This window comes from Akebia trifoliata, chromosome 8 (genome assembly GCF_017979445.1).
Source record: "Akebia trifoliata isolate Shusen 1 chromosome 8, ASM1797944v1, whole genome shotgun sequence".
Classification (NCBI taxonomy): domain Eukaryota; kingdom Viridiplantae; phylum Streptophyta; class Magnoliopsida; order Ranunculales; family Lardizabalaceae; genus Akebia; species Akebia trifoliata.
In genome coordinates, this window is record NC_141382.1 from 8,165,345 (window position 1) to 8,236,864 (window position 71,520).

The 71,520-nt window shown below is 34.2% G+C and overlaps 5 protein-coding genes and 2 pseudogenes across 12 annotated transcripts; 4 read left to right on the plus strand and 3 right to left on the minus strand.

Moving 5' to 3' along the window:
• The first annotated feature begins 1,307 nt into the window (after positions 1 to 1,307).
• On the plus strand, positions 1,308 to 1,936 carry LOC147395883 (putative indole-3-acetic acid-amido synthetase GH3.6 pseudogene; annotated as a pseudogene).
• A 710-nt stretch (positions 1,937 to 2,646) lies between these two features.
• LOC147395884 (protein DMP10-like) lies at positions 2,647 to 3,694 on the minus strand. Its single transcript, XM_086451162.1, has one exon. It carries the CDS (start codon positions 3,670 to 3,672, stop codon positions 3,001 to 3,003), a length of 672 nt encoding a protein of 223 aa, XP_086307288.1. The 5' UTR covers positions 3,673 to 3,694; the 3' UTR covers positions 2,647 to 3,000.
• Positions 3,695 to 14,906: 11,212 nt separating this feature from the next.
• On the plus strand, positions 14,907 to 18,903 carry LOC147395885 (putative indole-3-acetic acid-amido synthetase GH3.6; annotated as a pseudogene).
• An 11,298-nt stretch (positions 18,904 to 30,201) lies between these two features.
• Positions 30,202 to 30,807, minus strand: LOC147395886 (uncharacterized). The gene has a single exon (XM_086449739.1). It carries the CDS (start codon positions 30,805 to 30,807, stop codon positions 30,202 to 30,204), a length of 606 nt encoding a protein of 201 aa, XP_086305865.1.
• A 7,672-nt stretch (positions 30,808 to 38,479) lies between these two features.
• On the minus strand, positions 38,480 to 46,366 carry LOC147395887 (sugar transporter ERD6-like 5). Of its 3 annotated transcripts, none has more exons than XM_086450672.1 (18): positions 46,092 to 46,366; positions 44,543 to 44,605; positions 43,066 to 43,155; positions 42,870 to 42,929; positions 42,668 to 42,733; positions 42,486 to 42,551; positions 41,759 to 41,834; positions 41,099 to 41,163; positions 40,933 to 41,025; positions 40,779 to 40,859; positions 40,605 to 40,689; positions 40,485 to 40,531; positions 40,336 to 40,398; positions 40,194 to 40,253; positions 39,718 to 39,771; positions 39,009 to 39,068; positions 38,802 to 38,916; positions 38,480 to 38,721 (listed from the first exon to the last, which is right to left on the minus strand). In XM_086450672.1, exons 1-18 carry the CDS (start codon positions 46,212 to 46,214, stop codon positions 38,588 to 38,590), a joined length of 1,401 nt encoding a protein of 466 aa, XP_086306798.1. In that variant the 5' UTR covers positions 46,215 to 46,366; the 3' UTR covers positions 38,480 to 38,587. The 3 variants fall into 3 exon arrangements, with proteins under 3 accessions (XP_086306798.1, XP_086306800.1, XP_086306799.1); XM_086450674.1 differs by having other exon boundaries at positions 43,068 to 43,112; positions 46,092 to 46,145; XM_086450673.1 differs by lacking the exon at positions 46,092 to 46,366 and having other exon boundaries at positions 43,068 to 43,155; positions 44,543 to 44,559.
• A 4,357-nt stretch (positions 46,367 to 50,723) lies between these two features.
• On the plus strand, positions 50,724 to 56,053 carry LOC147395888 (receptor-like cytosolic serine/threonine-protein kinase RBK2). 4 transcript variants are annotated; one of them, XM_086452648.1, is made up of 10 exons: positions 50,724 to 50,812; positions 51,485 to 51,597; positions 51,686 to 52,028; positions 52,503 to 52,973; positions 53,572 to 53,747; positions 53,887 to 53,998; positions 54,086 to 54,217; positions 54,316 to 54,454; positions 55,053 to 55,138; positions 55,614 to 56,053. In XM_086452648.1, the coding sequence occupies exons 6-10, from the start codon at positions 53,943 to 53,945 to the stop codon at positions 55,630 to 55,632; spliced, it is 432 nt and encodes a 143-aa protein (XP_086308774.1). In that variant the 5' UTR covers positions 50,724 to 50,812; positions 51,485 to 51,597; positions 51,686 to 52,028; positions 52,503 to 52,973; positions 53,572 to 53,747; positions 53,887 to 53,942; the 3' UTR covers positions 55,633 to 56,053. The 4 variants fall into 4 exon arrangements, 2 of the variants coding, with proteins under 2 accessions (XP_086308774.1, XP_086308772.1); XR_015181168.1 differs by having other exon boundaries at positions 50,738 to 50,947; positions 54,086 to 54,221; positions 55,614 to 56,042; XR_015181169.1 differs by having other exon boundaries at positions 50,738 to 50,947; positions 52,557 to 52,973; positions 54,086 to 54,221; positions 55,614 to 56,041.
• A 3,244-nt stretch (positions 56,054 to 59,297) lies between these two features.
• On the plus strand, positions 59,298 to 70,125 carry LOC147395889 (autophagy-related protein 18g-like). 3 transcript variants are annotated; one of them, XM_086449900.1, is made up of 10 exons: positions 59,298 to 59,697; positions 64,431 to 64,892; positions 65,016 to 65,462; positions 66,196 to 66,441; positions 66,542 to 67,372; positions 67,456 to 67,631; positions 67,910 to 68,014; positions 68,455 to 68,585; positions 68,913 to 69,488; positions 69,688 to 70,125. In XM_086449900.1, exons 1-10 carry the CDS (start codon positions 59,512 to 59,514, stop codon positions 69,690 to 69,692), a joined length of 3,165 nt encoding a protein of 1,054 aa, XP_086306026.1. In that variant the 5' UTR covers positions 59,298 to 59,511; the 3' UTR covers positions 69,693 to 70,125. The 3 variants fall into 3 exon arrangements, with proteins under 3 accessions (XP_086306026.1, XP_086306024.1, XP_086306025.1); XM_086449898.1 differs by having other exon boundaries at positions 59,336 to 59,697; positions 66,542 to 67,327; XM_086449899.1 differs by lacking the exon at positions 67,910 to 68,014 and having other exon boundaries at positions 59,339 to 59,697.
• The last annotated feature ends 1,395 nt before the right edge of the window (positions 70,126 to 71,520 follow it).

Below are 71,520 nucleotides of genomic sequence, written 5' to 3' on the forward strand. Positions count from 1 at the left end.
ATGACACCCAAGCATGGTTTTAAATCTTGACATTGAGATGACTCGTCTATTTTGTCTCAGTATTGTCCACCAATAAGACTTGCTGACAAGTCATCTCAAACTTGATGTGTTTCTCAAATAAGACGGAGGGTGCTTATTGTTGAATGAGACGACTCGAATAAATCAAACAAATCATTCGAGATGGCTTGGTCTAGTTCATGGATGAGATGAGACGTCAAAACGAGTTTTAAAACCATACACTCAAGGCACCTTACTAGCCTTCATTCTGTTCCATTTTAAGTCTAATTCTTATTTATTTGATAGGCACGGACCATCAAGACTCCAATTTTGAACTAAGATAGCCTGACTTAGGGATGTACATTTAGACAAACCCGAACCAGACTGAATCGAATTTTTGGATTTGGTCCAGGTTTGGCTAAAACCGAGACCAACCATAAAATCTCGGGTTAGGTCCGAGTTCAAGTTCCAAAAGTCAAAACTAAACCCAGATTGAACCAAAAGTTTCAGGTAGAATCGAAATTCAAATATATATTTTAAAACAAAAGTGGGTTCTAGGAGAGTTGAACGAAGGATGTGGTAGAGCCATCACATCTCACCAACTAAACAAGTTAGCATTTGTGTTTAAACTAATAAAAGTAAACATATTATAATAATTTGTGTTTTGATTAGGTCTAAACCCGATCAAGTTTGATCCACTTTTTCAGTCCTGAGTAATGGGTTTTGGGTGAAATGTACATCCCTAGCCTGACTCTACGGAACTTATATCTAAATTCTAAAGTACCCCTACTATTAGGGGTGCATAAGCGCATTGTAGTTGATTCTACCAAACACACCTCACAACTTCTAGAAGCGCTTCTAAACTCAAATGAAAAACAACTTCCTAAATATTGTTACCAAAAATTTGATGTCGCTATCACAATGTAAATTGAAGTAGTTGCACTTTGGCTGAGAACAGAGGTGAGGGAAATTGGGTGATAGTTTACTATAATAGAGCTTTCAATCATAACAAAAGAACTTCTTAAATTCATGCCAATGGGGCAGTTCTTCGAAGGCAATACATTTTGTTAGTCTGAATTCTTCCATCTTTTGCCTATCTATACACCGATGGATTCAATTTCAATGCCATCGTAAGGTGAGTGGTTGATTTTCGTTTAGGTTTTTCCTCCAAGGCCCTCAATCAATAAGATCCTTTGGTTCCTTCACGCCAGAAATGTCACAGTAACTAAAGGTGGGATTAAAGCAATGGCTGGTTCTTTCTCTGTGTCAGTACTCGGGAAGTTATTTTGGGATCGGATGCACAACAACAAATGTATTGCCAACTTCTTTGCGGCCTTACGAACCCGAATTCAATAGATGGCATTCGAGCCCCTTATGCGTCTGCCTTAGTACAGGCGTTTCATCTCCTAGAATCCAAATGGGGGCAGCTTTCTAACGATCTTGAACACAGATCTCTAAGCTCAGAAATAACTGATGTTATAATGAGAGATGCGGTCGAAGAGTTTCTTGGTGAACCACAACCAGATCCAGCGATAAGAATTCGAGCGAATTGTGAAAGTAGAGATTTTAATGGTTTCTTGGCTACGTTATGGCCGAATGTTCGGTACATTACTTGTGTTACAACTGGAATTATGCAACAATATTATCAAACACTCAAGTGCTATGCAGGGGAGATACCAATATTAGGTGGTGACTACTTTACTTCGGAGTGTTCTGTCACAATTAACTTAGATCGAATCCAACCTCCCAGCTTACCCGCTTTGTTATGCTTTCAATGGCAGCCTATTTTGAGTTCCTTCTATTTTATGATCTTGGTAGGACTAATGCCGTTGTTGAAGAAGCTGTGGACTTCTCTGGTGTAGAGGTAGGGAAGGTGTATGAAGTAGTTGTGACTACTTATAGGGGGACTCTGTCGATACCGTTTGGGCAATGTTGTTAGAGTTGTCGGTTTCTACAACTCATCTCCTCAAGTTGAGTATGTGATGAGAGCTCCGAAGGCGCCTTTTGAGGTTTAACCGAAAGAAATTTAATGTCTGCCATGGAAAGTTTTGGATTTCTTCTTAGAGATAAAGCAATGGGAGAGATCATAGAGTTCACAAGCTTCATGGATTTGTTGAAGTTAATAAAGAATGTGTGTTGTTGCAGAAAGAAAAATTGGATGGATCAGTTGTTATTTTTCTTAGGAAATGTTGTTCCTTAATTGAGGATTGCTTGGGAAGTCTTTATAAGGTGAGAAAGGAAGGGGAGGAGGTTGGACCACTAGTTCTATCAATTGTGAATTCGGGTAGTTTCGATTAGTTGTTTCATGTAGCCATGAAGAATGGAGCTGCAGCTAGTCAGTATAAGCCATTGAAAATTATCAGAAATCGAGAGATCGTAGAGTTGATGAAAGGATCTTTCAATTTAAGACCGTATCCAACAGAGAAATTATTTGTATTTTGTGTCATTGCGATAAAATATCAATTCATAAAAATTACATAAACATCACACACTAATTAAGTTTAAAAAGACGCCAAATATAACCCTTCCAAAATTTCATAGAAGAAAACTCTAAAGGTGAGGGAATTTCTCTCAAAGAATCCTTTTTGAAAAGGAACTTTGAAGTAAGGTTATAATCATCTAAAATAAAGAATTACCATGTACATTCCAAATAGAATATTTGATTTAAAAGATTGGTATGTTACAAGTAAGAGAATATTTGGGTGGCAATAGAATTTCTCATTTTTGAATCCAGGGAGGCATATCCAATTTCCATAACAATAAGGGAGGTAAATTAAACTTTACACTTTAGTTTGAACCTTGAAGTATCCATTATTCATAAGAGCTTCTATTGCCACAACAATATATTCTTAGAGCACCCTAATACATATGACACCCATAGTGAATTAATTATACACACCCAATAATTCTGTATATTTATTTATTATCAACTGCACCTACAACCCCAACACAGAACACATCCAATATATTTACTTGAGAAACCCACACTCCACACTCCACAGATCAATGTGTAGTATGAGCCGAATCCGAGTACCCGATACCCTTTCGAGAAGTCGGGAAGATCACGAACACGAGACTAGACATAAACCCGATACCGAGTGGTAAATTAAGCAACAACTGCATAGTATTACTCCCATCTCCCGCAAAGAAACACTTCTGAACATCAGAATCACTAAAAGCTAAGGAAAGAAACATCAAACAAGAGAAGAAAGCATGAACAAAATCCACAATACGTATTCTCATCTTCCCCAAGTCCCTTAATCTAATAATCTTCTCCCCATCTTCTCCAGAATCATAATTGAAAATGTAAAAGTTCTTAAAGGTAGCAATACCATAGTAAAGCTTACCATCAAATCCTACAAAACTATCTGTAAAGGAGAAGAAGAAACATGAGAGAGTGCAAAGTAAGATAAGGAAGATGGTGAGGTAGTTGTTTGAAGAATTGCAATCTCCGCGGTTTGAGAAGGAGGGTACGAGGGATTGGAAAGCAAGGACTGTGCCGCTTGGTAAGAGCTTTACGAGGTTTGCCGTGGTGCCTAGGGTCTTGTCGATAAAGAATAAGGGGATGTTTGTGGGTGCACTTATAGGTTGTGGGGGTAGAGCTTTTGATGATGGGTTTGTTTTATATAATTCTTCTTGGATTGAAGAAGTTGAAATTGAAGATAATTCAGCCATAGAAAGAGTGTTACTTATTTGTGATGGAGGATTAGGTTAAGAGATGAAAATGGTGATGGGTTTATATATGGGTTTTAAAGGAGGGGCGAAGAGTGGGAGAGTTTGGTTGGTTTTTTGGTTGGAGATTGAATGTAGGAATGTACATTCGGGTAAAAGCCCGAACCAAACCGAATTTCCAGCTTTGGTCTAGGTTTAGCTAAAACCGAGATCAACCCGAAAATTCTCGATTTGGGTTCTAGTTCCAATGGCAGAAATCAAACCCAAACCAAATCGATTGTTTTGGATAAATTTCAGGTTCAGGTTCGGGTAAACCCGAAATTCGAATTAAAAAACAGTTGAAATTTGATTTGAGTTTGGGTAGATCCAATTCAACATTAACTTATATAATTTTATAAATATAAACCTATAAGTTTATAATACATAATACATAAGTATATAAATATAAGCTTATATAAACTTATATAAATATTGTTATATCTCGAATTGAAATCTTTTCGATTTTATGAGGATATTAGGATTAAAACTAAAAGCTTCAAACTCATTGCTACTCTCGTAAGTAAATAAATTAAAATCATTATTAAAAGTAGGGGTTTGGCTAGAAGGGTTATCATCATAATTTTGAAAATCTTGATTATAAAAAATTTGAGGATTCATTATATAAAAATTAAATACTAAAATAAAAAATAATATTGGTTGATTGAGATTTTACTTGAGAAGTAGAGAAAAAAATAAAAAGGGGGAAAAGAAGAGATTACTAATAATAAGAACAAAAATTACAATCACTACACCTTAATTTCGAAATTTTTGATTTTATCACATGTCGATCATATCAATTCTCAAAATTTTCAAGTAGAAGAAATTTTTCGACTTCAAATTACAAATTTACAAATACTTGAGTGTTGAGTCTTCTTTGATGATGACTTGATCTTGATCACTTGACGAATTGATAATCTCAATTTAATGAAATTGATATCAAATCAAATTAATTGAGATCAAATCTCAATTTAATAATAGAGAGCTTGAGAGAATTACTATAAAATTGTGGCAATGGACTAAAAAATGAGAGACTTGGAGAAATTTAGAGAATTTTGAGAGTGTTGAGAGTATTAGATTATTAGAAAGATATGAGGTATTTATAAAGTTGTTTTCTTAAATTTATAAATGTTATTAATAAAAAAATTGAAATCCCTCCACCCCTTCCCTCTCCTCCCCTACAGATTTAAAACGGTCATAGATCCGTTGGGAGGGGGTAGGGGGAAAATTTTCAAAAAATTTGCATTCTTTTACCGTTTTTAGAAAATATTGAGTTTCAGGTTTACAGTTAGGGACAAGTTTGGTCCAATTTTCAGTCCAGGTTTCGGGTAAAATGTACATCCTAATTGAATGTGAGATTCATGTAAGTGATAATGTAAGAGAAGTATTATTATGAGAGATTTCCTAACTTGTATGGTATAAGGAAACTAAGAAAGAATGTTAGACGGAAAATTTACGTGACATTTCAAGCAAATTTTATATTTCTTAGTATGGGAAGACCAAATATCAAGTTAACTTATTATAAAAATGGAAAGTAGTTTATATTCTAATCAATTTTTTCAATACTATAGAAATATGTATTGGTCGGTCCAAGATTTCACGGAATCCAAATCATTTTACTTTCACTTAGTCTGGTTCTTGATCAGACCTGATCAAATTTCTTGATTCGAGTCTGGTTGGATCAGATAATTCCAAACAGTTCAACATTTCTTCTACTATATTTCTTTGCTAATTGTTATATTATTTTATTTTAACATTATAATCCTTTTATTTTTTAAAAATTCATGTTATATTAAAGTATTGAAAAAAAAAGATATTCTGAAAAATCTAAAAATATAATTTTCAAGACTATATATCATCTGGATGTAGGTGAATATGAGCATGAACCCATATCCGATTTGGATCCGACTCGGATCAAGGTACAGATATAATATATAAAAAAATGGACCTACAGCGGCTGTCGCTAGTGGCCATCGCTACATGACAAATGGTTTTTGAGTTTTGGCAACGATAATGGACGTCACGATAATAAGAATTTAAAAAGGAAAATAAAAAGGGTCATTGTAGCCCCTCAGGCTTTGCTAAATAATGGAGAACCCATGTTTTGAAATTGCTCTCATGCCCTTGACCAAAAAAATGGGCAATTTTAGCAATGCCACCTCACGCTTTGCTAAATAATGGAGATACCCATGTTTTGAAATTGCTGACAAAAATGGGTAAATTTAGAAATGCCATCTCATATTTTACTAAATATTGGAGATATCCATGTTTTTAAATTGCTGACATACCACCTTTGACCCCAGCCATAATCACAAAATTCATTGAATTTTCGGCAAAATTCATTGAATTTTCGGCTAAATTCATTTAAATTTGGAGACTTGAGGGGTGAACGATTTAATCGACGATTAATCGTGTAAGTCATTGAATCATCGATTAATTAAAAAAGGCGGTATGATTTCCATAAGAAATTAAATAACATTTAATTAATAACCCTGTGAGAGGGGCTTTTATGTAAATAAAAGTAATTATCTTAATACGATTTATATTTTCTGACGTCATCTCACTCTCCTCCATAAATTGTTTATGTTAATGCCCCTCAAATTTCTAATCTCAATGCCCTCACCCCTATAAAAAAAAAAAAAAAATCTTTCTTTGCCTTCTCAACCCATACAAAGTTCTTAACACCCTCTCACCTTCTTTTTAAAATTCTTCGTCACCCCCATAAAATGTGTAATACTCAAATTCTAGATGATTCAATTTATTTTTATTATTATTGTAAACACCCCAATTTGAACAGCCCCATGCAAAAATGGGCCAAAAAATGTGATTGAAAATCAAAATGGGCTTAAGTGCTCAAACCCTCAAAAATACTTGTTTTATGTCAAATGAATCATCCCCACCCCATTAAACCTTTACTGATTGAAAATCAAAATGGGCTTAAGTGCCCAAACCCGAAAAAATACTTGTTTTATGTCAAATGAATCATCCCCCACCTCATTAAACCTTTACTTCCTAAGCAATTCACAACCTCACTTCCCAATCCAATTCAATCCTCCACATAGCCCAATAACACTTAAGTCAATTCCAAGGCAATCTAATCAAATCAAATCCAATCCCAACCTAACCCTAACCAATTCCAACCTAAATCTTACCCTAAATTAATCTCAACTTATACCTTAACTCAACTTGACTTAAATCACAATCCAATCTTAAGCCCAACACACAAAAAAAAAGTCTCCTTTTAAATCAAATATGTATCAAAACCCAAAATCATACTCATATTCACAATCTTAACCAATCATCACAAAAAATCAATGATCATCAAGAAAGACACATGTTACTAGGGGTGCATATTGGATTGGGTAAATCTGATAACTGAACCAATCCGAAGCCTTTTAAATTGGATTGGTTCAGATTGAACATGGCTTGGTTTGGGTGCGGAATGTAAAAAAAAATCTGATTGATTTGTTTCGAATCCGGATTAGGAGTATAATAGAACCAAGTCAATCCGAGAACCGAACTAATCCGAAGTACCTATTATAATATAGATATTTTGTACTAATTTTTATATACTTTAACAATAGATTGTAAAAAAAGAATAATTTTCTCGTAATGAATTTCAACTTCTTTTCTATTTCATTTTATAAATGTTTTGTTTTACACTCATATTTGAATATGATTCTAATATTTATTTTTTTTCCCTTTTCATTAATTACGGATCTTTGAATTATAAGAATTTCTTTATCGATCACTCCCCCACTTGAAATATCTATGGAATTTTCATTTTTTTAAATAAATTTTAGTAATTTTTGGTGTATAGGTAGACCAATGTAAGATTGGACTAAGGGTTTGTTATTTTTGTGTTATGCGTGATGCTTTGTTTATGTTGAAATAATAAGGATGTTGATGCTTTGTTTATACGTATTATGTGTTATGCGTAATACTTTGTTTAATATTTATTTTGCTTAGTTTTAAATTTTAACTATTTTAATTTTTCTATTAAAAATAATAAGTATAAGAACCGAGATCTGATTCGAACCAAGGTTGGTTTGAATTGGTTCGGTTCTATAGGGTAATTTGATTGATTTGATTCCAAATTTTTAGAACCGATCATTTTTTATTCGATTCCAATTTTGCCAAAATCCAAACCAATCCGAATCATGTGCACCCCTACATGTTACCCCCACAGCCAACCTCTCGAAAAAAAATCATTCACATCATATCCATCATCATTCCTATACCTCAACTCCTACCCCATGTCATAACTTACCCCCATCACTTTCTTTAAACCTTCATAAGCAATCCCCACATCCCTTCTCCTTGATGAATTCATTTAACTCACATATCCATTACCCCCCTCCCCCTTTTGCTATGTGTTACCGTCTCATCCACTTTCCCGAAATATCAACACTTATTCTCCTTATATAATCATTCTTCTAACCAATATTTACACCCCTTAACCCCACCAAACACTTAACCCATAAAAGATTCAATCCACTTGGGTAAAAAAATAACTCACACCATTTTCTATGTCTACCACTTTCCTAACTTCAAGTTTCCTACATTTCATTTACAAGTCTTAAATCATTTCCTTCAATTTTATATTTTCACCCCATCTTACCCTTATAAGTCATTTTAAAATTCTATAAAAGCCCACCCCTCTCTCACAAACCCCCAAGACTTGAACTCCCTCTCAAGCCTCAACTCTGTCATTATTCAATTCTCATCTTTCTCAATTCTAAAAAATTATCCCACCTCTCTCTAAATCTTTTTAAAATCTTTCTCAATCCTTACTCAACTTTCTAAAATTACATCTCCCACAACCTTAAGCTATACACTAAAATATTGTCCATTTTCACCCTCAAGGTTCTAAGGTTCAAACTTAAGAAAGTTCACCTCTTAAAGATTAAGAAGAAAACTCAAAAAAGAAGAACGAGATAGGGGGAGGACGATAAAAAAAAAATAACATTAACCATTCCATTTTTTTCTTCTTCTACTTCTCCCCTCCCCCTTTTTATTTTATTTTTAGAACAGCCCTAAGATGTAGTGGATACCCTCACCTACACCCAGTAAATTGAGCTTCGGCTAAGTCGAAATAGTAGGGGTTGAAGATAATTTTTTCAAATAACCGTTCTTAAAACTTTTACACAATTTGCACCCCCCACAAAATGTTTTTGAGATTAAGGCTTTGAGCCTTTTTCTTATGAAAGTTGACTTTTCACCGATAAGTCCATAATTTTCAAAAATGCATTCAAAGACATGGATTATGATAGGGCTTCTTCCTTAATAAAAAAGTCTTCATTGGTTTAAGTCGAAATTGAAATCCCTCACACACAAGAGCACAATATTAGATTTTATCAATTTTCCTTTTTATTTTTGAAAAATGACCCAATCTAAGGTTACCCACCTATGAAGGAGGAAATAGGATGCTTAATATCTTCTCTATTTTTTAAAATGGACCCCCTTACCTAGATCTTAGGTAGATTAATATCCATATCTGAATGAGAGTCACAATGAACAAAAAATAATTTTTAAAATAATTTTTCGGGTGCCTATTCACATTCTTTTCTAAAAAAGAATAATGACAACTCCAAATCCAAATAGTAGTGATCTTCAGACTCAAAAATCTCATGTCTACAATTATAATAGACAATTAAATTTGTAGTACATATGAAAAATGCGCCACTATTCAAATATAATGAAAAATATCATTTTTTTCTACCCATTTTCAAGCCCTTTGCAAATTTGCGATTGTCCATAATTGTATTATCTCCCGTGTCCAAGTGCTCACTGTCATCCTGAGTGCCACCAACAAATAGTATCATTGTTTTATTAAACCAATCTAACTGAGTAATGTAAATAAAAAATTAAAAAATAAAAACCAAGGCCTTACTTCGTGTGACTCAAAAGATAGGATTTTCTATCTTACACATTTCCAGAATTTTATGATCATTTACAATTCAAGTGCTTGGTAAATCTAATAGAAAATCATCGTTAAAGTTTGTGATTGTTTTTTTGTTGAGCACTGAAAATGTAAAAAAATTGTATTTAAATATCTTTTTAGTAAATTTTTCAAAAAAAAATTTCAAATATAAATTTTTTTCTTAATTAAAATCATTTTTCAAAAAGTTTTCTATAAAAGAAAAAATAAGGAGTTGTTATTAATAATCAAGGGATTTACAAAAATTAACTTGTGGTTGAAAAACAAAGAGTTGTTATTAATTATCAAGGGAATGAGGAGGAGATTAATAAATATATTGGACTGGGTAGGAAGGACGTCTTGATCAATCTCTAACATCTATGTTTCAGTTACCTATCATCATCTCTCAATTAAATTGTGTGGGCTTGCAATAATTATTTTGTGATTTGCACTTTGAATTTTCCAATGGCAATGGTACTATTACAATGTGTCAAAGTAATGGGTTTAAGTCACGATTCTTCAATTTGTAAATTAGGGTTAAAAGTTTTGGAATGAGCTGATTTTTGGTGAGGATGATCTTTTCATCATAAAGATCATCCTCACAAAACATCAGCCCATTCAAAAACTTCTAACCCATATTTTGAAAAATGTTTGGCTCTCTTTAGGGCCTGTGAACGCTCTCGATATATATATATATATACTTTTTTGAACTTGAACTAAGCTGCTGATAATGGGACAGTTTCTGAACTTCCAATTTAAAATTAAAATTCAATCGTAAATATCAATCTTTTGCTTTTGGAAATTTTGAATTTTTTTCAAAATTCTTAGAATTTAGTAAAGTTAGAAAGTGTTTTTCTACTATGAACCAGACCAGCCATTAAGTCATCAAACTTTTTTTCTTAGTTTTCTACTATGAACCGGAAGGGAGAGAGAGCTACATCTCTGAGGGAGAAGGGGCGGTGCTCAAGCATCCCGCAAAGTTTTTCAGAACTTTTTTCACGCAAATCTTTTCAAGGGAAATTACACTTTTTACAAGGTTTTACCGACTTTTTCTGCTGGACCCACATAAGTATTTTGCTTGTCGTAAAACTCTCCAATTCCGTAATTTTACAGGGCTTTGCGGACCTCCCAAGCGGGACCTAAAAGAGCTAAAAAATTCTGAATGGTAATGTAGCAATGAAACGATTAATCCGAGTACTAGAAAGACTAAAAATTCAAAACTCATGAGTACATAATATATAATAAATAAAAAAAGAAAACAGCAGATTCACCACTTAACCCTCACAAACAGTAAATACGAAAGTATTTTTTACATTTTCATTTTACAATAAAAATAAGGGCCTTGTATGTATAAAAAAAAAAAAGTTCCTTAAAATGAAATTTCTATTGTCTTGACCTTCTAAGTTATCAAAATTTTCAACATAGTATAAATCTCATTTTGAAGATATATTTTTATGAAAATTTAATTTTCTAAGGTTTTGCATGGACTAACACTTAACAAAAACGCATCTTCCAGTTAATTGTAGCATCAACAACACAATAATTGGAATTATGCCAATTTTCGAAGAAGTATTCAGCTAAGATTGCAAGGATTGTAGGCTTGACATATGTGACTTGGGTCATACCATGTGTTTTCTCATGTCGCTAAGAATCAACTCTAAGGATTATCATAAAATCCAATATATAGTTCTATTGATTGGTCACAAAAAAAAAAAAAAAAAGATACGGGAAACATAAACTTCTAATCCCATCAAAACAAGATGAATCAAAATCTCACTCGAAAGAAGTTTCTAATCTCACTGACTCCCGATGTAGTCCAACTTTACAATCAAATCACATTTAGGCATTTCTCCAAAGAATAGGAGAAAAATGGAATTTATTTTTGAATCAAAATCTTGTTAGAACCCATTTAACATGTGGGCCACTGACCTACATGTTTTATGTTTTTGAGTTGCACAAGGATTCTATATTGTAGAGATGTCAATAATTAAAGATAAATCCCAATTATATTAGAAATAGAAATACTTTTTAAGTCTCGAAAGGAAATCATGATTAATAGGAATCCTACTAAAAGAGGATCTCTAGGCTTTTTATTCCCATCTATTTAAGTAGATCGGCATCCCTTTATAGGTACGTACCAAATGTGTATAACAAAGAAGAGAATTAGGATTTTGAATTGTGGTGATCTCCATCAACCACTAAGGCCCTAAGCTGAATCAATATAGAAGTGGAAGAGAAGGTGAGTTTGAAAATTAGAGAAAGTGAAACAAGGTTTACACGGTCGAGGATTTATGCACATCGGATCATAAGTACGTGGATTGAGAAAGGCACACCTCCAGCAAATTGGTTTATTGATTTAATTTATGGCACAAGATATAAGTATCATAATCTTTAATCTTTAAGTGTATGAATAGTTTTCTTGAGATACGTACATCATTCTTGATTTTGAAAAATTATAGACTAATAGTTGTGTGGATAAAGATTTATTATAGATTAAATCTCACAAATCTTACTTGGAATGGAGGTAGGATCCTCCTCTTCTTTGAATATCACCCGTCTTTTTTCTTTCGCTAGCATATCAAAGAAAAGGAACAACAAAAAGAAAAAAAAAAATCAAATATAATATAAATGCCATCTACAATCACGTGTGGATAGTCTAAAAATAAGAAATTGACACAAAAAAGTTCCTTAATCTCATGAGGGAATTGGTAAATTTGATAAAAGAAGAAATCTCATCAACAAATGTAATTTATACCTCAATACATATAAAAAGATCACCATCATCAAGAGAATATATGCTTTATCCCAAATATTGGGTTCAGTGACACGTATTCTACTTCGTTCAATGTTTGTAAAATGCATTGGCATCACTGCCATCGCCTAAGAAATAATATACCAAGATTGATGTGCTTAGTGGAGCTTGAGCTATAATACCATGTGGAAGAAATGATTTTATTGAGACTTCTTAAATGATTATTACATAGACCCTACTAGGGTATTTATAAAGATTACATCAACCAAGCTATTAGAAACTAACTTAACATAGATATACTAATTATCTATTATTCCTAATGTAGAATATCTTAATAAATATTGCTAAATATTTTATTCTCAATCACAACCTTAACCTTCCTTTTATTATGAGATATATTGCCGATGATCCAATTTATCTCATGCATCATAATATGAGGCATCCTATTCTCTTACATGCTTCACATCTAATACTCTAACATCCTCCCTCAAACTCATGGTGATCAAAGATCATTGAGAGTTTTTTAAAAATCTATCATCTCAAAAAAAAAAAAACACAATTGTAGATAAAGAGTCGCCTACAACCAAGCTTGTTGATGAAAAAGTTGACCATCGAAAACCACTTAAATTTGCCAAATGCTTGTTCATGCAAAAGTTATCGAGCAGAATCCACGATAATTTGCTAAATGTAGAGTGTCTACCCATGAACAAGGATGCATCCAAAGTATTTGATTGTGATAGAAAATAAAGAGGAGCAAATTGCTCAACTCAAATAGATCTTGATAGGCCATAATTGATTTAGGTTAGACCGAAACCTATTAGATTTTAATCCAAAAATGTGATCTCTAATGAACCAGAAAAAAAAAATGTGCTCAATGTCAACTCTATGGATTTGATCATTGGCAATGACCTCTATTGACACTTAAAATTGAGAATAGGTTTTTGTGGATCATGATGAGCTTAATCATAGAGTATTTAGAGGCTCTTGAAAATGGGTGGTGAGCTTGATCAAGAAGGATTCAGAAGCTCAAAATATGATAAGATGAACTTGATTGATGAAAGATTCAAAAGTTCAAATTCGGGTAGATTGATCACAATATTAATGCAATGAGTAGCATAAGGGTTGTGAAGCTTCTTTGATGGAAGGAAAGACAGAGAGAAAATCTAATTGTGGGTTCCTTTTATTTGCAAGTAAGATATTTGATGAAATACTCAAAAGAGATGATGCATATATACGTGGGATTCCGCTGGCGAAAAGACGAAAAACCAAGATCGATGTGCTCAGAAAAGCTTGAGCTCTAATACCATGTGAAAAATGAAATTGATTGATTCTCTTAAATTTTTAAATGAATTACAATGAACCCTAATAAGATTTATATAGAAAAATAAATCTAAAAAATAAAATCCTAATTTAATCTAATTGAATCCTTTATAATACGATCAGATCTACTATGAGATTTATCCAAATCTCTACAGAAATGATTTGGTGTGTCATAAAATACCTTATTACAATGCGTTATGACTAATACTATGTTAACCAACCAACTACTCCAAAAGACTGATATGTTGGAGAAAGGGAGAACTATGAATACAAGAGGATCATGTGACTTAAATAGGGTATGACATACCCGAGAGTGGAGGAAAATATACACTCAACACTCTCCCTCACTCATAAGGGTGGAAATAATCGAACCCGTGACCTATATGAGCCTAGCACTCTGATATCATGTGAAATATTAAAATCTGATTTGTTCTTAATGATGATTACATGACTCTAATAGGGTTTGTGTAGAAATTAATAACAAATTCTAGCAAATAAGATAACTACAATCAATTCAAATCTCAAACTAATATACCTCAAATCTCTAATTAATTTACCATATTTAAATTTCTCTAAATCTCTCTAGATATGATTTGGTGTATCATTGTACACCTTATTACAATGATTCACAACTAATACAATAACACATTGGAAGAAAAGCTCAGATGAATATGAAATTCTTAGGTCAAATCAAAACCAAGCAAGGGTTCCTTTGAATTGTTTAAGATGATATGTTAAGTTGCACGTTAAGGTCAAGAGAGTGAGGAATGATTCAACTTAGCATACTAATCAAGATTAATATTAGAAGCGAAGACGGTAATAACTACAATAATTGTTAATAAAAAATATATAAAATAAAAAAAAAACATTTTGAATGTATTATTCACGTCCATTTCTAACTTTAGTTATGAGATACAATGAGATTGGGTCAACATTCATGCATGTTAATACTGTTAATACAAAAGCTGAGTTGATTACGATTTGACGCATTCTAATCAACTAAGATTATGACAAGAAATGAAGAAGATTACAGGATGATATTAATGATGACGAAGCCAATGATTATCATTATGATCACTAATTGTTAGTTGGGAAGTCAGAACACGGCAGCGGCAAGGTTGCTAATGACTATGATAAACACTAATCTTGATTCTGTCAACTCAGATAATGGGAGAGCAATATTGATTATTCATACCTAATATGGTCAACATGACAACTGTAATTGCTCGGTTGGTTGTGAAGCTAAGACTTCTATCATTAAAAGTAGGTATAAACTAAACCATGTTTTAAAATAACAATAATGTCGTTAAAGTCTTCCTAAACAAAGTTTTAAAACTCTAAAGATCAATTCAGACTGACTGCGGAATGTCAACCAAGTTGACTCAAGTTGAAAACTCAAGAATCGACGAGTTTTAAAGCTATGTTCCTAATCCTGTTATTTGTCATACATGTCTTTTCCTTAAATGTCTATTAATCTATTAATAATGTGATGTAGGATTTATATTGTTTTTCATTTTAGGACTTTTCTTATTATTATTTTTTATGTTTTTACTTTTTTTTTCAGTATGTCCTAAATGATACAAGTTTCGGATAAGAATCTGCATTGCCCTAGAATGTTCGTGTTTACAATCTTTTATTATGTAGAGACATAGGTTCCTCTCAAACAATGTGATGTCTAATATCGGGTAAATCCTTAATCCTTCTTATCTTCTTATATATAAGATTATAGAATGTTTTTATGAATTATGGTTATTGTTATATAAGCATTAATTACAAATAAAATATACAATAACATTTGAAATGAAGAAATTGCCATAGTCGAGATTGGGCCAATAATTTGAGGCCCCTAGACCGAGGAAAAGGGAAAGGTCATGGAGTTTTCCTATAGTTAATTTCAACATCGTAGACTCTCGAAATCTCGAAAGGATGAAGGATATAAGTTTGGGCCAAGAACTTACATCTCATGTAATTTTGTCTCTGAATTTCCAAATGATCTCACACATGTAGAACTTAATACTCATATCTTTGATTACTGATGAGCTACTTAGACAACTTGAAAGATGATTTGATATTTTTCAAAATGGCTACCTTGCAATGAGAAATCGCATTGGTTGAATGACTATTTTGTTTTTATATTATTTACTTGAAACTTAATTTTTTTTTTTTTCACAATTAACAAGATATATATATATACAAAAGTAAAATTGATATTTTACTTACCCTTTTTGCTTTGTAATTAATATATTTTATTACTTTGGATCGTGAATTGAGGAGTGTTAAGTAGGGCTGCAACTTAGGTAGGCCAAACCAGAACCCGATGGGTTCAACCAGACCTTCGGTCAGGTTTAGGCATATATTGTTAGCCAGGATTCAGGCTTCAGTCTGGGCAAAAAATGTTGACCAGATCAAATAGGGTTAGATTTTGGGCATAAACATCGGGTTGCCCGAATCCGAACTTAATATTGTTATATATAATTAAAAATATTTTTAAATATCTTTGTTTCTTTTTCATTCACAATGCACATTTCAAACTCTAGTCAATCATCATCATCATCTTTTTTCTTTTCTTTTTTTAATACATTTTCTTATAATTTCATGTATGTGTACTTTAAAATAAATTTTAGAAAAAAAAAAATTATAAAATTTATATTTTTTTACGCACCACTAATCTTTATATAAGCCCTTATAATTAATAATTTATCTAGTATTAATGAGGACTGAACCAACCCGATCAACCCTACTTAGGTTGGTTTGGGTTGAGCATTTCATGACCCCTGTTGGGTTGGGCGTGGGTTGGACGCGTGTTGATCCCCAACCCGCTTGAGTTGCAACCCTACTATTAAGCCGAGAAGTTGATGGCATTGTTCAACCGTGAATGGAAGTATAGATGAGTTTGTGTTCTGTTTATTATTTGATATGATTGCTGCTTGATTGGCTGACATTGGATTCCCTTGTGAAGTCGATGACCTTGTGGGTAACCGTGTAACTGATAACATTCCAACCCAACCGCAATGATTGCGAGCAGATCACTCACATAAGGCAAATGCATCTAAGATGGATTGACAAATCATCTCAAACCTGATGTGCTTTTCAAATAAGATGGAGAACATTCATTGTTGAATGGGATGACTCAATAAATCGGACGACTCGGTCTCGTTCATGGGCCAGACGAGATGTCAAAACAAGTTTTAAAACCATGCACCCAAGGCACCTTACCATTTTCGTACTAAGACAGCCTGATGACTCCATAGATCTTGTATCTAAATTCTAAAGTACCACTACCATTAAGGGCACAAAAGCGCTTTTTAGTTGATTTCACCAAACATCCCACAACTTTTAGAAGCGCTTCCAATCCCGAAGAACAAAAAAATTCTGAATATTGTTACCAAACAATTGATGTCACAGTCACAATGTAAATTGAAGTGATTCTGTAGTGACACTTAGGTTGAGAGCAGAGGTGAGGGAAATTGGGTGGTAGTTTATAATAATAGAGCTTTCAATCATAACAAAAACGCTTCTTAATTTCTTGGTTTCTTTTTCATTTTGAATTTTGAATTACCCACATTTTGTAGCTCCAGGACGAGTTCAATGAAGCCGAAAATGATTCTGCACACTAAAAAACCACCTCTAATTTAGCTCACCAAGCCAATGGTGCTGTTCTTCTAAGGTAACACATTTTTCTCTCTCTAAATTCCTCCATCTTTTGCCCATCTATTCATGGATTCAATTTCAATGTCATCATAAGGTGGGTGGGTTGATTTTCTTTCAGGTTGTTTCCTCCAAGGCCCTCAATCAAATAAGATCCTATGGTTCCTTTACGTCAGTAGAGACAAAACGGGGTTTAAAGCAATGTCTGCATCCACATTCCCCTTTTATAGCACCAATAGGCCAACCCCGTCGCCAATGTTCTCTCTATGTGTCAGTCCTTGGGAAGTTATTTTGGGATCGGATGCACAGCAGCAAATGTATTGCCACCTTCTTTGCAGCCTTGGGAACCTGAATTCAATAGATGGTATTTGAGCCCCTTATGCCTCTGCCTTAGTAGAGGCGTTTCATCACCTAGAATCCAAATGGGGGCGGCTTTCTAACGATCTTGAGCACGGGTCCCTAAGCTCTGAAATAACCGATGTTACAATGAGAAATGCAGTCGAGGTGTTTCTTGGCAGACCACAACCAGATCTAGTGATAAGAATTCAAGCGATTTGTGAAAGTAGAGATTTTAATGGTTTCTTGGCTATGTTATGGCCGAATGTTCGGTACATTACTTGTGTTACAACTGGAATTATGCAACAATATTATCAAACACTCAAGTGCTATGCAGGGGAGATACCAATATTAGGTGGTGATTACTTTACTTCGGAGTGTTCTGTCACAATTAACTTAGATCGAATCCAACCTCCCAAGCTTACCTGCTTTGTTATGCTTCCAATGGCAGCCTATTTTGATTCCCTTCCATTTTGTGATCTTGGTAGTACTAATGCCGTTGTTGAAGAAGCTGTGGACTTCTGTGGTGTAGAGGTAGGGAAGGTGTATGAAGTAGTGGTGACTACTTATAGAGGACTACATCAATACCATTTGGGCAATGTTGTTAGAGTTGTCCGTTTCTATAATTCATCTCCTCAAGTTGAGTATGTGATGAGAGCTCCGAAGGCGCCTTTTGAGGTCTTAACTGAAAGAAATTTAATGTCTGCCATGGAAAGTTTTGGATTTCTTCTTAGAGATGAAGCTATGGGAGGGGTTATAGAGTTCACTAGCTTCATGGTTTCAAGTAGCCATGAGGAATGGAGTTGCAGCTATGTTATCAGAAATGAGGTTCAACCTTTTCAGATATCGAGATATCGTTGAGTTGATGAAAGCATCTGCTGTCTTGACCATCAACTCGGATTCGATCAACGGTGATGATGCAAAAGGATGATCGTAAGACTACTCTTACATAGATGGGTTCTACATTAATCAAGTAGATAGTCCATTAAATCTCTAAAATAAAAGGGTGGAGTGAAAATCCCTCCATTATAGATTTAAAAACAACATTTGATAACAAAAAGAGTTTGCTGTTTTCTGGTTGATATATATTGTGTTTTTCTTATTGTTAATTTTGGAAGTATAAATTACAACATAAATGGCCATGGATGTTCTTGAATATTTCAGGAGTCGTGCTGGAGTGACATCAAGATTGGACCTCACATCGCACACCCTGTCATGAAAGTGGATAGAACCATAGATGCTTTTTCACTCTTATCTCAACGTAAAAATCTATGGTTCCCATACACTTTCACGTCAAGGTGTGCGACGTGAGGTCCAACCTTGAGGTCACTTCAACATTATTCATGTTTCATGTTGTTTATAATTATTTGGATGTATTGGCTTAGTTCATGATTTTTTCCACCTGACTGAAATTTTCTCAGACTTATTAAAACAAATTTTAATGCAAATTGTATACTCAGAAGGAAGATATTGTTAAGAACTACTGTGGGCTAAAATATCTTCTTTCTTCTTCATCTTCTTCTCCTTTTGGCACAAAAAGTGGAGACCCATACATAATACATGTTCCATTAATATAAAAAAAATAAAACATTTTCATTTATAGATAGAATTACATACAGTAAAGTGGAACTTTTATGGTCTATATAGGTAACTAAAGTGAAATTCCTCATGCTCCACTTATAATGTACCAAGTGATTACATGAGGAATATTTTTTGGCTGACAATAATCCGGAATCCACCAATCGCATGAGTCTGCATTTATCGAATGGCATCCCTAATTTACAAAAATTCTCTTGTGTGGCCTCACGTGGCACGGACTGCAGAGTTTGTGAGCACTGTGACGGAAAATTCTGTGAGCAGAAAATAACCCATGGTGAGTCGTTTTTCGCTCACAGTGGTCACAAACTACTCAGTGCTTGCCACGTCAAGCATACAACGGTGGTTTTGTAACTAATGATGGTACTTTTGTAAATTAGAAATGCCATTCAATACACGTTGGTATATGTGATTGGTGTATCCCAGATTTCTGTGAGCTAAAAAAAAAAAATTCATGTCACAGCCCTGTAGGAACGAGAGCAGAGGGGCAAGGGGGAGTGTTGCACTATGTGTCACATACCCTTGCTAGCAATTTGGAATGCGGCAAAAATTCGATACGTGAAAAATTCAAATTCTATTCGATTTTGGATCATAAAAATCCGATCTAAAATTCGGTCAAACATTCGATAAATGAAAAATATGTGGGATATGCTTTATATGTGTATTATCTGTCTCATTCAAAAATTCGAAAATCAAAATATTCAGTAATATGATAGTGAGGGCATTGAGGTTATATTTCATTGGTTTATAAAAAAAGACCAAAGTCAAAGGATAAATCATCAAATTGAAAAATTAAGGTGTAATCTCAAATAAATGTAAAGGGCGATATCATTACTTTTTTCAAAAATAAAAGAGACATTTATACCCTAAAAAGGTGAATTCCTCCCAAATTTGCCCTCTTTACACGCCACAACTTACAAGTTTACACTTTGCAACATACAATAAGTTACAATAGCATTTTTTTTTTTACCGAGTTTTTAAAAATTCGTAAAAATCGTAAAAAAAAATAACAGGTTTTATTCTTTTTTTAACTTAAAATTTGTGAATTATTCAAAATAGTTCAATAATCTAGAGAATAATACTTTCATTGAAAAAAATGAAAAATTTGTGAATTTTTAAAGAATTAAACAGGAGATTGCTAACAAGGTCATAGACTATATGTACACGTCCATCACACTAGGGCTATCAGGACAGGACCTTAAGAGTTCAAATACTAACGGGGTCTCAAAATCCTAGCCCAACCTTGCCCATCTAATGGTTAAGTCAACCTACAGCCACACTAATAAAAATACCTATGTTCGTTCGGCTTGGCCCATAAATATTCAAGTTAGTAATTAGGTTGGGCCATTCAAACATATTTTTCATATGTATGAATATAAACATAATTATTATATATTTAAATAATAAAACACAATTGAATTGGAAAAGTTGTGTGACACAAACGTCCACTCAACTACAGTGTTGTGGATTAAACCTCCCATCAAAGTATGTCATGGGATCCACTCTATTTCCTTTATTCTTCGTCTCCTCTAATTATACTATATTTTCTCTTCTGCCCCTTTAATCATTTTATTATTTTTCATTTTAATTTATTTAATGTCAATTTTTTTTAATAATATCCCTTAATCTCTTTTTTTTTTCACTTTTACCCTCTTTATTAGAAAGAGGATGTCTCCTCTAACTTTACTATATTTTCTATTTTACTACTTTATTATTTTTTATTTATTACCTATTTAATCTTAATTTTCTTTACTAATATTTCTTACATCAAGTTATAGTTTCTTGGGACCCATTTTCTTTTATTTATTCTTCACTTTCTTTAATTTTACTATATTTTCTCTTTTACCGTTTTAATCCATTTTATAGTTTTTCATCTTTTATTACTTTCATCTATAAAAAAATTTAATAATTTTTAAGAGTAAACATCCCATCAAGTTATAATTTCATTGGATCTACTTTATTTCTTTTATTATTCACCTCCTCTAATTTACTATATTTTATTTTTTACCTCTTTAATTTGCATTATTATTTTTCATCTTTTATCCTTTTAATCTCAATTTTTTTAGAGAGTTGTCACACCAACTTTTACTAATGTCACACCAATTATATGCAATTCTTTGATGATTTATATAGGAATTAGTGTGACATTAGTAAAAATTGATGTGGCAATAGTAATTTTTTTTTAAAAATAATACCCCTCCAACTCTATTCTTTTCATCTTTATCCATTAACCCAAAAGAGGATGTCCATCTTCTAACTTTACTATATTTTCTCTTTTACACCTTTAATTTACCTTATTATTTTTCATCTCTTACCCTTTTAATCTTATTTTTTTTAATAATACCCATTCCATTAAACTATAGTTTTTTGGGACCCACTTTATTTCATTTATTATTTATCTTCCCAAACGTTATTATATTTCCTCTTTTACCGTCATCTTTAATCTATTTTATTGTTTTTCATCTTTTATCCCTTTCATCTCAAATTTTTATAATAATACTCCTCCAACTTGATTTTTATTGCTTTTATCCATTTAACCCGAGAGAGAATGCATGTATCGTAGGTGAATTCTAGTTATAACTAAATCATAATGTACATTATCAAGGAAAGTTGCAAATGGACCTAACTCTCAAGCCAGAGTCCAACCCTAAATGTGAATCAGGCCTATCCCAACTTGGCTAGATTACTAGATGGGATTTGACACACTGCCTAAACTCAGTCCATGATGGCCAGATCAAAGTCCATTCCATGAAATTCCTAGCCAAGCCCAAACATGTTCTTCTATATGGTTGATTCTTTGACTGATATATGGTTCAATGGAAGGCAAGACATACCCCATTTGTTTTAGCTCCTGCTTGTATTGACTTTCTTTTTTCTTTTCTTTTTTTAACATAATTATTTCATAAAAGCAATTTGAACCTATGTTAGGTCTAGATGTACAACAATAACAAAGCATTATCCAAAGATTTGGGTTCAACTAAACGAATCCTTTTTTGAATGTCGTAGGGTTTCCCCACACTTTTTGGGATGGGACCTATGGCCACTTGCCACAATCTCGTGGAAATTTCCCAACCTGCAACAAAGTAAGTAAGCCCGGAGACCATCAGTTTCGAATACACAACCAAAGGGAGTAAACCCTTGCCATTAATTATACCGTTGAGCCAACCCCCTCAAGTTTAAGAAATGGGCATTTCATTGTTAGGTTCAGAAGTACACCAACAAGAAAGCTTTATCCAAAGGTCAGCTATACGAATCTTGCTCCTCCATTCCACTCTGTTTGGAACGAAGTCTTTCAAGGGCTGGTCTACGTGGGGCATACTCTCTTGATCAAGCTTGTCTCAAGATTAGCTTATATTAAGGCATGTATTCGGGCTAAAACAGTCCATAGGGCATTGCTGTGTTGAGCCACCAAGGATCTATAGTAGATAACTAATGATTTTCTGACTCCCCCATGTGGCATACTCAAAATCCTCTCATGATGTGGCATGTGCTAGAACCATAGATCTTGTTCCCTCAGGATACATGACTGTAGATATTTATGGGTATGTGCTGATGTGTATCCCAAGGCATAAAATCCATTCTAGCACATGCCACATCAAGATAATATTTTGAGTATGCCACGTGGGGGAGTCAGATTATCACGACTCATGGTAGAAACTAAAAAACTAAAAAACTAAAAGAGTCATGGCATACTCAATCGACACCCCTGACGTTACCTGTTTGGGAATCGTAGATCTGTACTCCTTAGGAAAAACAGTTCCCTTAGGATACACTTTTTATGGCAAAGTGCAATTGTGTATCTCGAGACGTATAAATCCACAGTTCTTGAATAGGTCACGTTAGCAATGTCGATTGAATATGCCACATGGGTGAGTCAGATTACCACGATTCAAAGTATAAAGCAAAAAAAAAAGAAAAGAAAATATAGTTTCTCTCATAAGTGGGCCCTGCCTAGTTACGATTCTCAAGTAAGGTGGTGTTTGTTTGCGCTATTTTTCAACGCTTATTGCTGAAAAAAATTAAATTCAGCACTTTTGTCAAAATAGCGCGTTTGTTTACTCGTGCTTATTGCTGAAAATTAGTGAAAAAAATTCAGCACTATTTTGATGCTGAAAAAAAGTGCTGAAGCGGTAAGCACTTCCCTTTTTTCAACACGGACAAGTATGCCCTTTGTTTTTTTGAGCATGGACAAGTATGCCCTTATTCTTAAAAGGATATTACCTCTTATATCCCATGGATAAGTATATAAACACCCTACAAATTAATAAATCCACACCATAGCTAAATTATTTTGTCTTATATGGGTTAAAAGTTTTGGAATGAGTTGATTTTTGGTGAGGATGATCTCTACAATGAGGAGATTATCCTCACAAAAAATCAGCACATCTTAAAACTTCTAACCCTATCAAAACAAGTTTAAGAACCGTAAATTGTCCTTTTTTTTTTTGAAAACTATTTTTAACAAGTTAGAAGTTTCAAAATAGGTTGATTTTTGGTGAGGATGATCTCTATATCATATAAACCATCCTCACTAAAAATTTGCTCATTCCAAAAACTTTAATCCATATAAAACAAAATAAAAAATGGCTATAGTGTGGGTTGCCCTTATTAATTCATAGGGTGCTTTTATAATTACACATCCTTCATTTCCATCGAATATTATTCATCCAAAATTAAGTTCTTTTAAAATTGATTTCAAATTTTGGTGACTTGTATGACATTATTATTTTTAATTTGAAATTTGTGGACTTTTATAAATAGAAATTATTATTTATAAATTGAAGATTTGAGTATTGTTTATTATTTAAAAATAAATTATATTTTAATTTTATAAGAAATAATATATTTTATTGTGTTTGATAATAAATAAGCATTTGAAACATGTAAACAATGTATAATATGATTGTAAGGGTAACAAAGACAATTTATCAGTTTCAGCAATGTGTAACAAACATGATTCAGCATCTAAACAAATAACTTTTTCAGCACTTAAATTCAGCGCTTATAAGTTTTAGCGCTTAATGCTATTCAGCACTTATTTTTTTCAGTTTAACAAACAGCACCTAAGAATCGCTTACTTGAGCTAACTGGAGACAAGATTAATGAATCAATTATCATTCTATTGAAACAAAGATTTGAGAACGAATTTCAACTCACATCTATGATTTTAAGTTCAAAATACACAATTTACCTAATTTGATCAAGGCCTACGATTACAAATTGGAGTTTCGAGAGCTTTTCAACATCAAATTAAATCCAAAATTCAACATCAAATTAAACCCTAAGTTGAAGAGAATTCTAGAAAACCTTAGAGTCAATAGCATCTCTCTGTGAAATCCTAAAGTTGAAGAGATTTCAGATGATTTTTCCCTTTAAATCCGTTCAAGAGTACGAGAGAATCAGGGAAGGTGAAAATCTTGTGTTCTTGTATAAAACTCAAGTCACAATTGGTCGGTCAAATATTGTTAGTAATGTTTAGGCATGATTATTTGATTAAAGGATGATTATAAACCGTTCTTAATTCGGCACTGCTAAAAATCGTCCCTTAAAAATGTTCCATATTAGTCATTTTGGTGTAGTGGAGGTAAATTAAACTTTACACTTTAGTTTGAGCCTTGACTCATCCATTATTCAGGAGAGCTTCTATTGCCACATCAATATATTCTTAGAGCACCCCTAATTCATATGACACCAATAACGAATTTAATTATACGCATCCAAAACACCCAATAATTCTAATCAACTGCACGCCCAACCTTAACACAGAACACATCCAATATTTTTACATGAGAAACCCATACTCCACACTCCACAGATCAATGTGTGGTATGAGCCGAATTTGGACCTTGGTGTCAAATTTACCTCTTCAACACCTACGATCAAGCTCAGAAAGATTTCTTTTTAATTCTTTTATTTTAAATTTGAGTTTTTCAATTAAATATACACACCTATGTTGTTGGATTGCTAATTTGATTATCCATGTGAGCCCAACCACCATTAATAAGATTGCAAATCTTATTAAGTTAGTCATGGTAGCATGATTCATAAAGTAAGGTTTGTTCAAGTTACGAACTCTAAAGTAGGGGAGTTTTTAAAATAAAAGTGCAACATACAGGTCTTGCAGGTAAATCTCTCTAAAAAATTTAGAGAGGTTCTTTTAATACACCAATTTTTTTTTTACTTATAACACACCAACTTATATGCAAACAACCAATTTCATAAGAGTTGGTATGTTATAAGTAAAAGTTGATGTGAATCTCTCAAAATTTATTAAATGTAAACAACATATGGTAAATTCAATGGATGATTATACCATAGACCTCAGTTCAATTCCTAGCAGTACTCATTTACTATTCTTCTTAAAAACAAGCCTAGCAATTTAATTTTGAAAAAAAAAAAACATGCATCACACATTTTGTTGGGGTATGATAATAAAAGTTGGTGCGGTAATAAAAGCTCATTTTAAAAATTAGTATCCAGCCATGTCCCGTACCTAACCAAAGTCAAGTGGCACCCCATTTTATGCCATGTGGCATTTTTGGTAACCCACTGACCGTATGGATATGTAGTCCATCCCTTGGTAAACCTACACAAAAAATCAGTTTGATTGGTGATGTGCATCCATTGATAATAACATTGTCTTGAGAATAATTTCTAATTGTTGGATTTGAACTCTATTTAAAAAGTTTAAATTCAGTGGATACAAGTTATCAAACACTATAATTTTTGTTACATAATCAAACACTATGATTTTTGGTACATAGGTTCACCGAGGGATGGACCACATATCCATAAGGTTGGTCGGTCTCTAGTTTTGGATGAAAGTTTTTTTTTTCTTTTTCTCTCGCAGAGAGCTCACAAAAACTTGGGTCCACTAATCACATGTACCTACATGTATTAAATGGCATTCCTACTTTACAAAAGTACCGTTGTGTGCATGATTTGGCAAGCACTAAGGAGTCTGTGAATACTGTGAGCAAAAACCGACTCGTTTTGGATCCCTACTCTTCCTATAAAATAGGAATAGTGTCTTGTGTTAGTTGGAGTTTAAAACACTTTGAGCTCTTGAGTTTTAATCGAATCGTGTATGCCCAAAATTCTCAAACTAGACAAATATATAAACCGACAACCATTGAAAACCTCGCACACTATAAACAAAGGAAAATGCTCTAGTGAGCACAACATAGCACATTGAAAGGGCAGGGCATTTTAGTCTGTAAACGTAACAGATTTGAATTTCTATTTTCAGAGCAATATATGTTGGAAAATGGGTTCTGATTTCTAAATTGAATGTAATAAAAAATATTTAACCTAAAAATAATGGTTGAGACGTACATAAAACACTGTCCTAAAGTGAATTTTGTCCCTGCTACATACCACAATTTGTAAACGTCCGCTCTCCTACCCACATTCCAAGAGGATACTTTAATTAGAACGTAATTTTGAACTTGACGATATTGTGTGTTCTCACAATGTAATAAATATGTAGCAATGGTGATTAAACAATAAGTATAAATTGGAGAGAGAAGTAAATTAAGGGCCGCCCATGAGAGCGTCCCCTCACTTACCTAGTGCACGTGATGTGTGGGCATTGCACGTGTCCCGAGACTAGCCCTTGGGCAAGATCATGGTCCATGGACAAGGCAAAACCCAGATACATGCCCGATCTGTTGTTTACCAGGATACTCAGTTATCAAAACAAAACAAAAAACAAGAAAACAAAAACAAATGAATATAAATATCATTATTATATATTAGAAATAAATGAATATATTATCAGGCCAAATTGCCAGATAAGTCATGCCAGAGTCCGATCCTAAATGTGAATCTATCTCATCCGAACTTGGCTCCATTACTAAATGGGCCTTGTCACACTATCCAAACTCACTCCAAGATGGCCATAGAAAAGCCCATTCCAGTGAAAGTCCTAGCCTATCCCAAACTTGGTCTAGTTTATGATTGATTCTTGGACTGATTTATCGTTCAAGGAAAGGCAAGATATTCCCCCATTTATTTTAGCTCTTGTATGTATTGATTTTTTTTTAACATTATTATTTCATAAAAACAAGAGTTGAAACTATGTTAGATTTAGATGTACAGCAACAATAACAAAGCCTTATCTAAACTTTTGGGTTCAACTAAACGAATCTTTTATTTTTAAATTCCCCATACCGTTTTGGGATGAGATAAGTCCCTATCGTCGTATATCTCAATCCCACAGAAATTTCCTAACATACAACAGAGTAACTAAGTCAGGAGACGACTAATTTTGAACATACAACCAAAGGGTGCAAACCCTTGTCACTATGGCACCCTAATGTTAGGTTCAAAAGTACAACAACAACAACGACGAAGCCTAACCCAAAGATTCGGGATCAATTAAACAAATCTTATTTTCCCATTTTTGTTATTGAAAATGAGTTCATATCTACTTCCCTCATTAAATATCTTATCAAGATTTCTGCCAACTAAGGGGTCAAACGTAGGGTATTATTTCTTCAAAGCAGCTTCTCATTAATTATATTCATGAATATTTATTTGGTCCACTGTTTTGAGTTACCAAAGCCACCAATAAGTGAAGTATAGCTTTTAAATATTTTCTTCCCCACATCACACGCTACAACCAACTAATAAACCACTTTTGAGAGAGGTAAGCCGTGTTTTTTAATCCACACGGCCCGCCTACCTTGACCAAAACGTGTGTTGATTGTCACCCATTACTTCCACCCACGGTTTTCATTTTTCAAACCCTCTCTCTTGCCAACTACTTAGAATTAGATGGAATTGACTCGGACGAGTCATATTATCTTGGATCAGTCAAACCTTTTAAAATAAAAATTATATTCTTAAAAAATAATAACTTGTAACACATGGGCTGGCCTCCCCCATTTGTGTTTCGCGTTGATGACATATGCCCCTTTCACCCTTGTCTAGTCTGCGATACTAATCAGAAAATGACCTATATACCCTTATCCTCAAGATCTAACCAAGGCCCTTTGATTTTCTCCTCAAAGTCCAAACTTGTCATTTAAGTACCATATTTTACCATGGTTTTTTACTGTAGGATTCCATCTCCTTCAATCTTCAAACCTCACGAGATATATAAAATGATAAAATACTAAGGAATTTTATCTTTTTATGTAGATAATATCTAGTTTTGCTACCAGTTACCCATTCAAATTTCAACCACTAAATTAATCATTGACTTGATATAACAGGAGAAATTTTTTTGCTTAATATACTGGGGAAAAAAGAATAATTTAATAAAACTCTTGCAAAATTAACGATAGGGGTGACAATCTTAATACAACACGCAAACACAACTCAAAAACGATACGAAATTAGTGGATTTGGTCAAACCTAATTGAGTTTGGATCGTAATAGTGTCAATCCATCTAATGTAATTGTTAAATAAATGGGGTTTTAAGTTAAAATTGTCAACCCACTTAATCTATTTAATCATTCTATCATTAACATATAATTTTAAATATATCAATAATTATTTAAAAATTTTGTAAATTATCTATTTTTGTGATAAAACTTAATTTGTATTTTGTGATATTTAATTTATGTTAATAGATATTGATTTATGATTGATTGACATTATTTTTAGTAATGATATTTTATTTTTGGTGAGAGAAATGAAATTTATTTATTTTTAATAAAGATTATAATTTTATTAAACAGGTCATGTATAAGTCAGGTTCAAATATATCTATTTATCAAGAGCTGTGATTTTCTAAAACCCCCTTGACTCATTCCCCCTCAAAGTGGCATAAGTTAGAATCATTAAAAAAAAAATTCTCTTGGGATATACAACTGTACAGACCCATAAATATGTTGCAATTGTCCATCATAAGAAAAGAGTTAGTGGTTCTAGCACAAATCAGTCCAAAAAATTTGGTGATGAAAAAATCTACAGGTTCCAAGATAACAATCCAATAATTATTATAAAAAAATTTAAAAAAAAGAAAAAGAAATTTAACTTCTTTTGGAATTTGAATCAACTGATACCCATCATTCAAGTGTGGAATGGAAGCAAAAGTTTCCCCAATCATTCTTGAAAAGCAATCCGTAAACTTAATAGAGCTTCAATGTTTATTATCTAATCAAGGTGAAGTTGAAAGATAAATTTAAATAATTTTCTAATAAAGTGCCTTCACTCTTCATTCTCCACAACTGCAATCCCCCAAAACAAAAAAAAGGATAGAATCTAACCAAATTTATTTATTTTTATTTTTTTTGGGTCTTGCTAAAGTGCGCCCAAGAACACACTTTAAAGTGCAATAATTAATCTTTGGAAATTGAATTTTATATCGAAAATGCCCTTAAAAGTATACAAAGAAAAATGAAAATAACTGAAATTTGGGAAAACGAAAAAGTGTAATAAAATCTTAAACACTTAACATATTTTTGATCTACCTTCTTTACAACACCTGAGATTTCAGAAATTTAACATATAACATCACTAATACAGATAGAAATAAGAGCATAAAAATGCATCTTTTTCCCCAGTTTTTTCTTTTATATTACAACATACCAAACTTACAAACCCTAACACCTTGGTAGCAGAACAGCAGCCATTAAGTCTTCTTCATCCGACATCACCAGTTGAACTAAAACTTCTTCACGAAATTACTGATTAATCGACACCCCCTAATTAATTTTCCTTCTCAGAAGAAACCCTTACAATTTATTCATCCATAACCACCATAGATAGATAAAATTACTTTTATATACTATATCTCTGATCCGTCTCAATTTCTCCCCCAAATTTCAAATTTTCTTCCCGTTAAAAAATTCACAGAAAGATCAAACCTGATAACTTGGAAATCGAGATCCAGACGAACACGAACAAGTGAAATTCCAGAGCTAACATCAAGGCACACCAGATCTAGATCTGTAACTTTTCAAACATTTATCTTTAATCAATCCGAAGGAGACGCCTCAGATCCTTTGTTGCTGAGTCATCAATGGCCGCTAAACCTTCTTTCTTCACAGAAAACGTTGGTAAAGGGAGCGAACTTGGAGAAGGAGAGAGAGCAAAAGCCGATCCAGCATACACATCGGATCGAACAGCTAAAGAAGATGAAGAAATCATCAATGATTTCAGATCTGTAATTCGGATCTGCTTCGGGACCATTTCTGGATCTGGTCCCAACCGTTCTGTTCCACACAAAACCAAATCTTCAGAAAAAGTTTTCTTCAAAGTTCCATTTCTAGCTCCAGATCCAGTCTTTCTCTTCAAATCGAGAGATTCACCTCTCTTCAAGATCGTTACTTGTCCCACAACTAAATTCTTCGTTGATTTTGATTCATCTGCTGTTGATTTCGAAGAAATCAACGGATCTGGTTGAGAAACACGTTTCTTTGGATCCAATCGAGTGACCGGTTTTCGACTAGTTTTAGAGTTAGAATTAGGGTTAGGGTAAGAATTAGGGTTGTAAGCTTTGTGGTGAGGTAAGAAAGAGGGGCCAACTTTCAGCCGTTCCATTAAGAAGTCTTGAGGGTGTAAGATCTCGGTACCCATAGCAGAAGATCGTAAATAATTTACAAATTTGGGCGATTTACAGATAAAGCGTTTCTCTCAGTCTCTCTCTCTCTCTCTCCTTCGTCTTCCTTACCTCCTTATGGGGAGGTTGAGAGGGTTTTGTTCCTATTCTGGTTTGCTCGCCATGTCTAAGAGAGCTTGGTTCCATATTTATTAGATTGAGAGAAGGAAGAAAGAGAGAGGGAACTTTCTCGTCTCTCGAGGGTGATTTAGACATACCCCTCCATATTTTGGTGAATATTGGAAATACCCCTTCTTTTCAAACTGATAGTCTGACCCCCTTAACCTACTTTTCGTATTAGAGAAAGAGAATGCCTTAAACGCCCTTGTCTTCAAGCTCTCACCCACCATCAACCCCCAAATCACACATACCTAACTTGAAAAGATAAAAATACCAAATAGGTTCATTTGATGACCTTCTATCGATTTCATTCATAAAAAATGTGCAATGTATTTCTAATGGATTCGACTAGTTGCACATCACCCATTACCAATTGCACTTCATCACTTAAAAATTCATTTTTACACTCCATTTGAATGATTACACTCCAAAATTTATTAAAAATATTGCATTTTTTTTTTCTTATTCTTCAACCATATTCATAGAAGTTTTTTTTGGTTCTGTAATTTTTACAAAGAATACTTGATCATTTCTAAATCATGTTTATAAAATTGCACGTTTTGAAATATTTTAAAAGAAATGCTTTTGTTACTAAAGGGCATTCGAGTGAAATCAATCATGAGAAAATAGAGCACAAAGCAATAGGAATTAGTTATGTATTGAAGTGTAATTAGGAGGTTAAATAAGTGGTTATTAAAAAAAACAAAAAAAAAAAATAAAGAATGTTTTTTAAAGTTGGTGTGCAACTAATTGATCCCATTTCTAATTGGTTATACATAGACTTGACAAGAAGTCACTAAATAGACTTTTTTTTTTATTTCTTCTTTTTATTATTATTATTATTATTACGCAGGATGTCTTTTTAGAGAGTTGGGGAACAATGAGTGTTTGCCCCATCTATAAGTCCTTAATTTTTTTTCTCTAAAATTAGTTGTCTTCAATCCTAAGGTAAAGTTTTTCAATCTTAATCTTAAACCTTCTTAAGATTTTATTTTCTTCAATCTTCGTAAACAAAATATTATATAGAAAAGTATAAGAATAAATTTTTTTTGTTAGAAAATTTGAGTATTTCTACAAGACATTAAAGACCATGAATCGAAAATAAGATTAAGTTAAGTAAAATGATTTACTTTAGAGATTAACAACTTGAAGATAATTTAATTATACGATTGTCTTTAAACTTTAAAATTCATTTTTATTCAACCATCAAACCTCTAGAACATAGTAGGATTTTTGAAAGGGGATTGGTTTTTCATTTAAAAAAATTCAAAATGTTTTCTACTCCACATTGAGCACACAAAGGATTAAAGATAAGGTTGACCATGCTAATAATAGGTTAACCTGAGATTTACATCTTGAAGTTGACTAGTTTTGACTTAAGTGTCAACTTGAAGGAGAAAAGGGTACTTAAGTCATTTTATATTGGTCTCAATTACTAAACCTGGGTTAAAGGGTGCATGTCATTAGTTTGAAAACACAAGGGTATCTCATAGATTAAACAAAAATGGGGACGCGTATCTTTTCTCGAGGCTTTCCACCGACCTTCTCACTTCCTTCCACGTAAGTATAGATAAGTTAGAGTCAGACAAGTGGGTGACTTTGACGAGGCCCTCTTCCATCGTTGTGGACCCCACCAATTAATGAAAGCGATAATATAATGTCGGGGAGGACGATATTATGGTGTGGTTGTTGTCCTACGGTCAGATATGTGTGGTTGTTTGTCGCGGAATTGACCTAGAGACTGACGTTGACTGTTAGCCTTTCTTAACATCGTTAGTTCTTTTAGTCATCCATTGCCAATTGCACTCCACCACTTAAAAATTCTCCTTTACACTCCATTTGAATGATTATACCCTAAAAAATAGTTAAAAAATATTGCACTCATTTTTTTTATTATCATATAATTTTGTTTTTCTTCATCAACTTTACCCAAAGAAATTAGTGCTAGTTAAGTAATTTTTATAAAAAAAAATATATATTTTTTTTTTTGTTTTAAAACCGTTTTTAGAAAATTACGTTCGCTTGAAATACACATATTCATATTAAATTCTAAATATGAATTAGAAAATCAATCCCTTAATTAAATTAGAGTCAAAGATAACAAGATCAAAGTAAAACACGTAAAAAGAATACAAAATTACAAGTTAAAATAAAACTTAAACACTAAAAAATTAGGTATTGGAGTGCAAGTAATAGATTAAGATAGAAGTCATTAAAATATCAAAAAATAAATAAAAATCTAAGATTGGTGTGCAACTAGTTGGTCCCATAATATAAACATTTTCCTTACTTAATAAAGATTTTAAACCTTACTAAAAGTCGTTTTCCTCAAAAAGTTTACCACATTAACCATCCAACCCCACATTACATTAAATTTCATTAAAATACTAAGATTCAAAAAAAAAAAAAAAAAACAATCAAAATGCAATATTTTTTGGTTTGATTCAAGGTTTTGAAAATGATCGACTACTGAACTTTCACCTAACTCCAAAATTTAAAATAAAAATTCAACGGTGAATTTTTTATTTTCTTTTTTCTTTTTCAAGATTTATAAAATTTTCTACTCGATCATGTTTTTTAATGTCACAAGGTGAGTCCATGGACCCTTAGTAAGGTTGAAATCCTTGCTAACTTAGTAAAGCTAGTCAAACTCTTAATATAACTATGGATTACTAGGCGGGTTAACTTTATATCTTCCCCCATTTGTCTCTTGGCATTGGCCAAAGTTATTTTCAAAGGTCGACCCTACCTATGACTAAAAAAATGGTTTTTTTTTTTTTTTTTTCTTTCTAATTTTTGCCTCCTCAAAATCAGAAATGAGGATTCCCTGTCTCATCTCGTATTTATTATATAAAATTGGGGATTTTAGCTTGACTAACAAAAAGGCCTAAATGTCCTTTAAAAGATTTTTTCTTTCTTTGTTTTAAGAGTTGTAACTATCTTTATTTGACATTAAAAAAAGATGGAGTATTTTTGTTGCTTTTTTAACTTTTCATATAAGGGGTTTTACATTATTTTCTCTCCTGAATTTTGATTTTAGTACCATCTTTTTAGAAAGAATCATAGTTGTTTTCTTTGTTGAAGTCTCAAGAAAAACTGTCGAAGTAAAGAGAGGTGTTATTGGCACCCCAACTTTTACTTATTACATCCCACTTAAAAATAAAGAAAATAACTGAACGATTGAGAATAAGTAAAAGTTGGGGTGTCATTAATAACTATCTCAAATTTTTTTTGTTAGATTTCTATTTTTGTGGGTTTAAGATTTTTATGTGCATATCGTAATTGTAAATAACTACTTAAATTATTTGAACGAGTGTTATAATATTTTGTAACATTGAGATTTTAATTTAAGTCAAACCTTTGTAATGTTTGAAGAATCTATTTTAATCTTTAATCGGGACTGAGAAACAATTTAAGAAATTATGGTGTAATATTCTCTCAAGAAAAATCATCGATGGCTCTGTACATTGAAGGAATAAAATAATGCTCATGATTTCAGTAGGAAACAAATTTAATAGATAGGTTTTGAGTATTTTAGCATTATTACTATTATTGGTTTTTTTAAAAGAAATAATCATCGTAATTGCTATTGAATCGTAACAATTGCTATAATAACTATAGTAGCTATTGTGATATTGTGAATAATTTATTTATATTCGAATCTTTGATTTATGCTTATCTCGAAGTGATATATATATATATATATATAGATGATTAAAAAATTAAATAAACTTTACCCCATCTCTAAAATATTATTATATCCAATTTTGATTAAAATATGAAGGTGATTATGTAAATTAATTAATTAATCAAACACAGCTGGTGCCTGATACTAAATCTTGCTTTAACAATGACCACTATCCACAAAATCTATTAAACAATTGTTGAGGAGACCCAGCAATTCATGAACCACTTTTTTGGGCTCAACGGTTTGGTATACCAGTATATCTTGACCCGACCCGACCTGATTTATTAATCAAGGCAAAAGATAAAGCTTGAAACAAAATTAATTGGTACAGATCTGTTGAGTAATTCGGGTACCCATTGACACCATTACTTGATTTTGGCCTTGTGAATCTCATTATTTTGCCAAATCTGTAACTTACTTTTATGCAAAATTTTCCTTTTGAAGCTTTTCATGATTGCCCACTTACATTATTTCTTTGAATTATATAAGAAATCCCACTTAGAGATTTTTTTTTCTTTTAATAATTGTACTTGAAAGGCATGATAATATAAAATATATTTTTATTAAAAAAAAAGGCATATTGGTCCTCTCCTTTTATAGTATTTTAGACTCATGGTTCCTTGCTTCTAAGTCATGTTGCTTGAGATGATAAAATGTTCTTCTCTAACTTATATACTCCCAAAAAGTGAAACAAAAAGAGAAATCATTTTTCTCTAAGTATAACATTGGGTATCTCATGATGTATGTCGCAAATCACGATTATTTTTTATTTTTTTTACTAACTGAGTGTTCGAGCCAGCTTGTGCGCACCACGACTAATCTCGGGGAGGACTATCACAGTAACCCACCGCCATGGTCCTCCAGTTAAATCATGAGAAAAATCCGAGAAAGGAATCGAACCCGAAATGACGACTATTTGATTTAATACATTTATTAATTTTGTATCTTAATTCTACTCCCTCGATCAAATCATGATTTGAATTAGTGTAAAATTAAGAATACAAGAAGAAGAAGAAAAAAAAAAAAGCAAATAAATGAGATAAGAATATTTATTTATCTAATTTTCTCCAATGTTTGTAATTTGTTCTCCATCACTTCATTATATATAGGTTCTAGGGTGCATCTATTGTTATAGGATTTAGTTAAATTTTCTTCTTGATTATTTATATATGATATTTAATAATCTAATTGATTTGTTTTCGTTATGTACTTATTTAATTTTTGTCATAGTCCTTATTATTAAGTTTCCACCGAAGAATTCACATGAGTTTCTCTTAAAGTCTTGATTTTCTAACACCCCCTTTGACACACGCCCCCATACCCTGCTAACCATAGATTTTTTTCCTGAGGATACACAATTGTACATCCCCATAAATATGTGTAATTTTGTATCCCGAGAAAATAATCTATGATTCTAGCACATGCCACGTTAGAGGGTGTGTGGGGCGTGAGTCAGAGGGAGGTTGTCAAAAAAATCATTGTTCTTTCTCTTTACTCATTTTTTAGGCGAGTCTTATCGTGTAAATTGAACTTGGGATCTCAAGTCATGTTTATCTTATAATTATATTATATATGAATCTCAAATTAATACTTATGAAAGTTGATATGTGGCCAACCAAGAAAAATAATTAACACATATCTCTAAGACCATCTGATGGTCTGAAAATTACTTTAATGGATAATAATATAATTTCCCTTCATTTATTTTAAAAATATTAAAGAAATTGGTTGGTATTGTTTTGTTGGTCCACTTTATTATTCCACAAAGTAAAAGTTCTGTTTATTCCCACTAAGAAAAAGACAATAAAAGAGAAAGAGAGATGTCTTGGGAGGGGAACACTGTGGGATTGATTGGGAAGGAAGCAATAATGGTGTAATGTCTTTTTATGCCTTTTAATTTTATGCGAGGAGGGCTGTGGGGAAATCAACTTATTAAAGAATTATAAAAGCTGGAGATTCTGTAGAATCGAAAAATCTTTTTTATGTGTTGGGGACATTTCATGTTCTCCTCTCAATTTCACTATTATCCATTTTATTTAATTCTGATATATTGAGTTTTTATTAAGTGTGGTCTTAGTTACAAATCCAAAAAGTATTAATTTAATCTAAGCCATCCAAGCTATGGACCATTTGTGGTGTGTAAACATCCAGTTAATATAACCATTGTTTTACCGTTGGCATAGAACCATAGATCTTTTTCATCGGGATTCAAAGGAAAAATATGTGTGGTTCTGTACGCTTGCCATGTCATCTGTGTACTAAAATCGTGTGCATTTATCATTATTCTACAGAGAATTATAATCCATAAGATAATTCTCTTGTTTGTCTACGTGAGACTAAAATTTTAGATAAGAAAATAAGTTTAAAATTGATTGAATAATCTACCTAAATTAATGACCCACTTACTTTTTGAAATTTTTATCAAACCCATTTTTTATATGAGTTGTGATTTTCCGACTCCCCCCATCCCCCCGTCCCCTCTTCTGATACTCTCCTGATGTGACATGTGTTAAACCCTAAAATTTTCCTTGGGATACACCACTACGCATCACCATAGATATATGCAATTGTGTATTATGAGGGAAAAAAATATGGTTTTAGCACATGCCACGTCAAAAGAGTATGGGGGGAGTCAGAAAATCATTATTCATTTTATATTTATTTATTTTTAATCGGAACAGGCTCTTACTCTCTGATACTCTCCTGATGTGGCATATGTTAAATCATAGATTTTCCTCGGGATACACCACCACACATCGTCATAGATATATGCAATTGTGTATTCTGAGGAAAAAAAATATATGATTCTAACACATTTCCTTATTTTTAACCTCACCAAGTATAATTCTGGTTTTTCTTCATAATTTTGTAAGAAAAAATGATCTTTAAGTTCAGTTTTAGACTATGGTTAAGAAGGTAAAATCGCAAATGTGACCATGTAACAGGAACCATTTTGGTAAAAATAAATCATAATTTTGGTTTCATGCATGACCGTTTTGGTAGTTTCTCCACGTAGACATAAGTCACATAACCTCAACGATTTCGTGAAGGAAAATGCTGAAATGACACAAACGGAGACACAAAGGCGATAATAATTATTTGGTGGCGCATACATAACCATAGATACTTTTTAATTGTATCTCGTGGAAAAGCATCTACGGTAATGTATGTGACACCACATCATTTTTTTGTGTCACCCTATCACAACCCTTTGGTGAATATTTGGAACCCACCTTTTCAAGACTAACACATGCCTTTGACCTCAGTCTTCCTTGATAAACAAATGGGGAAATGACATAAATGTCCTCATCTTCCACCACTAAACCAAAAACCCTTGATTTTTCTTTGCAAAATCAGCCATCCGCGATGTCTTTGAAAAACTATTTTACACCCATCTTCAGCCTTATTATTTAATTCAACCTCGAAACCTTGCAAGACAGGATTTTCAGGGACGTAGAAGATGATGGAATTTTGGGGGAAAAAAATCAAGAGTTTTTTACAAATGGTTAAGATGAGATTGAAATGACAGAATCAAGATAAGGTTGAATGGTTTAAAATTAATGGTTGACAAAAATTTTGGACAAAAATCAAGGAGTGTTTTTTTTTTTTTTTTTGCTATAAGTTGAAAATGAGGTCATTTAGGTCACTTTATATTGGTTTATTAGAGAAGACTAAGGTTAAACCTTTTATAATAAAATCTTTAACAGTCCATAATTAACATACCCTTTTAAAAATTAAAGAAGCTAGTTTAAAGTGAAAAAAGCTACCACATATATATATATTTTTTAAAATCCACAACTACAACGCCGACAACAATAAAACCTTATTCCAAAGATTTGGGGTTAGCTAAATGAATCTTGTTTATCCATTTTATTCATTATGAAGTCAAGTCTTCTATAGAGATTTTTAAAATTTCACTAATAAATGTATATCAGCCCAACATATAAAAATCAACATTTTGCAGAGGTGAACGAATTCATCGAAGCTTGTATTTCTTCCAGAGTTCTTCCCTTAGTTTCTGGTACCAGCTTTGCTACGAATAGAACAGTAACGCCACAAATACTCGAGAACATAAAGAAGGTAGCTGAAGGAGAAAGATACAAACCAAAAAATTAAAAATCTAAAACGAAAAGTGTCACGAGTTCTAAGTGATTGGAATATTACCTGCTGAGCTCCATTTCACTAAAAAGTTGAAAGAGTAGGATATAATCCAAGAACCCAACCAGTTCACCAATGTCACAAGGCTTCCTGCTGATCCCTTCATGTTTATAGGGAAGATCTGAAATGGGAACCCGAACCCGATTTTTAGATTGAAATTTAATTAACATGGTTAAGTAGATAACATCATTTACTTCCAAAGATACAACTTACCTCAGACATTATAACCCATGGTATCCCACCCATGCCTAATGAGAAAGATCCCGTGTACACCTAACCTCACAAACAAACAAACAAAGTATAGCGAGATTTATAGTGGTTCGACAGAGCTTAAGATCAATGTAGAGATGAGAACGATTCCCTATGTTGATAAAGAGATTATAGACTGAAATTCTCACGCCACCTCTCTCAAACCTCCCAAACCCTAATTTTCGTATTTGACTTCATTCTAGGGGAATGCCAACCTCCAATGCTTCATGCGGACGTTAGCATTATTTTCAAAGGTGGTACATCTACAATGATATTTTTGTAAAAGTATGTTTTTATTGCAATGACAAACTTTTATTGCAAAAGGACCAAAATACCCATACTCGTCGCACTATAAGACAAAATAAGATATTTAGAGTAATTTCGGTGTCAGAAAGTTGTGGAAGATGCTAATGTTCCCATGAAGCATAGGACATTAACACTCCCCAAAGTATACGTAGGGGACAAGCAATCTATAAATGCTTGGAGCATGGGAACCGGTCTATTGTTAACTAGACTTGACACTGTTGAGTCGTGTCCTCATTGACTCAGGTTTTGAATTGGTGACGTTGAGCTCCAAAAATAAGTTTGTGTATCCCAACAAAAATAATCACAGGGGATGACTCTGTGTCACTAATCAATCGAAAAGAAAGGAGTCAAGGATATTCTTAATTACCAGGATGCCAATGAGGGCCAATATGGGAATCAGATTCTTCCACCATTGATGATCCTGCCTCATGGAAAGGTGTTATTGTTCCAGAAACAAAAAACAAAAACATCCAACATTTACATGTAAATATAGAGAAACTGATTGTTATATAAAGCTTACCTAACTATGCCAACTTTTTATTATAACATACCAATGCTAAAATTAAATCGGTTTCAAGGATATGCACTACGTGAAAACTGGAAAAAATTTCATCATTAACTCAACATGACCCATTCATTATCTCTTAGTCATGATTTCTCTGCCACTAGAAAACCAAGGAAAGAGCAAGAGAGGAGGAAAGCTATGAAGGGAGGGGGAAAGTACAGAGATGTAGATATAAGGGGAGAATTCGTTAATTGGTGTATTATTATAAAAAGTTGGTGTGCCAATATAGTCTATTTCCATATCTATACAAAAGATATTTAAACTTATATAAGAGAAACCTGCAAGAGAAATGACACTCCTACTAGGAAGCAACCCAAACATGTTCCAGCTGCAGAAACCTGGAATCCATAGTAGTTCAGTATGAGCTTCTCTAATAACAATAACAAACGTTTTAGAAAAGATTCCAATTAGCCTCCCTACCATTAGAAGCGGTCTTCTCCCAGATTTTTCCATTAAGAGTACACCTAACATAGTCATAGGAATCTGCAAAAGTATATCTAACATATGTTATGAACACATGTCGATAATTTATAATTCTATATCTGAGTTATGTTCACATAGACAAGGACCTGAACTGCAACCATTGCTATTGTACCAAAACTACCAGAGGAGAAACCTGAAAAACGGCATAGAGATTTTGATCTATATGTGTTAATAATTTGAAGGATTATTTGTCGAACATTTATTACCCGCCGACACAAATATTTCGCTCGCATAAAATGCGACCCCATTGACTCCACCGAATTGTTGTAGAACCATTAGTCCTACTCCAACCTATATGAAGTTCGAACGGTCCATAGAAAATCAGAAACGTCAAGTAAAGCTAAAAAAGACCATAATTACGATTGAAATGGGAGGCTTACAATGAGGGAATGAGCATATGCCCTCTGAAACAAGTCTAGTATTCGGGCTTGTGGAAGGCATTGAAGAGCTTCCGTGTAATCCTATACAACAATGAGGGTCTATTTTAGATCTCTATAAATCTTTCCAAATCATACACATATGGAGCTAACATACATTGATCTCGGCAGCTTCTTCAGAAATATTGGCATGTTTTCCCCGAAGACGCTGTAATGCGGCTTCAAACTCTTTCCCTCTACCAGCTTTTGCCTACGATACAATTTATACTCATCATTTGTGCCTTTTAAAATTCAATTTTAAGTTGGTGAGACATCTGACTTACCAGCCATCTAGGAGACTCTGGAACGAAAATGAGGCCTATAAGCTGTACTAGACATGGAATTGTTCCTGTAGAGGAAATCAAGTTACATTTGAATGAAAAATGTAATATTGATCAATTTATCGTTCAATTGAGAAAAATCTAAATCTAAGGTCAGGTTCAGTGGAACGTAATGGTAGCCTATCGAAGGTATGATGGTAGTGTAGACTGTAGAGCAATGCAGGAAATTCAGAAACCCGCCTTTTGATGGATAGTTACATTAATCATAAGATGACATTATGATTTTGTTGGTTATATCTTCTATTCTTGTATGTGGAGGGTTGTCGTGGATTCAACCCGAATCTTTTGAGATCCGTTAATGACCCGCATGACCCGTTTAATCTCTTTGTAACCCTAAGTATATAAAGGGTAAGAGATGGAACCCTAAAAGGGGAGAGAGATATACGAGAGACAGAGAGAAATTGTAACCGTGTTCTTCTTTGGTTAATATAGTGAAATCGCCGTTTTCGCCCGTGGACGTAGGTCGATTCTTTGACCGAACCACGTATATTTTGTGTCGTGTGAGATTCTTGTGTTCTTGCTTGATTTATATTTCGGATCATAGGGTTTAGTCTAACAGATTAGAATATCAAGAAAACAAAAAGAAAAAAAAATAAACTATACCAATTAATGCCAGGGTGCGCCAAGTGACAACTGTACCGAACAGGTAGGTAAGGGATACTCCACAACATATCATTAACTGCAGAAATAAATCGGAAGTAATAAGCAGAGATGTGAGCGTTTTTGCTAACTTGGATCTATCATACATTAGATAGAGAGATCAAGGAAGATATTTCCCAAAAATTAGAGCTTGATCATTAAAGTCTAGGTGCGTTACTTGAGAGCTATGTGACCCATGCATCTCAACCAAACCAAAAGGAAAAAAAAAAAAATTATAAGACCGCCTATGTTTTATGGAGTAAAATGTTAGGTGATCAAAAGGCAACTTATTAATATATTAAGCTTAGCAAAGATGAGGATGTTGAGATGGACGAGTGCAAGAACTAAAAAAAAGAAAGATAACAGAAATAGATACATTTGTGAAAACGTAGGAGTAATCTTAATAGGTGGTGAACTAAGAGAAAATTGATTGAAAAGGTTATGTGCAACGATAATTGATTAGAGCTTTAATAGTAGGAACCAGAAAGTTGAAGGTTCTAAGAGAGCAAGAGAAAGACCCAAAAGAAAGTATGACAGCGGATATGAACACGACACATACACACCCATAATAATAAAAGACAATGTTCTTTGACTGATGCCAAATGTTTGGGATAAGTCTTTGACGATGATGAAACACACATATAATGGAATTATCTTTTAAAACCAATTTCTTAGTGTGGTGTTACCTCACCTGATTAACTGTCGTAAATGCTCCTCTAAGATTCTTGGGTGTTATTTCTGCTATAAATACAGGAACCTGTGGAAACATTCAATGGGTTATTTTCTTTCAGTAAAATGAACATATAATCAAGAATATTTTCCCATTGCATGAACACAATTCTTGCATGCAAAAGATGTGCTAAGTGAACTTACCACATAAGAGAGGAGTCCAATTCCGTATCCCAGAGACAATCTTCCAAGATCAAGCCACAAAGCGCGCTTTAATATTTACATTTTGGACATTTAGAACAAAAGCATAACCCAATTAATAAAGATTATATATTTTGTTCATTCTAAAAGATAAATCACTTCGACTTATTATCGACCCAAATCTATTCTCATCCAGATTACAAACCTTTGAGAAGAATATTGCAAGCCATCCTGTAATGCAGAAAAGGTCTGAGACCCACATGGCCTGTTTGCCAATATCACAAATTTTTTTCCCAAAAAGAAAAGAGAGAGGAATAAAAAAGAAATAGTTGGTAAGTTGAGTTGAGCTACAATTCTGAACTAGGCTTAGAGGTGGATGAAGAACAAAAATAAAAACTTACACCTCTCCGACCAACGATATCGGTGATCCGCCCACTCAGTATGGCACCTAACATTGCTCCAATTGTAAGTATCGAGCCGAAAACAGAGTACTGCAGACAGAAATTTAGAAATTGAAGTAGATGAGATGAAGTAGAAAATGACGAGATTGTATATGGTGAAATTCATAAAGAAATCAAACTCTAAAACAAGAAACTCACTATGCCAAAGACCAGCTCAAATGCAAGAGTACAACAATAACAACAAAGCCTTATCCCAAAGATTAAGGGCCGGCAAAACCAACCTTGTTCCTTGATTCCACCATGTTCAAAGTCAAGTATTTTGTTATCGAGAGTGAGTTCATATCCACTTTAACTATCTCCATCCACATTCTTTTGGGTCTTCCTCACGCTCTTTTTGTATTTAGTAATGTTGAATATTTGATGGTGAGGGCTGGTGTTAACTATATGGGTAATTTCGTCGGTCTCCCATGTTAACCAAACAACTATACTCCAAAAGACCGATCTATTGGAGAGGGAGAAAACTATGAATATAAGAGGGTCATAGGGCTTAAATGGGGTATGACACACCTGAGAGTGGAGGAAAATATATACTCAACACTCCCACTCACCCATAAGGGTGGAAAGAATCGAACCCATGACCTACTCAAACCTAGTGCTCTGATACCATGTTAATCAACCAACTACTCCAAAAGACCGATCTATTGAAGAGGGGGGAGAATTATGAATATAAGAGGGTCATGGGGCATAAGTGGGGTATGACACACCCGAGAGTGGAGGAAAATATATAATCAATATCCCAAGTTTTCGTTTTTTGTTGTGTAAATGTCTTGTATTATGTTGGTGTTACGTAGAGTTGCAGGGGTTCGGTAGAGTTTTCTATTGTTTGGGGGTTTCTATTTTGGGGAGATAGATGTGTTTTAGCAACTCCTGTTTTTTAAATAAAGATCTCTAGAGCTGTAATACTTAAGAGAAAATAACGATTGTTCTTGATCTGATCCATGGACATAGGCACACTGCCAAACCACGTAAATCCTTGTGTTTTGAAAGATTGTGTCCTCTTTGCTATTTCGTTTTTTCTCATTTTCCCAAGATGTATCGGTTAGGTTATACCCTTGAAACTATGTAAATCATTACACAAATTTCTAAAACATCATCTTGCTTGCTTGGCAAAACAAGAAAAAAAGAAAGAAGGATGATGGTTTTTCTCTTTAGGAAGCATGTCCACTCCAAAATGGGACAGTATTGCAACAAGCCGACAACCCATCGCATAACTTCTCCATTGATTGTCGTTAAATCGAAGAGCTCCAGTTAACATGATTGGATCAGTGCGTATATCAAATGACAAGCTATTTCCCATGGCACTACTAAAATTATGACATAATACAACATAGAGCAAGAAAGATATCTACAAACTTACAAAAATGAGAGTATAAGTAAGATATGAAGATACATGATAAATGAAGAACTAAAAACATACTTCTGCCAAGGAAAGGCCAACGTCATTCATAATCCCAGATTGTGTAGGTGATGAAAAACCCACCTGCATGCCAATAACAAAACTTGCTGTAATCTACATATACAAACAATGTTTTGATCGGGAGAGAAAATCAAGACCGCCTCAAATGAAACATTCCAAGAGAATCAAAGAATTTCCTATACATTCAATGTTTCAAGGTATATGTTTCATTTGGAGTTCGAATATCTCGAATGAAACACACTCAAATGTACATTGCACACACACACACACACACACACACACACATAATGGGGTGTTTGGTTACTAAGTTCAAGGTCAGTGAAAAAAAAAAAGTTGTGGCAAGTCCATATGTAAGTTGTAGTTTGTCAACTACCAAATCTTTTGGAAGTAATTACCATGATTTTAGAACTTGTCAAAACTGGGATGATTCACCCTAGTCATCCCAAGTTCAAAAGGCAACTGGGCGAGATAATCAATACAAATCGTTCATGACAACGACTCCCTCCAAGATTCAAATTGAATATTTTGAAAATTCTGGCCAAGTTTGTAGAGTCAACAAGGTTTTAGGTTTTTTACATTAAATACCCAATGTTTATTGATTTTAAATGGAGTAGGGTTCCAGAACGGTGTACTGTACCTAACCAAGGTCAGGTAGCACCCCATTTATGCCACATGGCATATTTGGGGACCCATTTACAATATAGATATGTGGTCCATCCCTTGATGAACCTACGTACCAAAAATCATAGTGTTTGATAACTTGTATCTACTAGATCTAAGCTCTTGAAAACGAGTTTAAATCCAACAATTAGAAACCATTCTTAAGACAATGCTATTATCAATGGATGCACATCACCAATCAAACTGATATTTTGTGTGTAGATTCACAAAGGCATGGACCACATATCCATACGGCCAATGGGGGTCACCAAAAATGCCATGTGGCATAAAATGGGGTGCCACCTAACCTTGGTTAGGAACAGGACACTGTTCTGGATCTCTACTCTTTAAAGTGCGGGTGGATTGACTAACCTAAAGTGACTCATTAAATATGCGAAATACCGATCGCTAAACACGAAATCTAATGCTAGGCTTATAACACTTTAATCTATTTTAAAGTGTTGTCATCACTTTTCCCGATTATTGGATTTCATGTTTAAACGGTTGGGATTTTGAGTTTTTATGAGTCTCCTGTTTTTTCCTTTAAATGTTTGTTATACATATAAAGGCGTCTTTTTCAGCGACCAACTATTTGGCCAACACATTTTGTTCTCCATGGGCTGATTTTTAGGTGAGGATGATCTCTTCTCAAAAAATGGACCTAGGAGCGTTGCTATTAACACACCAACTTTTACTTATGACACACCAATCTATATGCACTAAATTTCAAAAGGGATTGGTGTGTTGTAAGTAAAAACTAATGTGCCAATAGAATTGATCAAAATAGTTAAAATTCCACCACTGAATTAATCAAATATTTGCAGATGCCTGAGGAAACAATTTTTTTTTATATTCCGGTAAAAGATTGATGGCTAGTGGAGAGACTTACAGCAGAGCCAAAGACGAAAGAGCCTGAAACAGCTACAAAGGTGCCCAGAATAACAACAGATATGGAGGAAGATTCAAGCAGAGGCCTCACTGTTTCTCCTTCTTCTATACTCTCTCCTTCCATTTTCTTGAATAAAGAGAAATTAATGACAAAGGAACGCGAAGTTTGAAGGAGAGAGAGAGAGAGAGTTTAGTTTTGTGTGTTAGTGTTGTTTTTTGTGGGGAAGACTGTCACACGAGGATGACAGCATCAAAGGGATAAGGCACTTATTTGTCTCGCACATTTGCCTTTTTCTCTTCACCATGCCTATCTGAGTCATATATATTATTGACTAATGCTGGAGTGACATAACGGGGGGACACATCTGACGTGGTGGCACGCACATAACCGTAGATGCTTTTTACTCGTATCTTACAAAAAAGCATCTACAGTTATATGCACGCCACCACATCAGATGTGTCCCACGGGTCATCCCAACTCGACTCTAGATTATTATTTAATGGTTTCAAGTCATCAACAACAATTTTATAATTTATTGTGATAGATTTTCTAGGTACACAATTTTGGAAAAAAATCCTGATAATCTGACTACCTTGCGTGTCACACTCAATTGACTCTCCTGTTGTGACAAATTCAAGAATCGTGCATCTGTACGTCTTGGGATATAAAACTACATTTTTGCATAAAAATGTGTACCTCGAGACATACAGATCTCTGTCTCCCCAACTTGTCACGTTAAGAGAGTTGATTAAGTGTGCCATGTGGGATAGTTAGATTATCATGACTCTTTTGAAAAAATTACTTACTTGTAGTAGGGGTGGTAATTATTAACACGATCCGTTAACATAAATTTAATAAGCTTCCGTTGAGCCTAATTCGTGATTGTAGTGACCCTTTTAACTCGATTATTAAACTGGTCGTGCCCAAGTTAAGAACATCAAGCCATTGACATAACCCAAATTTTTATATTAAATGAGCTATATATATCAGGTGGTGTGTGTTATCTATTATTTAACAGACCATGTGTTGGTGTGTTGGGTTGGGGTAAATTTTAGAATACCCTTAATTCAACACAACTTGATCCATTGCATCCTATAAGGTAGGGACTTCTTTCTAAATACTCCTAACTTTAGGGTTAGGGGTGGAGTCAGGATTTTCCTGTAGCGGGGTCAAACTATGATTAGTAGTATGGTGAAGATGAATGGTTTTAGGGAGAAATTAAGAGGTTTCTAGTTAGAAGTTGAAGAAAATGATATTTAGGTCATTTTCAATTAATATTTGAGAAGTCCTGGTCAAGAGGTAATGTCATCAACAAAAAATTGAAAAGGTGAGGGAGTGGGGACAAATGGGCATGTAATTAGTTGAAGATATAGGGGTGTCTCAAAGTTCTATGGGAACAAATGGGGCATGTTATTCATATTTTTAAATAAAAGTTTAGCCTCACGTTAAGGCTTTCCATCAAACAGACGGTTGAGATAATATAGATTTTCAAGAAAAATGTACCCCTAGAAAAAAAAAAATTGTATTGTTTCCCAGTCCATCAGTATTGATTTTTAAGAAATATTTGTTAGTCCTCTTATCTTAATTATTTGTTTGATGAAGAAGTTGGAATCTAGTGTTTTCAAAAATAATAAAATGAAAGTGATGCAATTGTCTATAGGCGGATTAGTGACTTATAATCCAAAACATTGGATGCATTTTTGGATATGTGGTTTGATTCGAATTATCCAACTAATTAAAAAACTATTCTAGTGAAGCTTATGAAACATTAATAAGATAGAGATAGGGGCAAAGCCTGGCTTTTCCTGTAGTGGTGTCAAACTATGGTTAGTTGTATAGTGAAGATAAATGATTTTAGGGAGAAATTAAGAGGTTTTTAGTCAAAAGTTGAAGAAAGTAATATTTAAGTCATTTCCAATTAATATTTGAGAAGTCCCGGTCAAGGGGCAATGTCATCAACAAAAAATTGAAAGGTGAAGGAGTGGGGACAAATGAGACATGTAATTAGTTGAAAATATATGGGTGTTTCAAAGTTCTGCGGGGGAAAAAATTGGAGGGAGGTGAGGGTGTGGGGGCAAATGGGGAGAGAGGTGAGGGAATGGGGCATTTAATTAGTTGAAAAATATAGGGGTGTCTCAAAGTTTTATGGGGGCAAAAATCGGAGGGAGGTGAGAGGTGAGGGAATAGGGATAAATGAAGCATGTAATTAATTGAAAATATAGGGGTGTCTCAAAGTTCTGTGGGGGCAATTGCCCCCACCAGCTCCTTACTAGCTCCTCCCTTGTTTAGGATGGTAACTTAATGATTCAATTATTAAAAAAATTCCTTCTAAATACCCACTCACTTTAAGATAGATTTTAAAGCAAACCAAATAGAAATTCTAAAGGACTTAAATACTCTTTCTAACATATTTTTTCTTACTTGAGCTTGTCAATGGTTGTATCAATTAATTTAAAAGATTAGATATGCGATCGCAAGTAATGAATAGAAAATGACATACTCGTAAAATCAAAGATTTAGATTTAACTTTCAATTCATTTTGACAATTTGTGACAATGAACAATGAATGAATATTTAGCCGTAATGTTTGATCTAAATATTATCAAATATCCATTTTGATAAAATAAAATATGTATTTCTACAAGATATATTTAATGGCAAGTTCGTTATTAGATAAATCTTCTCAAAATACTAAAAAAAGAGTGCAACTTTGATCTGAATGTCAATTTTGCCAAGATAACATACACATTTGAGAAAGATATATCTAGTAGTTACCTTACTAATTTTCAAAACTAACAAGATCATTGCTTTCCCCAGAGTGGCGTCGCTTTAGAAAAAGTGACCATACTAGAGACCTAGGTTCAAATCCTGCCAACTACAAGTTAATAAACTCATTACGAACAGTAGCTTATCAATAAATAAATATTAGGGAGACGGACAATAAAAAGTTAAATTACAAAGTAAATCTAAGTTTTTACTCAAAGAAAACTGTGCCCAAGGAGGATTGTCATCAATTTGAAACCCAATAAAGCTGAGTGGAACATGTCCAAGTTACTCGAAAAAAAAAATAAGGAAAGAGAGAAAGAATAGGTAGTGCAATTACTATAATAAACATGTGAATATATTTATGGGTAAATTACACTTTGACCCTGAATGATTAGGCATAATTCTTTGTTGACCCCTTAAAATTTTGACAATTGCACTTTCCTCCACTTTGATGAATGTTTGATAACCTTGAAATGTCATTTTACAATGTACTATCTTATTTTATCTTTCTTTCATTGAAAAAAAATATCCACTTCTAAAAAATCTCACTCTCATATGAACCTATTTTTTTTACCAGGATACTTTTGTTAATGAAAAAGAATGATATTTTTAAAATGATAAATAATTTTTACAATAAGTAAAAAAATCACATTTTAACTGTTTAATTGACGGAAAATAAATAGAAAGGAGGTAAGCGAGTCTGTTACATAACTATAGAGGAGGTAATTGTAATTGTTAAAATATTAGGGGTTAACATAGAATTATGCCATACCATAGGGGGTGAAAGTGTAATTTACCCTAATTATATGGGTGAAGTAAATACAACTAAAGTCTGTTTCAAGGAGGCTTTCAATTCCATCCTCATTTCCCACACCTCAAAAATATTTTTATCATAATAATTAAATATCTATGTAGCAAGATTTGAGGTGGGAATGGGTTTTCAACCCTATTCGGACTCATAAAATTATAAGATCCAATCCAATAACTAATATGACTCAAGATAAAATATGAAATCTCTAAAGCTATGCTTGGATTGAGAGAAGAGAAAAGAAGGGTAATTCAATTTCTCTCAACCATGTTTGGATTGAGAGGAGAGAACTTAGGATAATTTTGAAATTTTAAAATATCTTAAAAGAGATGTAGGGGTAGAGTTGAAATTATAAAATATTTTTAAAGAGTTTTTCTCTACTCTTGGAGGGGAAGAAAACTCACATTTTTTTCTCTTATCTTTTCTTTAATTTTTTTTCTCTTTACTCCTTATTCAACAATTTAAACAAGAGAAATGGAGAGAAACTCATTTATTTTCTCTTCTCTCCATTTCTCTCAATCCAAACATAACGTAAGAGTCATGCTAAAGTAACATTAAAATGTATATCGATTATGATATTCTAATGGGGTGGTGCACACATAACCATAAATGCTTCACTCATATCTCGATGAAAAGCATATGTGGTTATGTGTACACCACCACCTCAAAATGTACCATCAATGTACATTTTAATGTTACTTGAGCATTATCCAACCTCTAATTAAAATATGAAATTCGATAATTGATCTAGAAATTTATCACTTAAATTCTTCGTGGATATTAAATAATATTCATCACTTGTACTCAAATTTCAAATTTATCATTCCAAACAGATCATTTGATACTTATGTGATTAAAAGAATGAAAAATATGAATGTTGCCATGTTGGTGGATCCAGTCTTAAGAGGCATGGCCCTAAAATCATGATGAAGATATGAATTTTGGTGGGGACACTCCACGTGTCAGTTACCCATTTGAAGACTTCAACTATCATATATGACAATTGACAAAATATGAGAAAAAACTATTTATACCATTTTCTTGGAAAAAACTAGGCTGCGAGATAGAAATTATGAAATATAGAATAAAACCAGATTTTTTAGCAGAGAAATCTGGGCAAATTTTAGAAAAATGGGGATTCGTCAAGGTCCAAAAACATAATTTCGAAATACATTTTCATCTCGTTTATGTTGTTCTCTCTCATTTTTTGATCTCTTTTTGGTTTCTTGTTTCTATGTTAATTCGTGGAGGATTTAAGACACTCTTTAGCTTCTTCTTCACAGTAAGTATCATTTTCTTCTTTAACTCTTGTTATTTATTTATTTATTTTTATGTTGCAGTTTCTGATTTTGCTTGATTTTGTGTTTAAGTGATAATAAAGATTAGCTTTTGATGATTTAGTTTCAATTTTCCTCTGTTTTTCTTGTCTGGGTCTCTCTCTCCCAATTAAGCTTCTAAGTTTATAGATTTTAAGTGCTTAAAAAGCAGATACATTATTAATTTTTGAGTTTTTTTTTTGGTTGTTCTGGGTTTCTCTGGTTTTAGATTCTCTGTTTTGGGTTTTCATGCTGGGATTTGCTGAATTTTGTTTCTCTGTCTGTAATGGGTTTTTAACTTTTTCTCGATTTGACATTTTGTGATGTTGTGAGAGTTGCAAACCAGGTTTTTGATGATGTCTCTCTCTCTCTCTCTCTCTGATTTTTCTTCTTTTTTTAATTGAAGAATTTTCTATCATGGCTTCTTAGTAATCTGCCTTTCTAATATTTGGTTTAGCTTAATTAAAATTGTTCTTTATGAGCATTTGGTTCATTTTTTGCAGCAAAAATCTTTGCTGTTTTGGTTCCATTACTGGAAGACCCTCAGAAAGTGAGGGTTCTCGGATTAGAGATCGAAAACAGGTTGCTCTGTTCTTCTCCTCTGCTTCTGCCCAAGGTAAAATTCTCCATCTTTCCTCATCTTATTATTAATAAATCACATTTCACCATTTTTTTCTTCTTAACTTAATTCCCTCTCTTATTAGATTTGAAAACTTTAGAAATGGAGGAGGACTGCATAAGGAGCTTAGAATCTGAAACGGGTTCTTCCAAGGCCAGTACTTCAGACTCTTATGCTCAACCAAATCTTAGAGCTGATTCTCAATGGTGTGGATTCTTCTGTCTATGTCTATTAAAAGGTCGACCGATGAGGTGCTTAAGCTGTTTCCCACCTGTCAGTGTTCCTAAGTTCTCAAGAGGAACAAGTAGAAGTTTGAGAGAGAACCCAATCAATCCCCCGACGATATTGATTTCTATTGTTTCAAGTCTTCTTGGAAGAATTCCGCACTCTCTGGACTCCATGCCGCAACAAAAAAAAATTAGCAAACGGTTTGTAACTTGATCAAAATTTATTTTTCAATACTGTTTTAGTAAATTTTAATAGAAATTTCAATTATAAAACCACCCACTAGAATAGAAAATGTATCTTGATTACTATATATTTTTTTTGATAAATATCTTGATTACTATATCACCATTATTGTGTGCGGAGCCTGACGGTATTGGTCAACAAGGAGTATTGTCCATCATTTTCCCAGTGGCATTTTTATAATTTCACTGGTAATATGTAAAACCCTAGTTATGTTTTCCTGAGGTATATATTTCTCTTTTCTGTGAAGGGGTGTAATCTATAACTGCAAGTTTTCACTTCATAGTGGAATTGGTATGATCTGTGAACGTACCTCAATCTTGAGGGAACCATGTAAAATCTCTATTTTTGTGTGTCGCATCTAGTTTTTTTCCTTCCCGTCCTCCGTTGCTTCTATTTTTCTCAACACCTACTCAATAAATTTCTTTTTGTAGAAAATTTGATTGGAAAGGGTGGTTATGCTGAAATTTACAAGGGGTGTTTGATAGATGGGCAACTTGTGGCAATTAAGTGGATAACCTGAGGAATGGTAGAAGAGAGGATTGAGGTCTTTTTATTTGAGCTTGGGATTATAGTCCATGTCGACCATCCTAATATTGCGATGTTGATTGGGTATGGGATCGAAGGAGGAATGCACCTTGTTCTTCAATTGTCTCCCAAAGGGAGCTTATTAGCATCTCTACTTCATGTTTTGTTCATTATTTTTGCATTTGAATTTATTGCCTAAGATCTATGATTAATTGTGTTCTTCTTATATTGACTAAGTTTTGATTTTCCAGATTCAAAGGAGACATTGGATTGGGGTATAAGATATTAGGTTGCTTCATGAGAGTTGTCCAAAGAAAATAATACATAGAGATATCAAGGCTTCTAATATTTTGCTAACTGAGGAGTTAGGGCCTCAGGTACCCTTCAAATATGATCATGAGAAGCACAATTTGGACTGAAGTTTGTGGTTTTGTGTTCTAATTTTCTTGAAAAATTAATAATTAAGAAACTTTTAGGAAGAATCAATATTTTTCTAAAATTCATTCTGTTTTATTTGATTTTTTTTCTTTCTTTATTTGACATGTCATAATTTTGGGTTCTTATTGCAATTTCAATGGCTGGAAACTAGATTGATTGCTATTCTTTTAAATTTTCTGTTCCTGAACCAATCTGCTTTTAACTAAAATTTCTTAACAAGCCTTAAATTTACCATGCAAACAAATTGATTGTTTCTATTTCTGATTTTGTTTTTTGCATCAATTAGTGTTGGAAGACAAGATTCAACACCAGTGGTGATTTCTCTGTTGCAGTTAATTGCACATTAGCAATTTTTGTTTTATTTCTAATTTTTTTGAACTTTACATGGGCCATAGTTCCTCTTAGAATATTTTTTATAAAAAAAAAAGTTCCTCTTAGAAGATCATCAAGTTGTCTAAAATGAAAGTAGAGGATCTATGATTGAATTTTCCCAGATCTTTGTCCCTCGTAAATATAATGTAGCTCATTTCCTTTCAGATTTGTGATTTTGGGCTTGCTAAGTGGCTACTGGAACAGTGGGCGCTGTTGTGTAAATGTCTTGTATTCTGTTGCGCTATGCAGAGCTGTGGGGGTCCCACTGCCTGGTCAGCGGGGGGGGGGAAGTTGCGTTGCCCCGTTCCAAATTTTTTAAGAAGTATGAAAAGGGCAATCGGGTAATATTTTCTTAAGGGGTTTTCTATTTTCGGGGATTTCTGGTTTAGAGAGTTTTACATGTTTTGGTAATTCTTGGTTATATAAATAGAAATCCGGTGAGAAAATAGTGATTGTTCTTGTTTTGTTCTGTGGATGTAGGCACACTGCTGAACCACGTAAATCCTTGTGTTTTGTGCGATTATGTTATCTTTGCTATGTCAAATTTTTCACAGACACACCATAATGTTTCAAAATTTGAAGGCACTCTCAGGTTTGTAAACCATGAACCTTCCAATTTTCTCTGAGCTCCATGAAGGATTTCCATTCTTATTTTTTCTTCCATTCCTAACCATGTCAGCTACCTAGCTCCTGAGGACTTCATGCATGGCATAGTAGATGAGAAAACCGATGTCTTTGCTTTTGGGGTCCTACTGTTTGAACTCATCACTGGATGCAGAGCATTGGATAACACACGGCAAAGCCTGGTGATGTAGGTACGTTCTCTTCTTCTTTGCTCGATTAGTCTTACACAACAATATCAATTGGTCTTTGAGGATTTAAATTTTTTTCAATTTTTTCTTGTTGTAGGCAAAGCCTTTGCTCAACAAGAAATATATCAAGGAGCTCGCTGATCCTTTGCTTGGTGACACCTATGGCCTACCATGTGACCATGCCCGCTTCTTTCTGCGTACAACATTCTTCAATTCTATGGCCTCGCATGAGTCAGGCATGTTCTGATCTTAAAACCCAAACTTGAAAAAAGAGAAATACAACGTGGGGTTCCTCATGGAAGATCATCTAAATGCATGGACACCTGATCAGATGATTTTAGCCATCTGATCTGTTTCACTATTTTGCATGCTTGGAAACAAATAGTAAATTCATTTGACCATGCTTTGATTTTTTTTAACTTCATTGTAGGACATTTCTCAGGTTTACCGATGAATGACGTCCATGTGATCTTAACCAAAATTTGAGTTGAATGTAACATTCTTAAATAACTGTAGGGAAACTTTTCGTACTCACTTTGAGATTTGGGTCACAAATTTCCATGATCTTTATTTTCATTATCGCCTTAATTTCCTTGTGGTAGGGTACTTGTTGATTACACTCCGACTCTCAAGTTAGTATATAAGAGTACAAGTTATCACTCCGCTCCTCCTTTCCCCCCCTCATCTATTTATAAACTTTTCAACATTTATCTTCATCGACATTTTCCAAGATCATTGCCTGAATTATCGGAACCTTTTTTTAATTCAACTTAAAAACAGTGGTGATTTCTATGATCTATGGAATTTGATTTAATACTTTTCTGTTTTGATTAGATAATCTATTGTGCACAACTGCCAACAATTAGACGTCTCGGGGTTTGTGATTATCTCAAGGTGGCATGTCCTATGGGGGATAAAAGGTGAATTTTCCTCCTCAATAATCATGATAGTGGTTAGTAGTTTGATCTCATTTATTCCCGGTTCTCTAACATTCCTGTTCAAAGAAAGAGTAAAATAAGCAAGATATGAAACGTTTTTTTGTCCATGGATGGTTACAATAAACTAAGGGATCGAACCATTGTGTAGCTACAAGAGAGCATGAATAGCGGGTTGACATGTTAACCAACCAACTACTCCAAACTGATCTACTGGAGAAGGGATGAACAATGAATATAAGAGGGCCATGGGGCTTGACTGGGGTAGGACACACACCAAGAGTGGAGGAAAATATACACTCAACACCTCCCCTCAACCATAAGGGTGGAAAGATTTGAACCTGTAACCTACACGAACCTAGCGCTTTGATACCATGATAAATTTGGGGTCCAACTCAAAACCAATTGACAATGATTGTCCGACGTGGGACTGAACTCAACAAGTTTTCTATTGGTGTAGGTTGTACAACTTCTTTTAAGGGGTGATGAAACTGGCATGGAGTTGGTGAAACAATATCAAAGGCCATTCCTGCACAGAGCCTACTCGGAAGAGCTGTTTGATGCTCAAGAATATACTTCAATGAGGTATCAAAATGATCTTCATCGACATAAGAAAATTGTTTTTGAGTTCTGAAAGCATTGATAATCCATTGTTTGTAGATACAACCAATACACCAAAAGTATCTAGGTGTTAGTATTGTGGAAAGTTGAGTCCATGTCTCTTTGGGGTCGTGACACTTATAAACTTCCAAGAAAGGGTAGATTAAATTTTTTATTTTTTTTGGCATGAGAAATATCCCTTCATGATTCTATACTTCTATAGGTTTTGCATCATCTCTTAAGAATATTTTTTCGTCCCTCGAGTTTTTTGTCCCTAATCGAGCTTCAGTACTAGATCTCAGTACTGTTTGTTCTCTTATCTTGATCATGACACTTGATTGTAGTACATTAGTAAGATGCAAAAAATCGTATTAATCGTTACCTTTATCAATGCAACAACCGTGTTGTCCAAATCCAACTCTCCAGTTGGTGATGGTGAGTTCATATCTACTTTTATTGTCTCCATCTATGTTGTTTTGGTTTTTTTTTTTTTCTCATTCTTTTAAGATGGTCAACTTGAATTTTTTCTTTTACTCAAAGATTGATACTTTTCGAGAATTGTGAACTAAAAGATTGTAGGAAAGTAGTGATTTTTGGTGGTTCTTGTTGGGAGATGACCAGATGGTTGAAACACAAAATCTGAAAAACAAAAACAATCTCGAACTCCTGTTGTTATCTCACCTAAATGCAAAAGTTAATGTTCATTGTTGAATAAGCGATAGGTGGAACCCTTGTTTCTAAACGTTAAGACGTGATGTGATGCAAGGCGTTTCACCATGAATGGCTATGTCAGCAGCATTATGAAAATGAATCTGATCTTCCACAACCTTGTTAGTGTAAATTTGAGCAATATTTGAGGCTCCATCCAAATATTTCTAGTGGAAGATAACCAAGAGTGCAATTCCATTGTAAGGGTACAAAGGAAGAGAAGTGGTCTTTCTTGTATTTGAAGAAGAATAAAATTGGATTGCTTTTCTTGATTGAATTGCAATGGATCTGAATAGGATTTATCTAGAAAATAGAAAGCAAAGCTAAATAGAAACAAACTCTAATGTTAGGAAACCATCTAATCATATTTTATCCTAATCTTAAGAGAAGATGATTTAGTATATCACAATGTACCTTATTCTGGTGCATCTTTATAATTCTTTTGCAATCACATGTTCCTTTGAATGAGTTGATATGGGCTTTTTCACTAGGACTATCAATGGGTGGGTTCAGTCCTGGCTTGGTTGAGTATTAACCTGACCTTAAAAAAGGCGGGTCATGAACCTGGGCCTAAGTTGGCCATGCCCGAGTCTGACCCTAATGGGTTCGAGCTGGCTCAGGTTGATTTTTTCGGGTTTTATTATTAAATATTAATTCATGCACTTTTTACCTTAAGAAAAAAAAAAACGACCATTAAAAGGTGGTCGAGTTGACCAATCAAACTGCAGAGAGGTTACGAACATACTGAAAATCAGAAAATCACAACCCCTACACCATGGATATATGACAAACTCAATGAAAATTTTTTTTTCTTCAAAATAGGGTTCAAGTATATCCCAATTGAATAATGGTTGGAGATGAAAGCAAATTTATTATATATAATTGATTTTAGTATTTCTTTTGTTATAAAATCATGGATTTTGTTAATGTGTGCCCGAGGGGCACATGTTAAAGAGCAATAACTACACTTTGGAAATTAGAATCTAAGGGTATTTTGATAAATAAAAAATTATCTTTTCAAGGTCATTTTCAGTTCAAACTCAAATTTTCAAAGTATATTTATTGCACTTTAACATGTGCCCTTAGGACATATGTTAACTATATAATAAAACATAATAGTGGGTCTCACTCTGGGCCAAACCAAGTTAGCGGGGCAACGACCCAATTGACACCTAAAAATTATCATCATCGAATTATTATTCCAAATATTGGGGGTTTATGAATAAATCATGTTCCTCCATTCAATCCTATCTTACCAGATCTAATATTATATGATTTAAATCAGATCCTATTGTTATGAAACGGGTTCTTGATTAACCATATGATCCGATCCAAGTCCAAACCCACCCCAAGCATAACACCATGATTTGCTCTTTTTTTCAAATTGTGGGTCCATAACGCACATACTTGTATTGAGGAATTATAGTTAGGATTTGGACTTAACGTACATAAAGTCATAAAGTGATGTGTAAGGAATTAACCCACAAACACGAAGCGTGAATATAGTATCTCAGCGTTTGCGTATTTCTGTTACCCACGATGCCCCTCTCACACGTTCACAGTCTCTCTCCAGAGCAAGTTTTGAAGTGTTGGTCACTAATTCCTCTCTTTAGTCTACTATTGGGTTTTGAGAACTTTTCTACATCATAGATTTGAATTCCATGAGTCCCACCATCATAAAACCATCAAATCCAATGGACAAGAATCATCCATCAAGATAATATTCATCAAGGAATGAGCCAAACATATGATATAATGGGTAATTTAGACATACCCCTCTCCATTTTGGGGAATTTTTAAGAGACCCTTGACTATAGTCTTCTATGAGAAATCAATAAAAATGACCTAAATGCCATCATATTCATTTTTAAGACATAAATCGTTGATTTATCCACCCTCCCCCACTCCAAGAAATAAATAAACAAAAATTATTATCTAATTCTTTAAACCTATTTGACTTTATCTTCAATTCACTGTCATCAATATCTTTCACTTCACTTTAATTTCTTGTCAAAATCATTGATTTAAAAAAAAAAAAAATCATTTTAAGTCTTTAAAAATCACGCTTCAGTCTTGGGATTTGAAGGAGATAAAAACTCGAGGTTGAAGATAGGATTGCCAATTGATGAAATTATATAAAATATAATGTTCATCTTATATCCAAATAAAATATTAAATAATAATATAAATTATTTATACATTTCAAAGATATTACCAGGTCAAAAGATGGTTGATCCAACATTGATCTGATAAACATCAAATTATGTTCTTAACAAAATCCAAATCCTTGATCTAAACCCATAGTTATGGGATCAAAACAAATTGTATTTTGGGTTTGATCCGTTCCATTGATAGTCTTACTTGAAGACGAGTGTATATAATTCCACACTAAAGGATGAATAAAATTTAAGATGAGGGCATTTAAGTCATTTTATATGTTTTTCGAGATATCATCTGTTTGAATACACAAAGTTCTCTCAAACATTCACCAAAATCCAGAGGAGTATTTTTAAATTACTTTAATATAATACGTGAATATCTTTCACGCATATTTAAGTTTTAAAGGAAAATAAAATTGCCACGTTTTGACATTGCCAGGTAAAATAAATACATTATTATAACGTCGTTTCACACACTAAAGCCAATCAAATTGCAACCCATCTCTAAAGTGCAATTGATATTCCCTGTCAATATCAAAACGTAACTGACGATATAAGTTCTCACATTTTAAATTTTATTTAAAAAAATATTATTTAGTTTTCTTAAAAAAAAAAAAAAAATAATAATAATAATAATATTTTACTTGCAGGAAAAACTACTAAGGTGGAGTCATAATAAACTCATCTCTCAAGTCAAACCCAAAGGAAGTAAAACGACACCAACAAGAAAAACAATCATCCTGGTTTCTCCCCTTGTGTGTCAGATTCCGATCGGAAATCGGATGGTCTTTCCGATCACAGGTCATCGGAGATGGTCGGTGGAGGGAGGTTGTAGCAGAAGTGGCGGTGGTGGTGATTGGAGGTGGTGGGGAGGAACAAAAGAAGAAAAATATGAGGAAAGAGAAGGGAATTGGTGGTGATAGAAGTAATGGGTTGTTGCCCAATTCTCTTAGAATCATCTCATCTTGTTTGAAATCGGTCTCTAACAACGCTAGCACCGTCGCTTCTACGGTTCGCTCGGCTGGTGCGTCAGTTGCTGCTTCGATTTCTGTTTCTGGGGAGGATGAGAAAGACCAGGTTCATTTTTTTTTTTTTTTATTTGAAATTTTGAATTTTGTGTTTTTGGGAATTGGGATTTTGAATTTCTGATATTTTATGTTATATTATGTTTGTTTTTTTGTCTTGGGTTCTGTTTTGGGGTTTTTTTATTTTATTTAACCGAGGTTATGTTTTTGAAGAAGGAAAAAAAATTATTAATTTTTTAATTGATGATCATTTGTTCTAATAATTGCGTTTGTTAATTTTTGTTGAAGTTATCATTCTTGAGGTTTTTGGAATTTTTTTTTATTAATTTGAGATTTTTTTTTTTTGTTGTGGTTCTGTGCTGGATGGTGATGGTTTGGTACTTGTTTGATTAATGTTAGATTGGCAAAGAAAAGAAATAAGAAACACCCATATGATTAATGACCCAATAAAGAAAAATAAAACATTTGTTTGGCTTTGTTAGATGGAAAAATATGGTTCATGTTGGCAACCCTAGTAATCGTGATAAGGGGTATATGATGATGGGATTTTTTGTTTTGTTTTGTTTTTCTTTAATTGGGTCAGATTATGTTAGAAGAGCACAAACCATGTAGTTCTCATCTATCATTTTAATCTGTTTAATCCGCTTTAGTTTAATGTGTAAACTTTTCTTATGGTTGTTTTAGAGATCAATTGAAAGTTTGACCATAGAACAACTTCTGGGTTATTTAATGGGTATTATCATCTCATTTGTCTATATTTTTACTGCACTCCTTTTCATTAGTTGGCGTTGTGGTTATGAATTTGGAGGATTGTTTGTGAGTTTCGAAACTGTGTTTGTTTTCATTGTGTATTTGTTCTTGCAAGAAGGTGGCCTAGTGGATTTCATTGCGTTAATGGTATATTGTTATTGTCCACGACACCCTCAATGTTGCTGGCAAATTGAAGTTCAAATGACCTGGCTAGGACTCTTTGTATGTTATGGATACCATTACTGCCCAAGGTGGTATATGATTTTAATGTTGGAACCTAGAGGACTGTTGGATCATGTTTGCACACATGGGATTATCTGATGTCCTTGAGAGGATGGTATCGTCTGCATTTACTGATTTTTTGGTGAGATGAGCAATTATATATCGTAGTGGCACAAGACAGCTGTTTTCTTGCAAATCCTATGCATCTCAGTCACCTCTATATAGATCATTTAATTTTTTGAGAATTTGAGTGATCACATATTGTTGCAGAATTTGTTGTTTGCCCAAGTTCCATTTCTTTCTAGAGGTACATTTGAAGATCTTTGGTAGTACAATTTTCCACATTAGATGTCAACAGTTTGGATTTTCCTATCAAATAGTATTGTGATTAGACTAATTGATTTGGAAATTTTGTCAAATGAGTTGGACAAATTAGTTAGGGATTTTCTATGGTGTAACAAGGCCGCCAAGAGATAGATACACCTTTTGAGATGGAATTGGATATATAGGCCTAAAATGCAAAGGAGTTGGGAATTAGGAAATCTAGTCAAATAAATAGGACTCCACTAGGAAAATGGCTTTGGAAGTTTGGAGTGGATCAACATTGTTTGTGGAGAAGGTTTATTGAGACTAAATTTGGGGTTGTTAATTTTGGATGGAAAAGTGGGTTATGAGATACAATGTCTTTTGGGTGTGGAAAGGTATCATCAAGATTTTTTCAGAATTTCGTAGGAGGGTGTTTTTCGAGATTAAAAAGTGAACTAAATTTCTTTTTTTGGGAGGACTGCTGGTGTGGCAGGTCACCATTACAAGATCTGTTTCCACCTGTGTAGATAGACAATGCCCATTTGTAGTTGAGTTGTGCTGGAGTAACATTGAAATGTACATCGATTCTAACATTCTGATGTGGTGGTGCACACATAACCATAGATGCTTTTCACTCGTATCTCGATGTAAAGCATCTATGGCTATGTGTGCACCACCACATCAGAATGTACAATCGATGTGCATTTTTATGTTACTTCAGCATTATCCTTTGTAGTTTTATGTCTCATGCAGGGGAGGAGCTAATTTGGGATTTTGATTTCAGAAGACAGTTCAATGATTGAATAATCCTATTGATAATTGGCCTTATCAGTCAAATATCATCAGTGTACCCATTCTTTGGGATGGTACTAGGGATAAGGTGTTTTTTGTTAAGTCCTATTGCAATTCCTTACTTCCATAGTCTCAACGAGAGACTTTCTTACCTAGTTATTCCTATATTTCTTCGTTTATTGTCTTTTCATTTTTTCCTTTCGCTGCACTCACAATGGCTTCATAATTTTGTAAATGACAAATGGTAAAAGAAAAAAAATTCTACATTGGAGGCTTTCTTACCCTAGTTATTCTTATGTTTCTTTGTCTTGTTGTCTTCATTTTTCCCTTCATCTTCATTAACCGTAAGCCCGTCTTGTCTAACGACTGATCTATTTGTGCAATATAGATTTTATCCATGCATATCCAAACCACAAATCAAATTGACAATGCGATATGTATCATGTTAACATGTCTCCAAGGACCATCAATTTGTCTATGCATCCCGGATATTGTTTAAACATAAATGCTTTCTGCTTTAAGGGAGCTTGCGAAATGGCGAAAAAAATCTTCAAACTTTTATTTATTTATGAGTAAAGATATTTTATTGAAAAAAGCTTGGTCGAGGAGACCAAGCACAGATATTTACAGCAAGAATAAGAAAGAAAAGAGCAAATCAAGTGAACCTCTCCCTACTACGAACCCACTCCCGTCTGCCCACAAAGTTTTCAAAGAAGATCCCCTTCGCCTAGTTGAAGATCGAAGACCAATGATGAAGGAGTCCAAAAGCTGACATAACAATCTCCTCATCTGAGCACTCCTTAGCCTCAAACACTTTCATTCCTTTCTTTCTAAACTTCCCTGCAAACAACGAAAGTTATGATGCTCCAGTTTTCTTTAGGGAAGAAAACCATTACCCAACTGAGCCCAACTCTCGAAGATCCCTTGAAAGGATTTAGGGAGACACGCCAAAATACCAAATAAAGCAAGGAAATAGAACCAGATTTTGGACGCCATCTTGCAATGAACCAGCAATAGCCTCCAGTTCCCAATCAGTAAGGGCTCTTCTGATGCCACAGTCCCAGACCACTCCATGATTCGATGAAACTATGCCTTCAGCCACTGAAACCTCTTTTCTCAAAGAAAGAGTGAACGAACCCAGGAAATCTTGAAACCCTTCAAAAGTGCAAGAGCTTTTGTCTCATTAAACTTCTCACGAGACCCAAAACTACCTTAAAGGTGATAGCTGCATCCTCTCTGAAAGTGTCGTTGACTGGATTTTCTATCGAGCAATTGTCCAAATTAGCTTTGTTTAGCCGGGGCATTGACTTCTTCCATCTTAGCCATGGCAACTCTTCTTTCTCCTTTGCTAGGAGCATTCATTCCACTAGAAAAATACACAAATTTAATCCTCAGAAATCCTTTAAAATGGAAACCAACATGGTGACTTTGAATTGATACCTTGCTAGTATTCTTCTGATTTATTGTTGAAGATGGCCGTTCATCCATTTTGACGAAACCCAATAGAAGAAGAAAGCATTTGAAGGTCTTCACATGCAGCATTGGGTCCATGATCTTTGAGAAAAAGTATTTAACCTTCTTAATACAAAATGTAGCTTATGAATAATGAGGTCAAAATCATGGATACCCCATGTGCTCTGCCCCAACAGTTCCACGTGCCACTATCATAGAGTGTCACTTTGATTCTCATGATCACAAAACACCACCAACCATACCTTGATGGTGACATGCATGCCATAACCTCAGGATGTCATATGGCCCCATTAGTCCTAGGTGAGACACTATTAATTTATATTTTTGGGGTAAGTTTTTAAACCAAGTCTAGTTATGTTTAGCCGTTTCTAATTTATGGTTTGTTCACATCGAACTTAGTGGGTCTTATAAAAGAGAATCTAGTGGGGAATATGATTTGGAAAGTAATTGTAACTAGAGTTAAGAAAGTTAGATGTCTTGTTGGAGAGCTTATCAACTCCATTGTAAAGGAGTAGGCTGAAAAGCTCTAAAATGCCCTAATAGTAAGCCCTGGCTTTTCAGCCTCCTTTTTCTGGTTCAAAGCTAGCACTTCCAAGATCATTCATCTGAAAACTGGTCACTGGCACTCAAAATATGAAGAGATGTAACCGATGAAAATAGTATTGGCACAATATGTCAACATCATTGAATGCCACATGCTCTGCACCAACAGTTCCACATGCCAGGATCATAGAGCATCTGTTCGATTCTCATGATCTCCAGGAACCACCAATCATACTTTGATGGCTACATGTATGCTGTAACCTCAGGGTGCTAGATGGACCACATAAAGACGGTACTCCAATTCTGATGTTGCCATACAATTATTGAGGAAAAAAACAGAGAAGAAGCCTGATGTTGCCTTGTGTCACATATCTTTGTCATGTTGGGGAACATCACCAGGGTAACGTTTGGAGACATGGATAGAGATCCGCATGGGGCTCCTTCTCATGTTGTCTTGATGTTGGTAATCTCATTATCAATGGGCACATTGTTGACTTGAAGTTCTCTCATTATGTGCATCAATGGCCATGATAAATTCTTGATCATACTTCTGAGTGTACTGTTTTTGTTGTTGCATCTACACTGATGAATTTCAGTTTTTCTGCTTTATGCATATATAGCCACTCAAAAGTTTCAGTTATCATCTATTATATTGGGTTTACCAGTATGAATGTTCTCATCTGTTTCTGTTCAAAATAGGTATTATGGGCTGGTTTCGACAAACTAGAGCTTGGTCCATCCACTTCCAAAAATGTTCTCTTACTTGGTTACTCCAATGGTTTTCAAGTCCTTGATGTTGAGGATGCTTCAAATGTTAGGGAATTGGTTTCGAAGCATGATGGCCCAGTTACATTCCTACAGATGCAGCCCATTCCCAAGAAATCAGAGGATCATGAAGGGTTTAGAGCATCACATCCTTTACTATTGGTTGTAGCGGGGGATGAAAGCAGCACCGGTCTTGTTCAAGGTGGAAGTCATTCAGGTGGGCTGGTTAGAGATCATAATGTTGAGCCTCAACCTGGAAACTCTCTCCCTTCTCCCACCGCTGTTCGGTTTTACTCTCTAAGGTCTCACACTTATGTTCATGTTCTGAGATTTCGGTCGCCTATATATATGGTTAGATGCAGCCCTCAAATCGTAGCCGTTGGCCTTGCAGCACAAGTAAGCATTAGCTTATGGGACATAATTTTTAGAGTAACTCTACACTTTTGGACTCAAGGGTATAGATGCTTAAGATCATTTACAAAAGGATTACTAACTGTTGTCTTATCCTTTTCTTGGCAGATATACTGCTTTGACGCCCTCACTCTTGAGAACAAATTCAGTATTCTGACCTATCCAGTCCCTCAGGTTGGAGGACAAGGAGTTTTCGGGGTTAGCATTGGTTACGGTCCAATGGCTGTGGGACCCAGGTGGTTAGCTTATGCTTCCAACAATCTGCTACTATCAAACATGGGTAGTTTAAGTCCACAAAATCTTACACCTTCTCCAGGTGTTAGTCCATCAACTTCACCTGGCAGTGGGAGCTTGATGGCTCGTTATGCAATGGAGTCTAGTAAACAGTTGGCCGCTGGCTTAATTAATCTAGGTGACATGGGTTACAAAACTTTGTCTAAATACTGTCAAGATCTTTTACCCGATGGTTCCAACTCTCCAGCATCATCAAATTCTAGCTGGAAAGGTCGGCTTGGTTCATCAACACATTCAATTGAAGCAGATAATGCAGGAATGGTCAGTAGTCTACACAGTCTGTAATTTTCTTCAACATGGAAGTTCTTCAGATATCTAAATTGGTCATCCTTGGGTCTTGTGGTAAAAATATTGGGAGTTTTTGAGAGGGAAAGCATTTATTGTAAATTGGAAAACAGGAGTTCCATATTCACCAAATGCAGAAATCAAGCTCTCTTGAACGTATCTCAGTTTTTTTAGGAAAAATAAAATTTTGATTTTCTTATGAGATATAATAAGAGAGCTTCTATTGGCACCCCAAGTTTTTTTACTTATTACACCCCAATTAAAAATAAAGAAAATAAGTAGAATAAATAAAAGTTAGGGTGCCAATAGAAGCTCTCTCGCATTTTTTTCTTCTTCTAGATTTCTATTTTCTGGTTTTAAGATTTTATATAATTCTAAACAACTACTGAAATTGTTTGAACGAGCGTTGTAGTGTTGAGCCAAACCTTTGTAATGTTTACATGGTGGGTTTTAATCTTTAATTGGGGTGTGATAAATAATTTAAGAAATTGGGGTATAATAAGTAAAAGATGGGTGCCAAAGCAGTTCTCTATAATAATCTTGCAAGAAAATTTATGTTATCATTTTTAAAAACCTTGAATATTATACAGCAGTAATAAAAATACTGTTTTGAGCTTAACAGAGGTGCTAATGGTGCTACTTTATGCTTGGTTAAGAAACATAATTATTTTAGCTTCCTGTTAGGATAATTCTTTTGGTTTGATTGTAGGTTGTTATCAAGGACTTTGTCTCGAGAGCGGTTATTTCACAATTTAGAGCTCATACCAGTCCAATTTCTGCACTATGTTTTGACCCTAGTGGGACCCTTTTGGTTACTGCATCTGTACATGGGAACAATCTAAACGTGTTCCGGATTATGCCATCCTGCATACGAAATGGATCAGGCACTCCAAAGTATGATTGGAGCTCTTCTCATGTGCATCTCTACAAGCTTTATCGTGGAATAACAACAGCTGTAAGCACTGAAGGGGTCAATTTTTTTTTTTTACATATTTTTCTTCTGACCCTCTTTTATGTGCTCATGGTTTTGTTTGTTGCGTATTTGTGTGTGACAGGTTATACAAGATATCTGTTTTAGTCATTATAGTCAATGGATAGCTATAGTTTCATCTAAGGGAACGTGCCATATTTTCGTTCTATCCCCTTTTGGTGGTGATGCTGGTCTTCAAACACAACATTCACATTGTGATGGACCACCAACTCTCCTACCAGGTCTATCTTTACCATGGTGGTCTACTTCCTCATTCATAGTAAACCATCAATCTTCTCCACCACCACCACCTGTCACACTGTCAGTGGTGAGCAGGATAAAGAATGGAAACTCTGGGTGGCTTAATACAGTTGGCAATGTGGCAACTTCTGCGACAGGAAAGGTATCCGTGCCATCTGGTGCTGTTGCCGCCGCTTTCCACAATTCCGGAACTCGTGGTCCTCATTCGGTTCCATCAAAGACCAATGCCTTGGAGCATCTATTGGTTTACACTCCATCTGGCCATTTAATTCAACATGAACTTCTGCCGTCCTTAGGGGTGGAGCCAAGTGGTAGTACTGGTTCAAGAACTTCTTCAGGTTCTTTGGTGCAAGTACAAGATGAGGAATTAAAGGTGAAAATTGAACCTGTTCAATGGTGGAGCGTTTGTCGAAGATCAGATTGGCCAGAAAGAGAGGAACCCATTTCTGGGATTACTCTTGATAGACAAGAAACTGCAGAGATAGTTGTAGATAATTCTGATTCTGAAGATAATTCTACCAAGTATTCGATGGAACTAAACAATAGTATAGGGGGAACATATTTTGTAAAACCCCATGAAAGACCACACTGGTATCTCTCCAATGCGGAGGTACAGATAAGCTCCGAGAGGATACCTATATGGCAGAAATCTAAGGTACCTATTTTAATTTAAGGTTTATGGTGCTCGTGTTTGTCCTTCTCTTCATTTCTGGTTATGATTCTTCTCGTTTCTTCTAGATTTCCTTCCATGTGATGATTCCTCCAAGGCCTAATGAGAAGAAGTTTACCAAAGATTATATTGGTGGGGAGATTGAAATTGAAAAGGTCACTGTTCATGATATTGAAATTAAGCGGAAGGATTTATTGCCTGTTTTTGACCATTTCCATAGCATCAAATCAGCTTGGACTGATAGGTAATTGTCTTCCTTACGTCTGCTTGCTTGCTATTTTGGTTGTTTCGTAATAATTCCGACCAAGATTTCTGCTTTTGAATTTTGGGATATGGATGATAACTGTCGGAATTATATTAGAAATTTTTTAGTAACTCAGCTGTTTAGAATACTTCTCAAGCCTGTTATCTATGATTTAAGTCCATAAATGAAAAGCAAATTAAAGGCTAAATATGGGAGATAATTCTTAAGATCTTGGTAGATGTACCTAAATGTTATTCTGAATCTTCTCATAACTGTAGATCCACTGTTGCTTGGGACTACCCATTCAAAAAATCACCTCCAAACCAGCACTTTGACACTATCGGACAGGTGCTGTTGAGTTTGTGTATTCCTCCTGGCGTTAGGTTTGGATCTGACTCTGTTAATCAATTTTAAAGATGAAACTACCAACTCCACATCCCTACATAGATGTTTGTTCCTTGATTGGAACTTCGTTGCTTGGGCCAAAACGAAACTTGTTTCAGTATCTTTTTGTCTATTTCAACTCAATACTCTAGCTTAGTCTAGTCTTCTGTCAAATCTGCTTCCACAAACTAGACTAGCCACTTTAAAAGCAGTCTCGATAATCTGAATATTTAAATACATTTGATAATATGAAATTCCCTATCTCCCTGTTTCTCCGATGAACAAATCTGAATAGCAAATCTTTTGGCTTGCTCAGGAACCTATTAACTCAATTATGTACAAACACTGTGTTGTGCATGCATGGGTGGTTTGTGTGTGTGTGTGTGACAAACCATTATGTATATATGTACTAGGATGCTTGCTTGCTTGATTCATGCAGGGACCTTGTTGCGGGAATATATCCTAGTACATCTTATGAGCCTAGTCGGACTAAAGAGAAGTTTAAAGAAGAGAGTTCTAGTTGCCAATCTAAACCTGCTTCCTTTGGATCAATGGCAAGCTCAGATTCAGGTAACGACATCATTTACGATTATAAAATATTTACGTCCCCCATGTGAGCAAACTTTTGTAGTGAATACACCTTAATACCCCTTTGATTTTAAAATACTCGGTTATGTAATTTTTTAAAAATAAGAATCATCACTAGGTTGCTTTCATTGAAGCAACTTCAACACTGAACCAAAAGGTCAGAAATTCGAGTGATGATACCATGTGCACCAACAAAAACAGCATTTGAATTAAAAATCATTTCTTATTGATTCTTCAAATACTAGATTTAGAGCCTAGTATTCTAGTGTGGGTTTCTAAGTTTGAACGTTGTTCCTGATTCTCCATTAGGGTCATCAAGAACAACTGAGAGCTTGCTTGATTTGTATCGTATGACTTCGGACAAGTCCTATGCACACATGAACCAAACCATGGACGCAATCGACTGTGGAAACAGAGGGAGTTTTATCCACTCACCACTACCGAGCCAAACCTCATCGAACAGAGATCGTGTTTCTTCTCCATTTGAACATTCTACCAGAGGTGACTCTGAAGACGATGCTAGTAGTGGGTTATCCTCTTTAAAGAGTGACTCGGCTTGTGGTGGAACACCTATTGCCGAAGGGCTTCCATCTTCAAGCATCAGTGGGATCAGTGAAGTCTTTAATGCAAGTTCTGACCATTCTATTTCAAACCTCAACAATCTGATGGAGGAGCCTGCGCATGTGGATTCGCATGACTCAATAGATTTTGAGCAGTATTTTCAGGATGGTTATTGTAAAGTATCAGAGCTCGATGAATACCGCAAGTCAACTGAAGTTGTTAATGATGCTGACATCAGCAGTAGTGACTGCAAGCGGGAGAAACCTGAGGAAGATGGGGAGAACGACTATATGCTCGGGGGAATATTTGACTTCTCAGAAGAAGGTACGGATTTCAAAAATATTATCATCCGATAAAAGACCACAACTACATTGATGCATAGGCTGGGATGTTTTCAGATTGCCAAGCAAGCTAATAGCTCAAACCTTGCATTCCTATATTCAATCATGATTTTTATTTATTTCTTTTGTATTATTTTTTTGCATATATCACCCATTACCTTAATAATGTTTACTTGGTGTAGGTTGATCAGTACTCGCCAGTTCCGTGATTAAAAAAATTGAATTGTTTTCATGACCTCACCATTCACGCAAGCTTGTTTCCTTTGGAATAAAGGCCTAGTAGCGGTTCATATTGAACCCCTTTAATAGAGAGTGCACGGTGTTTACCTGCAATGATCAAAGGGGAACTGATTCAGACGGCCCCAGTGTTGAGAAGTGGGTGGCATGAAGACGGAGAACTGAGCAGGGAGTGTTGCCGAAGCAAGTGGCAGTCTCCTGCCCCTCTCGTTTCTCATGTACATGTTGTAGATGGAAATTCATAATTCGTAGGAGTCTCTAGCTTTCGGGTTTGGACTCTTGTTAGATGTGTAGGATTTGGGTTTGCATTCCCTTGTCATGAAACATTCTATCAAGTCAACTTTGTACAGATATTTTTAGTGTGAATGCCCCTTTCCCTTCAAGTTTAACAAACATTTATTCTTCAAAAATGAATGAAAAAAAAAATATAAGAATGTTGATTGTGCTTCAGAATTGCATACTTCTATTTGGTTAGCCTATTTGAGGAGTGTTCTTTTGTACTCCATTACTTATTGTACATTTATTCAAGGCACAGAGCTTCTCACCTAAGTGTTCAACAAAATAACCCTTCATTCTCTTGGTAGTGTTTGGTAACTCAGGTAAGTTGTACAGTTTGATTTAAACAGGAGTCAACATATTGTAATTTGATAAGCTATTCGATCGGTTAGGGATGGGCGCTCAACAGACCGCTTGGGCCAATTCTCGACAGGCCTCAACTGTAACTAACAAAGTACAAGTGTCTTGGTGCACAACAACTCTAGTAACCATAACCTTTTATTTCAGTATGTAATGTTCAACAAAGCAATACCGAACTTTGGTACCGATAATTCAACGAAGCGGCATTCTTGTGCACAAAATTCCTGCACTATGCTTCAGACTAAATACATTTATTATCTAATCTTTGCTTTAATTTCAAATCTTTTTATTAAAAATGGTCTGCATAAATATCCATGAGGGAAGAAAAGTCAAGACTGCTAAAATGTTTAACAAGATCACCCTTTATACTCTTGGGAGTGTTTCTAATAGAGGTAAGTTGCACAACTTTGATTTATACAGGAGTCAACAACATCAGAATTTGCTCAAGTTGTTCTGCCTATCGATTCGGCATTAACATATTTGAATTTGAAAAGAACTTTTATTTACATTTAAAATTAACTTTTACATCTCCATGAACATTATTTAAAAACAATCAAATTAATGAATAACATAGAACTTTTAGTTACAATTGAAATTAACTTTTACATCAAAGTATATATCAAATTAAAGATTTGGTGGTTCTCCCCCCCCAAGTAAAACACCACGATGGACTCCCATATTGGAACACGTTTTTAAACTTATTATTGGACACATAATCAAGATGGGTCAGGTTTGGATCCAAATTGGTATTAATCTGATAAGGTCTGTATCGTTCTGGATCCAATCTAAAGTATCACTATAATTCGATTTTATTTAAGAAATACAAAATATAAATTTACATTATTTGTATATTTCAACACTTTATTGGTTAAGATCACTATCGGATTGGAAGGATCCGAAATTGGCCCTATAATTATCAGACTGTGTCCTTCTTGGAACCCAACTCCTTGAAATGGGTCTAAGTCCATCATGGGTCTATAGTTAACTCTTATTATAATTTGGACTTTGAACCAATATTAAGATAGAGTTGGGGGAAAGAAATTTTCATGGAAGTGGAGTTTGGATGCATTCCTAGCAATTTCAGTAAATAAATTGGAGCTTAGATTTGGAGATTGAAAAGCATTATAAAAAGGGACCCAAGG

Coding starts and splice junctions, on each gene's coding strand:
- LOC147395884 (XM_086451162.1), bottom strand. CDS start 3,672: ATGGCTGAATTATCTTCAATTTCAACTTCTTCAATCCAAGAAGAATTA.
- LOC147395889 (XM_086449900.1), top strand. CDS start 59,512: ATGAGGAAAGAGAAGGGAATTGGTGGTGATAGAAGTAATGGGTTGTTG. Junction 67,632..67,909: donor AAATCAGCTTGGACTGATAG/GTAATTGTCTTC, acceptor TCATAACTGTAG/ATCCACTGTTGCTTGGGACT. Junction 68,586..68,912: donor AATGGCAAGCTCAGATTCAG/GTAACGACATCA, acceptor ATTCTCCATTAG/GGTCATCAAGAACAACTGAG.
- LOC147395886 (XM_086449739.1), bottom strand. CDS start 30,807: ATGGGTACCGAGATCTTACACCCTCAAGACTTCTTAATGGAACGGCTG.
- LOC147395888 (XM_086452648.1), top strand. CDS start 53,943: ATGTCAAATTTTTCACAGACACACCATAATGTTTCAAAATTTGAAGGC. Junction 53,999..54,085: donor AAATTTGAAGGCACTCTCAG/GTTTGTAAACCA, acceptor TAACCATGTCAG/CTACCTAGCTCCTGAGGACT. Junction 54,455..55,052: donor TATGGCCTCGCATGAGTCAG/GCATGTTCTGAT, acceptor TGTTTTGATTAG/ATAATCTATTGTGCACAACT.
- LOC147395887 (XM_086450672.1), bottom strand. CDS start 46,214: ATGGAAGGAGAGAGTATAGAAGAAGGAGAAACAGTGAGGCCTCTGCTT. Junction 41,026..41,098: donor CAGAGTCTCCTAGATGGCTG/GTAAGTCAGATG, acceptor ATTGTATCGTAG/GCAAAAGCTGGTAGAGGGAA. Junction 40,254..40,335: donor GGAGAAGACCGCTTCTAATG/GTAGGGAGGCTA, acceptor TATGGATTCCAG/GTTTCTGCAGCTGGAACATG.